The sequence below is a fragment of the Micropterus salmoides genome, unplaced genomic scaffold, assembly GCF_014851395.1.
Source record: "Micropterus salmoides isolate LMB-PRFRI ecotype aquatic unplaced genomic scaffold, ASM1485139v1 Ms_hic_scaffold_10, whole genome shotgun sequence".
NCBI lineage: Eukaryota > Metazoa > Chordata > Actinopteri > Centrarchiformes > Centrarchidae > Micropterus > Micropterus salmoides.
Window position 1 is genome coordinate 14,843,861 of NW_024040041.1, and position 69,869 is coordinate 14,913,729.

Consider the following 69,869-nt stretch of genomic DNA (forward strand, 5'->3'; position numbering starts at 1 on the left):
CAGTTTTAATCATCACAATTAAATGAAATAATGATTTGAAATATATCAGTCTGTGTGTAATGAATGAATATAATATCCAAGTTTCACTTTTTGAACGGAATTACTGAAATAAATCAACTTTTTGATGATATTCTAATTAAATGACCAGCACCTGTACAGTGTGTAAATAACTGTAGATGTCATTTTATTTATTTACTTTTTAAAATTTTTATCCACTCTAAATCTATATATGTGTACATACTGTAGTTCTATGTGATTGTAGCATGAAGGAGCTGCAACTTACAATAATCCTCTATCCCAAGAACTGGAAATGCAATGTCTGTAAATATAGTAGCACCCCATTGTGTTAATTTATTAGAGGCCTGATTTATTATTCAGCTATTTCATATTTTGCTATTGATACCATCCATAAAAGCTGCTAAACTGTGTGTCATTGTTTTTTAAAACAATGATAATAAAGATCAGTTCAGTTTTATTTCAATTTGTAATCCTGAGTTGGAAAATGAAAAATTAATTGATTGATTTTGTCAGAGAAATTTACAAAATATTACAATTGAGTGTGTAATGAAATTAAAACATCATAAAGCAGAGGTGATTTCCAGGCATGGTTTCACTCTGCAGATATAATAACAGTCAACAGACTCTTCTATTGGCTCCATTTAGACCAACATTGATGCTTCATATGTTTGATTCTATGCAAACTCAGTTACCTTCCTTGTTACTCAGCTATAAAAACTTCCCATCAGGCTGTCAGTGGAGTTCGCAGCACGTCACTTTCAACATAAACCATGTTTTCTGTAGCTCTACTGCTGCTGTTGGCAGCTGGATGTGAGTCTCTCTTCTATTGCAGTATAACTTGATAATTTCTTACAAAACATTTTCTTTATTTAACAGTGTTAACAGTTGACACAGCCAGCCTCTGTGACTGTGCAGCCAGGTCAACGTCTGACCATCACCTGTCAGGTCTCTTATTCTATTAGCAGCTGCTGGACAGCTTGGATCAGACAGCCTGCAGGGAAAGGACTGGAGTGGATTAGTACTGACGCCTAAGCCCCATCCACCCTACTCCGTTTTAGTTTACAAACGGAGAATTAAAACGAATACAATCTCCGTCCACACCAGTGTTTCTGCTGCGTTTTGGAGTTGATCTCCATCTACATTAAATCGACACAGCTAGGACCCATTCAGGTACACTGGGCAAGACAGTGTAAACACGAAGCAGATGATCTGTTCCGTAGTTACAAAAGATTTGGCGAAAGAATAAATAAATACAGACTAAGCATCAGACCATTTTTTTTCTTGTTGCGTGGATCAATAATGAGCTGGGACTGTTACTGAATGTAACACGGGATTGTGGCATCAGAAAACAGACTGGGAGTTTTTGCAAAGTAAACAGCGACATGCACAGTACAAGTGTAGGCAGATGAGTGTTATCTGCATGGTACAGAATATTTTAATAAAAATATGATGTCAAAAACCCGGTCAGCAGCATTGTGTTTCTGCTTTGCAAGACCCAATCAGAGAGCGTAGCGTGAGCGGCTACGTCATCGTTTCTAAAGTCCTCCGTTTTGGTCCGTCTTCACTAAAACACCCTCCGGAGTTTGGAAACGCAAAACGGGGTCGGCAGCGTTTCCAAACTTATCGGTTTTAGGTCTTTGTTTTCATCATTGTAGTCTGGACAGAATGTTCAAACGTAGCAAAAGGTCTCTGTTTTAATTCGAAAACACAGTAGTGTGGATTAGGCCTTATTCTCTTGGCTACTAGACAGCTTGGATCAGACAGCCTGCAGGGAAAGGATTGGAGAGGATTGGAAGTGGAGCTGTTGGATACACCACATTCTACAAAGATTCGCTAAAGAACAAGTTCAGTATCGACTTAGACTCTTAGTGACTCTAAACAGACAGAATATCAGAATGTGCAGCCTGAGGACACTGCTGTATATTACTGTGCCAGAGATCCACATTAATAATAATAATAACACTTGTAACATGAAGCCACCAGAGGAGGAGCGCTCAGACCACTAACGACTTCAACACCAGTTAAAGACCAGTTTAAATGGTTCTTAATTTAAATTAACAGGATCTATTCTCATTCATTTAAATGCATATAATGCATGCATATAAATTATAATCACTGATACATCATTGTTGCTGCGGACCCAGGGGAGTGCAGTGTCACACGTTCAGAATGAGCCTTTAAATAAACTAAAGTACAGCACAAGCCGCTCTGCTCTGCAACAGTGAGGGCAGGGTACGTTTGCGGGGACAGGGATTAAGTGGTAGTGATATAGTTGAGTGGTCATCATGCAGTTTGAAATGAATGTGCTATAACAGAGCTGTTTTATGATGTTCTAAGGAAGCACTGGATATCTCACTGCAGTATCTCCCCAATTGTTTTGTTGATTCACTGTTCCTAATGCTGCAGGTGAAACCATTGGCACATTTTCAGAATCAGAATCAGAAGGAGCTTTATTGCCAAGTAATGTTTTACACATATAAGAAATTTGCTTAAATCAAGGTGCTGCACGCAGACAGACATACAGATGACATAAATAGATGTAGAAATATATAAATATGTAATAAACAAATGCAAGTTATATAAGAATAATAGAAGAATAGAGAAAAATAACAATATAAAAAAAAATTATAATAAAAATAAAAATAACAATGGAATGACAACGATTTACAATTAACAATAAATTAACAACAAATGTGCAATGTGCCAGGTTCGTGCATGATATGACATGAAGTGATATTTACATGTGCAGAGACGATTGTATTATTTGAAAGGGGGGAATATCAGTGGGGGGGGCCGGGCCTTGTTAATGAGGCTAGCTGCAGACGGGTAGAAGCTGTTTTTGTGGAGAGAGGTTTTGGTCCTGATGGACCGCAGCCTCCTGCCAGAGGGGAGAGGATGAAACAGTTTGTGGCCGGGATGGGAGGTGTCAGTTGCAATCTTTACTCCTCGCCTCAGAGTCCTGGAGGCATACAGGTCCTGGTCTGATACGCTGCACCCTGCCCTTGTCCCTGGCAGTGGCAGCAGCGTACCAGATGGTGATGGAGGAGGTGAGGATGGAATCGATGATGGCGGTGTAGAAGTGCACCATCATTGTCTTTGGCAGGCTGAACCTCTTTAGCTGCCGCAGGAAGTACATCCTCTGCTGGGCCTTCTCGTTGAGGGAGGTGATGTTCAGCTCCCACTTGAGGTCCTGTGAGATGATGGTGCCCAGGAAAAGGAAGGAGTCCATAGTGGTGACGGGGGAGTCACTCAGGATTATGGGGGAGGGTGGGGCTGGGCTCTTCCTGAAGTCCACAACCATCTCCACTGTCTTCAGAGCGTTGAGCTCCAGACTGTTCTGGCTGCACCAGGTCACCAGGTCGATCTCCCACCTGTAGGCGGACTCATCCCCACCAGAGATGAATGATGTGTAGCCTCTGCGTATCCCCGCAGCCTACGCCGTCACCTGCATCGGTTTGACTCAGAAGCATAAATTGCACTTTACAGTTTATGATTAAAAATTCCAGATTAGGAAAACAGTGCTGTTCAATCACTGTTACGTCGGTACACCAACCATTGTTAATATAAAAACAGATACCTCTACCTTTTGTTTTGCCGGAGAGTTCTGTGTCACGATCCGCTCTGTAGAGTTGGAAGCGAGCCAGCTGCAGCGCGGAGTCTAGTATTGATCCACACAGCCACGTCTCCATGAAACACAGAACAGAAGATGAATAAAAGACTGTTTTTCCCCACCTGTAGCTGAAGTTCGTCCAGTTTGTTGCACAGTGAGCGCACGTTGGACAGAAATATTGCCGGCAGCGGTGTGCTCTCACTGCCGGCAGAGGCGCACGAGCGACCCGGCTGTTTCCCTCTCTTATGGCGTAGTGATGGCAAGCTTGACTCTTTTGACAGACTCGAATTTTCAAATCTCGCTCATTAAAATGAACTAATCTTTTTTTGTGTCATTTTGTTCATTTGAACTAGGCTGGTTATTGTGGCGCTGAAGCCCTCTAGTGGGCGAATAAAAAACAGCGCCAAGGCTGCCTGTCTTGCTTGAATAAGTATAACGCACAAATTAACCTCTTGATCACTCTCTATTGTAGCATGACTACATTGACGTAATAAATTTATGAGAATTAATACAAAATTATGAATTTTAATATTCAGAAAATATTAATTCATAAATCTCTCGAGGGGCACCACCCGATATTCCGTTCGCCCAGGGTCTCGGGACTCCCTGAGCATGGCTAATAATTAGACAGTTATTTACTAGTGATCAGTTAGTTAACAATCGCTCAGTTATCTTAAATCAGTCAGTCAATCTCATATCGAAGTGGTCAATTCTCTTGGCAGGGACTTGGAGACAGGCAATACACACAATTCCTTGATTACAGTGAATTTATTAACTAACTAGAGACCACGTGGATTGGTCTGACCTCGGTGAAGTTGGCTCAATGAAAAACTTAAAAAGGGAACTTGGTCGTTCCTGAATTAGATCAGTGTAACTTAACGGACTGATAACTCTAACAAAACAAAAGAAAGAAAAAAATAAACAGTACAGTTGCTGGAACTGAGGGGCAAATCAATGTCGCGGCACTTCACGTGTGTAGCTTCAAGCGAACAAAGGCTTCGTTGCGCTGGTCGAACTCTTAGGGCGTTGCCTGGAAGCGTCCAGAGAGCAGAGCGGAAGACCAGGGCACGAGGAGAGGAGTAGAGCCGAGAAGAGAGAGAACGACGTCGTGTGTCGCTCTTTTGTTGTCTGGGGCGTGGTTCCCCAGAGGGCAGTCCTTTGTTCCCGAGGGAGCGTTTCCGGTTTCCCGAGGGACTGCCTTTCTAAACTTTAATGTCTAAAAAGAAAAGAAAATCTATTTGCGCATATTATATATATATATATATATAATAATAATCAAATATTTTCCAGAATCAAACCTCAATGGTCAAACGGTTGTACCATTCTAAGTTAGGCATTTGGTAACAGGAAAACAATTGTCACATTATTGGTCAGGAGAAGTGAGTGACATTTATACATTAATGGAATTTCCGACGATGGTATGTAATACTTATTTCGTCCACTTGGGGGAGCTCAGGTTACATGAGGAAAGCTTAGATTAACCCAAAACAATCTTTCCATAGGAACTGGGGAATTCAACCTTGAATTCAAGCTGGATAATTAATTGTATAGTATGACATTTCTTTATCATCATTTCTAAAGGAATTGTGTGAGAAAGTATTATGAAAAAGTATTGGTTACACATAAAATGAGAGTGTCCTTAATCTTGCTGAAAATAAAAACACTGCAAAAGTAACTTATTTAGATTCTTTTCAGCACTAATCAACAACAGATAGCAACAACATTGTAACATAACTACTCAAGAGGCAAACATAATCAAGTAACTAAAAGATTTAATTAAACAGTTAAGGCTTTGGGGTCTTTGGAGACTGCAGTCTTTGTTTATTTAAAGTTCGGCTGTCCTGGATTATGTCACACAGGCGTAAAAGGGGGTATCCCTTTGATGGGGTAATGAAACACAGACTCAGCAATTGACCCTATCATGACCTGGGAAAACCTGTCATAGTACTCTGTCACACTGTCAAATCCAGTTCCAGACTGTTAGGGAGGGTATAGGAACAAACATTGAGGGTAAATTGCGTCACAAATCAGTTTCCAATATAACTTAGTAACTTAGTAATTATACTGTTAAGTAAGTAGTCAGTTGAGTATTAATTTGCATATAAGTTGCTTTAGTCGTTATCCAACATAATTTGCATGTTACAATGTGTAACACAATCAGTACATTTCTCTATTAGACAACATATATTTGCATGCAGTATGTATTATTACATGACACTGGTTGAAGAATAAAGACCATTTGGGTTTGAAGTGCTGCATTAATTTCTTATTTTTCAGTCTAGCTTTACTTATTCCAGGGGAGTCAATGAAAAACTCAAATGTCTTCCACCTCTACTTATCTGACTGCAAAGAGGATGACAGAGAACAGTGGACACAGTTTAACATACACTCACCTAAAGGATTATTAGGAACACCATACTAATACTGTGTTTGACCCCTTTCGCCTTCAGAACTGCCTTAATTCTACGTGGCATTGATTCAACAAGGTGCTGAAAGCATTCTTTAGAAATGTTGGCCCATATTGATAGGATAACATCTTGCAGTTGATGGAGATTTGTGGGATGCACATCCAGGGCACGAAGCTCCCGTTCCACCACATCCCAAAGATGCTCTATTGGGTTGAGATCTGGTGACTGTGGGGGCCATTTTAGTACAGTGAACTCATTGTCATGTTCAAGAAACTAATTTGAAATGATTCGAGCTTTGTGACATGGTGCATTATCCTGCTGGAAGTATCAGAGGATGGGTACATGGTGGCCATAAAGGGATAGACATGGTCAGAAACAATGCTCAGGTAGGCTGTGGCATTTAAACGATGCCCAATTGGCACTAAGGGGCCTAAAGTGTGCCAAGAAAACATCCCCCACACCATTACACCACCACCACCAGCCTGCACAGTGGTAACAAGGCATGATGGATCCATGTTCTCATTCTGTTTACGCCAAATTCTGACTCTACCATCTGAATGTCTCAACAGAAATCGAGACTCATCAGACCACGCAACATTTTTCCAGTCTTCAACTGTCCAATTTTGGTGAGCTCTTGCAAATTGTGGCCTCTTTTTCCTATTTGTAGTGGAGATGAGTGGTACCCGGTGGGGTCTTCTGCTGTTGTAGCCCATCCGCCTCAAGGTTGTGCGTGTTGTGGCTTCACAAATGCTTTGCTGCATACCTCGGTTGTAACGAGTGGTTATTTCAGTCAAAGTTGCTCTTCTATCAGCTTGAATCAGTCGGCCCATTCTCCTCTGACCTCTAGCATCAACAAGGCATTTTTGCCCACAGGACTGCCGCATACTGGATGTTTTTCCCTTTTCACACCATTCTTTGTAAACCCTAGAAATGGTTGTGCGTGAAAATCCCAGTAACTGAGCAGATTGTGAAATACTCAGACCGGGCCGTCTGGCACCAACAACCATGCCACGCTCAGAATTGCTTAAATCACCTTTCTTTCCCATTCTGACATTCAGTTTGGAGTTCAGGAGATTGTCTTGACCAGGACCACACCCCTAAATGCACTGAAGCAACTGCCATGTTGATTAGATAATTGCAATAATGAGAAATTGAACAGGTGTTCCTAATAATCCTTTAAGTGAGTGTAATGGACTATAGGACAGGACTGCTGCTTTTAATTGTCTACTGGGCAGACGAAAATCTTGTGGTGAATATATAAAGGTATAGATATCTTAAATGTCTTATAACAGCAGAGCCAGTGGATACACATCCCTTGTTTTCCACTCACGTAATTTTCTTTTTACCAAAATGAAACCAGATATTTCTTTATATAGATTTCAGTATCTGAGCAGCTCACTAGAGGCTTTAAGTTTCTCTTTAAGTTCTGTGGTTTCAAATATCTGCAAATACTGAAACCACTGAATGTCTCTAATGTACAACTTCAAACCTCCAACCAGCCGCAGACAACTAATATAACTCTTGTACTTGCACTTTCACTTGCATATCACCTGTTTTTGTGTGCATTGCCCAGAGTATTGTGTGTGTTGCCTATATGGGGAAACATTTTCCTGTTTGGAAAATAATGCGTGACAAAGCTGACTTAAACACTAGCTCTGTCTCTTCACACATACACAAATAGGATGCCCATTTGTAATTTGGCCAAGATGAAGAAAATCTCTAAACATATACACATCGAGTTAAAGATTGTCATTGTACAGTTTTATTTTCTTAGTCTTTCCTTCCAGAAATTAGTTGTCAGTACTCTGTTGTTGTACAGATACTCTATGTATGGAAATGTATCTGTGTCACATGTTCCCTTTTCAAACCTGTAGAGGGAGGTCTATGCAAACATATCCTCTCTTATAAACACACCATCAGCAACTTGTGACAGAACACTGGGACAGTTTTATATATTTCACTCAGATCAGAGAGCTGAACTACAGTGTTTATCACAGAATGGACAATACAATTATCTGGAGTTTTTTATTTGTAGTTACTATTCATGGTGAGAAATCATTTCTGCTTTACTTCTTTTGTAAATGTCCAAACTGTGATTTACAAGTTTGTTGGATAATGATCAGAATTTTTTGCTTACAGGGGTTTGGAGTGAGATCAAACTGGACCAGTCTCCCTCTGAGGTGAAAAGACCTGGAGAGACAGTGAAGATGTCATGTGTCATATCTGGTTATAGCATGACAAGCAACGATATTCACTGGGTACGACAGAGGCCAGGGAAAGCTCTGGAGTGGATTGGGTGGATGAGCACAGGTTCAAACTCTGCTAGCTATGCCAGCTCCTTTCAAAGCTGTTTCATCATGACTGAAAATGTGCCCAGCAGCACTCAGTACCTCGAGGTCAAGAGCCTGACAGCAGAAGATTCTGCTGTTTACTTCTGTGCTCGATAAAGCACAGTGACTGAAGACAGTGGAGCAGCTGCACAAAAACCTCCACAGACAACAAACAGCAATGTGATCTTAATGAATTCTGGGTTTTCTCAGCACCTTACAGAGGTACCCTGAACATATTCCCATTAGATTTCTAAATATTTTAACCTCGTCAGTCCATTTTGATTGTCTTTATGATGTCACTCAAAGTAAATAGATCTGTCAGATGTCAAAGCATCATTTAATACTAAATTATCCATGTCACAAATGGCAAGCACAAATCATAAATTATATATTAAAAACATTGCTGGATGGTGGAATATGATGACATGACAATAAAGCAGTTTTCAAAAATGCTACTGGATATTGCTTATCAGAAATACTGTAGTTCATTAAGCTCATCGGCAGCCCAATATGTTTACAGGGAGTTATGAGGCAAAAATAATAATAATTATCATTATTATTATACACATAATTTGAACTAATTTAAATAATAAAATGTGTCAGATTTCTGAACTGAGATTAATATTTTAATGTTTTTATTAAAATTAATTTGGGGACTCACTTTTTGAAGTTAATAATCATAGACATTTTATGCAAATGAAATTAAAGCACATCAAACTAAGTTTGAGAAATGACTCCTGAACATTAATTCATCAAATTATAAACTGAAAGCCAAGTCCAAGTTCTCTCCTCCCTGTGAGGAGGAGTCAATGCAAAACTCAGATGTCTTCCACCTCTACTTATCTGACTGCAGAGAGGATGACAGAGAACAGTGGACACACAGTTTAACATGATGGACTATAGGACAGGACTGCTGCTTTTAACTGTCTGCTGGGCAGGTGAAGATCTTCACAGGTCTTAATGCAATACATCGTTTATTTGTATCACCAGCTTATTATACTTGATATTTTTCATCCTCTTAACAGGTGTTGATGGCCAGACCCTGACAGAATCTGAACCAGTGGTTAAAAAGCCTGGAGAATCTCACAGATTGACCTGTACAGCCTCTGGATTCACATTTAGCGACCATGCTATGAGCTGGATCAGACAGGCTTCTGGAAAAGGTCTGGAGTGGATTGCATTGGTCAGCCAACCTAGTGGTAGTAAACAATACTACTCTCAATCAGTTCAAGGCCGGTTTACCATCTCCAGAGACAACAGCAGACAGCAGGTGTATCTGCAGATGAACAGCCTGAAGACTGAAGATTCTGCTGTTTATTATTGTGCTCGAGACTCACAGTGACTGGAGTTGGTTGAGCAGCTGTGCAAAAACCTACAGATCTCATCAGAGCCCCTCACATGTTTAGTGTCCTCTATGGAGATCATTTTGTTTCAGTATTATTTGTGTGAACAGATGAGTGATCCGTGTGTAAATGTGTAATCTGAAAATATAAAACACTTCCCACAAACACAAAATGAAGATTTGTAAACTCACAAAAATATTTTGCAAATATAAAACCAATGATCAATGAGGGCCCCACGACCCTGAACCCCGGATAAGTGGTTGACGATGGATGGATGGATGATCAATGAGGGGTACCAATGATCTTCTGAGCAGTTTTAATCACCCGCTGCAGAGCCCTCCGGTCCTGGGCCGTGCACATTCACATGTTAGCGATGCTTTCTATTGCTCCTCTGTAGGAGTAGGTAGGTTGGCCGACTCTCAGTGGCTGGACAGGACTAATGCCTACTGATCATAGGCCCATATATTATATAATAACTATAATGGTAAGTAAGACAAATAATACTTAGATGTAAACATTTGAAAAATCAGGCAAAGTCAATTTATAGTTTGATTGCTCTAATAATGTAACTGCACAATATGCCACTGGTGGCCATGTTGCAAAGCAGTATTACCCTTTTTGTTTTAAAAGCAGCCAGAAATACATTTCATTAACCTTACACTACTTCTTTCACAACAGGCTCCTCCCTTGGTTTATTGCCACAGTACTTCTTGTATTATTGTTATTATCGTAACTGTGTTTAAAGATGCTTTAGGATTACAGTTTTTTCTGATTGCTTAAGCACATTTTTTGTAACTATTGCCTATTTTTGCAAAACTCTACACACAAATAAGAAAACCTTTCACCCAATTATCAAAACATTGTAGTTCTCTTGCAAAAGCGAACACAGCTAGATTAACTCTTCACACCTTCGTAAAAATGGTGTTTTCGTATCAAACAGTAAACACAAGCCATCATCTACTGAGCACACAATGTGCCAACTACACACTGATGGTATGAATACAAAACACATCTGGCTTTTGCTTTCTCTGTGTACAGATGTCAATTTGAGGTCATACTTTTGTCATAGTGGAGGATCCAAACTTCAAGTATTGGTGTTTATTCACACTCATCAAAACCAAGACAAAGTCAGAACACAAAATAGTAATTTCACAAAAAAACAAACAAAAAAAACCCAATCAGCCTACATCATGTCGTCTTTCTGGGTCCGGCCACAAAATTTCGTCCACATCGCGTGCGATATCCTCCAGTCCAAGACACCGGGGGAAAATATCTCCTTGAATGCCATATCCAGGCCTGACATGATGCCTGGTCAATATCTCCACATGCCTCCTCCATTGCCTGTAAAAGGGCTACCTGTTGATGAGGATGACGGTCGTACACTTTCCAACGCCAGGCAGAGAAGAACTCCTCGATGGGATTTAAGAATGGAGAGTATGGAGGGAGGTTGAGTGCCATGAAGAATGGGTGGTCTGTAAACCAGTTGCGGACCAAAGCAGCCCTATGGAAACTAACATTGTCCCATATGATGACATATCGGGTCTGCTCTGGTCTCTGAACAGTGAGCATGTCATGTAAGGTGTCCAGGAATGCAATAATGTGTGCAGTGTTGTATGGGCCTATGGTTGCATGATGGTGAACAACACCATTTTGGCTTATAGCTGCACACATGGTTATGTTACCACCACGTTGTCCTGGGACATTGATGATGGCACGGTGTCCAATAATGTTCCTGCCACATCTCCTGGTTTTACTGAGGTTAAAACCGGCCTCATCTACAAAAAGTAGCTCATGTCCCATGGCATCTGCTTCTAGCTCCATCACTCTCTGGACAAGACAAAACAAATGCAACACATCAGGCCCATGCACAGCACTACAGTATGCACTTCCAAATTCAGAACCAATGACACTATAGCTTACCTGCACATAGTCATATCGCAGTTGCTTTACACGTTCTGTGTTTCTCTCGAAAGGAACTCTGTAAATTTGCTTCATTCTTATTCTGTGGCGCGCAAGTACACAACTTAGTGCAGAAATGCTTACACTGTGTATATTTTGAAAGATGGTGTCATTATCAATTATGCGCTGCTGTATTTCGCGCAGTCTTTTTGCATTATTGACAATCACCATGTTCACTATATGGGTCTCTTGCTCTGGAGTGAACATTCTTCCTCTGCCCCCAACATGTGGACGTCTAGCAATTCTGTAAAGTAACAATTTCAGTATTTTTGCATGTATGGTACTGTTGTGTTTCTCATTAGAGTTTGGCAGTGCTACAAAGTACTTACCGATTCTCATTTCGAAATGTCCTAATGATGCTTGCCACAGTGTAGCGGCTCAAATTGGGCTGAACCCGTTGGCCAGCTTCCCTCAGGGTCATCCCATGGTTGATGACATGGTCCACTATTGTAGCTCTGATGTCATCAGTTATTCTATTTCTTACTCTTCTTACCCTTCCTCTTTCCCCTCCTCGTCCTCTTCTTGCTCCTCCTTGTCCTCTTCCTCTAACTTCCTCTAACCCTCTCGCTTCTTCAACTCCACGTCCTCTTCCTCCAACTTCTTCACCTCCACGTCCTCTCCCTCGGCCTCCTCGGCCTCCTCTGATTCTCAATCTTCTCACACTTACTGCTCCTTCCATTGTACTCCACACAGACAGATTACTTGTGGCTTATTTATAGTGCTTAGGCTGATTGCAAAGTGAACTAATTATCTAAAACAGTTTTCACATGTGAAAGTGTGCCAGACAGTTGGCAAAATAGTGTTAATGATAGCCATACATGTGTATAATTTTGCTAGGAGTGTGTTGGAAATTTGGTAATTGAGTGTAAGCAGTGAGTTGTGTTTAAAGTTCTGCAAAAAGAGTGTTGTGCAGTGAATTGTGCCTACAGTTTTGCAAAGTGTGTGTTACAAAATTGCAAACTGAGTGCAAAGCAGTGTTTGTGCTTTTAGTTTTGCAAACTCAGTGAGTGGTTTTGCTCTACGTATTAATAGTTTTAGAAATTGTGCAACAAGAATCACGATTAGCGCTTAAGCATTCAGAAAAAACTGTAAACAAGTGTGCCTGTCAGCTGTAGTAGTGCCTTTCCACTCTTCACAACCACTCAAGGTTTTTTTACACTACATCACATTCACTAATTTGCACACATTGGTGGAGCAGCCACCAGAGGCAATTGGGCCGAAGGACCCTTCGACATGAAGCCTGGAGGAGCTGGAGATTGTTGCCCACCCACTCTATCTACTGAGCCACAGCTGCCTGTGTGTCACATTAGAGTAACATGGAGGAGCAAGAGCTATACGTTCCTCCAAATTCCTCCAAATTACATATTTGGAGACACAAACTCACCTGAAGCGGTGACATGGTGTGAGCTTAGTGACGTCTGCACCCCGTCGGATTTCGTTCTAGCTAGCCTGACTGGTGAGCAAATTATTGCAGCTTCCTAAAACTGTTAATGGCGAAATATGTGAGGTGGAAGTGTAACTGGAGACAGAAAAAAGGAAAGAGGGACTTGATTAAGGCAAGGTGCAGGCCCGGTTTTATTTTGCCTTTTGTCAGATACATTTTCCTAGGTTTTTAAGTTAAAAAGATACTGCAATATGAGATGCTTACATAGTTGCAGTAGGCTACTAGTATTAAACAAATATGTAAAGTTATTTATGATTTAGTTAATTTATGATTAATAAAATCAAACTCCCTGTACAATATTAAATATTCTTTTGCATCTTGTTACATAAAATCGTGCCATATCGCAAAATTGTATTGGCTCATTGGTGATGCATTGACATGCATATTGCATCGGCCTCAGTGATAGAGATGCACGTCCCTTATTTGTACACATAGTTGACCAATGAAGCTGATTCTGATGCTAAACAAGATTCCTCTTTTCAAACTCAGAAGAAAAACTGAATTCAAATCACATTTCATAATTCAAAAATATTTGGCTGGAATCCAAATGTGTGATAATTGTAATTGTCCATGTTCAATGTATAGAAATGATGACCACGTTCAAATCAGCTCTCTCCTCCCTGTGAGGAGGAGTCAATGCAAAACTCAGATGTCTTCCACCTCTACTTATCTGACTGCAGAGAGGATGACAGAGAACAGTGGACACACAGTTTAACATGATGGACTATAGGACAGGACTGCTGCTTTTAACTGTCTGCTGGGCAGGTGAAGATTTTCACTGATCTTGAGTAAAATCTGTCTTCATAAATGTGCCAGTTTACAGCAAGTGACTATGTTCTTGTTTGTCTTGACAGGTGTTGATGGTCAGACTCTGACAGAATCTGAACCAGTGGTTAAAAGGCCTGGAGAATCCCACAGATTGACCTGTACAGCCTCTGGATTCACATTCAGTAGCTATGGGATGAGCTGGGTCAGACAGGCACCTGGAAAAGGACTGGAGTGGATTGCTTATATCTATCATGATGGTAGCAGCAAATACTATTCTCAGTCAGTTCAAGGCCGATTTACCATCTCCAGAGACAACAGCAGACAGCAGCTGTATCTGCAGATGAACAGTCTGAAGACTGAAGATTCTGCTGTTTATTATTGTGCTCGAGACTCACAATGACTGGAGTTGATTGAGCAGCTGTACAAAAACCTACAGGACTCATCTTTACCACAAATTGAGCATAGCATCACCATCTCAGTACATCATAGCAGCACATTTCGAAGCCATACTGCTAAAAACTTACTGCAGAGCAAATATCAGTTTCTTTGTCGAAACGTGTTCTTGAATTATGTCATATGATTACAGTTTTACACACGTTTTCAAAACTGTCTCCTTTTTTCAAAACTCCACACACAATTCCCAAAACTGCTCACACAAAATGCAAAATGCCTTATATGTTCTTCAAAATGAAACACTGCATTCAAAATGCCATAAACACATCCCAAAATTAAGCATTTGCATCAGATGACAAACACTTTTTTCATAATAGTAAGTTTTTTCATATACCACTTACACTTTCTTTCACTAAATCTAAATCTCTTTTGTCTTTCATAGGCAAAAGAAATTTGCTGAGAGGTGCTGAAAAGTACTGTAAACACCAATACAATGTTGAAACATCAAATATTTATTTGGCAAAACATTTCTGTTGTAACAGTAGCACAGTGCAATATGGACACATTCAGAATTATTAAATTTTGAATAAACTACAGTACGGTGCGAGCCACATTCTCCAATTAGCTTACTTCTCATCCTTTTCTCGATTTCCAGAAGGAAAGTTCCGAAGTAAGTTCCGAAGGAAGGAATGTGTTTAAACAGAGTTGAACTGGAACTGCATACTAAATAGGCATACTTTGCTCATTTCATAACAGAGCTTTATTAAAACGGTTCCTCGGAGAAGACCTTACCTGAACGACAAAAAGCATGTGTGTAGTTCAATGGTTTTGCTAATTGTCTAACTTTAGATTTGGAAGTCTACAAGTCTTTTTACATTTATTTATTTATTTGCAAGAGTTTATAGAGGAGTCAAAATTACAATAGGCTATGCAAAGAGTCCTGCAAAGACTGTGGACTGAGATACGTGGCGGTTCAAACAGTTTACTTAACTGTTTAAGTCGTCTACTGTTTTGTTTACTCGTCTTAATTGTGATATAAAAGAACACTTTCATGTACATTATTCGATCAATAAACCAGCAGACCTTTCCATGTGCAGGACACCTGTTAGTTTAGTTAGTTCTAAAGAAATTCATCCAGCGCAGCAAACTTATGTATTCATTTAGATGATTTTGCTTTCATTTCATCATGTGCATCATGCAATATACATTTTAAGAACGTTTATATCAATAATCCTCCACTAGCACTCATCAAATTAAATAAAAAAATGCATTTAGGTTTAAATAAATCAATGTACAGCAGAAAAGATTGAAAAGCATTGTTTGAAGTGGTTGACACATTTTTAATTGCAGGACTTTGAGTGAGTTATGAAATTACTGTCATTAATAAACTATTCTAATATCCATTTCTGATTTAAGGAGGTTCACACTGTGGAGAAGGCACAGGCGAATCAATAAATGTAGTTAAGTCTCGTTTCAGTGTGCAGTAGCTTGTTTTTGAAATTTCATTGTAAAATCCTGGGACCTACCAGCACCTTACTGTTGTTGATGTTCACGGGGAATTTGTTGTTATATGCATTTCTGGTATGTTTTGTTTTGGTAATGCATATTTAATATGGAATCAGTGCAATGCCACAATGATTAAAAAGGACACTGAAAAATGCGCCTGTTGTTAATTACACAAGAGTAAGAAGATAAAGTTGAAACACAGCAGCTCGTCTTAAGACACAGAGGTGTTTTTATACTGTAAGTAATGAAATAGTAAGTTTCAACATGTTCTCTGTAGTTTTGATACTGCTGCTGGCAGCTGGATCCTGTGAGGAGCTTTCAGGTGATTCACACCAATAAACAAATTAGAAACACTGAATAGTCAGATGAATGATGGTGATCATTTTCAGTAGATCAGTTTCCTTAGGTGTAAACAGTATTAATCTCATCCAGCCAGATGTAAAATGTGCAGCCAGGACAGGCCTTGACCATCACCTGTCAGGTCTCTGGTTATTTTTTGACTGATCGCAGCTATGCAACAGGTTGGATCAGACAGTGTGAAGGAAAACCAATGAACTGGATTTTACATCAACAAGGTGTAGGCGGCTTTTTTCAAAATAATGTTTTGAAGAACAAGTTCTTTTACCACACACACACTCCAACCAGATGTGTGACATTACAATTTTTCTCCATTGCTTACAGTAAACACCATAAGCAGGCTTTTGGCCAAAACTTTCAAAACCATAACTCCATTTTTCAAAAAGCACACTAAACTCTACACACAAATTCCTTCAATTCTCATTGCCTACCCCGTGTGGTCATTGAGAAAGCACTGACATTCAATATTGTTCACTCAATCAGCATAGGTTGAGCTCAATTAGCACACAACTACCCATGTGGAAACACAAACAGTCAAAATTGATAACACACCAATCAGAAGCTTCAATAGATAGATGAAAGGACCAGAGTCAGTTCATTCAGTTTTTGAGCAATGGATCCAGAGAGATGTGAAGGAAGAGATGTAGGACACCAGAGAGGAGGAGGAGGACGAGGAAGAGGAGGACGAGCAGTATGGAGAGTTGGTGAAGAAGGAGGTGGAGGAGGTAAAGGGGGGAGGAGTAGGTGGAGAAGAAGGTGGAGAACAAGAATCTCTGGCCTGTCCCAGACCAAAATCAGGACTCTGGGGAAGAATAATTTGTTGTTTAGTGTGTTGTGTTGTACTGTACAGCACACAAAGGAATGAAAAATGTGTGCAAATGTTTACATTTGTTATTTCTTTTGTTGTGTTTATCATGTTAAAAGGTTTTTGAGGGGGAGAACCACAAGCATCATTACTTAGAACCAGATGTTGTACTATTGTTTTGAATTTATCTCACCAGTGTGAATGTATCCATGTGCATCCTCCACTACAGGCATTATAAGAAGGATATGAGACATTTTTATTTCTTGTGGATGCCTAGAGGAGACGGGGAAAGCATATTTCCAGTTTCAATGCAATAGTAGAAAATAACATCGGACATAACAATAGCTCTGTCTCTCAAAAGGTATGAATAAATTAACAAATAAGGTAAATGTCCCTTTTGTAAATTTGCCAAGATGAAAAAGCTCTAAACTACACGAGTAATTGATTGTCATTATGGAATAAGGACGTTTTGTTTCCTATTTGGTTAGTCCAGAGATGAATTGTCAGGACTTTGATATTTACATACTGGTATACAGTTTCCTCAGCTGTTAGAGATTCTCTACTTATGGAAATGTGTCTGTGTCACATGTTCCCTTTTTAAGCCTGTAGAGGGAGGTCTATGCAAACTCTTCCTCTCTTATAAACACACCATCAGCAACTTGTGGCAGAACACTGGGACAGTTTTATATATTTCTGAAACACTCAGATCAGAGAGCTGAACTACAGTGTTTATCACAGAATGGACAATACAATTATCTGGAGTTTATTATTTGTAGTTACTATTCATGGTGAGAAATCATTTCTGCTTTACTTCTTTTGTAAAAGTCCAACCTGTGATTTACAAGTTTGTTGGATAATGATCAGAATTTTTTGCTTACAGGGGTTTGGAGTGAGATCAAACTGGACCAGTCTCCCTCTGAGGTGAAAAGACCTGGAGAGACAGTGAAGATGTCATGTGTCATATCTGGTTATAGCATGACAAGCTACAATATTCACTGGGTACGACAGAAGTCAGGGAAAGCTCTGGAGTGGATTGGGAGGATGAACACAGGTTCAAACTCTGCTATCTATGCCAGCTCCTTTCAAAGCCGTTTCATCATGACTGAAAATGTGCCCAGCAGCACTCAGTACCTCGAGGTCAAGAGCCTGACAGCAGAAGATTCTGCTGTTTACTTCTGTGCTCGATAAAGCACAGTGACTGAAGACAGTGGAGCAGCTGCACAAAAACCTCCACAGTCAACAAACAGCAATGTGATCTTCATTTTCTCACCAGATGCAAAAACACTTTAATGTATCCATGTTAAGTTCTAAATGTTTTAAACTCATGAGTAAATATTTATTAGCTTAATGATGTTACATTCCCCTGTCACATTCACAAGTACAAATCATAAATTGTATGAAATCAGTTTGATCACAGAGCGAACTTGGCAGGATCAGAAGATAATTAGATAAATGAAATGTCTACAAAAAAATATATATTAAAAACATGGTGGGTGATGTAACGTGAGTAGAGGACAATGTAGCAGTTCAAAAATGCTAGTGGACATTTGTGATCAGAGGAATACTGTAGATCATTTAGCTCATCTGCTCCAATATTCTCACAGGGAGTAATGAGGTCTAAACTAAGAGCATTTTGAAGTTTTATTAAAAGCAATGTGTTTGTGGTGGTAATACTCAGACATTTACACCCTAAATTTACAACCCAAACAATTTATTACACAACCTCGACTGACTTGAAGGAATGACTCTGGAACGTTGATTCTTCATCAAACAATAAACTGAAAGCATAGTCAAATCCACTTTTCTCCTCCCTGTGAGGAGGAGTCAATGCAAAACTCAGATGTCTTCCACCTCTACTTATCTGACTGCAGAGAGGATGACAGAGAACAGTGGACACACAGTTTAACATGATGGACTATAGGACAGGACTGCTGCTTTTAACTGTCTGCTGGGCAGGTGAAGGTCTTCACAGGTCTCAATCTTACATAGCTTTCATTTATACCACCAATTTAACACATTACATGCATATTGTTTTTCCCGTGACAGGTGTTGATGGTCAGACTCTTTCAGAATCTGAATCAGTCATTAAGAGGCCTGGAGAATCCCACAGATTGACCTGTACAGCCTCTGGATTCACATTCAGCAGCTACCATATGAACTGGGTCAGACAGGCTCCTGGAAAAGGACTGGAGTGGGTTGCCTGGGTTGAAAATGATAATGACAGGAAATACTACTCTCAGTCAGTCCAAGGCCGGTTTACCATCTCCAGAGACAACAGCAAACAGCAGGTGTATCTGCAGATGAACAGTCTGAAGACTGAAGATTCTGCTGTTTATTATTGTGCTCGACAGCCTCACAGTGACTGGAGTTGTTTGAGCAGCTGTACAAAAACCTACAGTACTCATCTTTGTGCTGGTCGAGCAAAAGCATGACATATTTTTTAAAAGATTTTTTAAAAATTAGTTTGTATTTCCTATTTTACATTACATATATTGTTTAAAATAATCCAAGGTGGGTTAAATCAAGGGCAACTTGGGTGAAGGCACTCAAATACATTAGCCTCTCATCCAAGAGGCCTCTTCGAATCCCAGCTATTTAACCTCTGTTGGATCGAGTGTTGGGCAAGTTTCTCAGAATTGTATTAAGTTACTTATTACTTATTACGTCTGTTTTCAAAAGGTTAAAAAATGTATTACTTCAGTAATTACTGGGAATTAAAATATACTAGTTACGTTAATCGTTACTTTATTCTTTTCACAACTGCACATGCATTTATAATAGCAGTATTCAGTGTTCACACAAAACATAAAACATAGCTTTGTGCCACTCTTTCCCGATGAGTGCATGCATCACTGGCAGTAGCAGCTTGAGTTTCTTTCAATAAGTTTCAAATTGCTGTGCTGCTATAGCGGATGCTTCAATACATTACTTGTAGAATTGTTATTGTGACACAATAATGGCAGCTCTTAGAGCTGTCTAAAGAACGCCTGTCTCCCTCGTTCTCCATTCTTCATTTAGCTTTTTGGCTAACAGCTGACTAGAACAACATAAGGTGCATTCTAGTAACGCAGTAAGGCGGCGTTATATATAGTAATGGAAACAGTAATCCCTTACACTCCCATACGAGTTACTGAGAAATGCGTTACTGACTAACACTGGTGGGGTCGTTATCAAGGTGAAGGATAGCTAGTCCACCCGAAAGACCACACAAACATACACAAGAAAAGCTATCTAGTATATGCTGTCCAAAACAGTGAGGAATACACAGACCTGTATATTGGGGAAACTAAACAACCACAAATGCAAGGTTCAAAACAGAAGGGCCAACGCCTCAGATCAAGTTTGCTCAACTCAGCAGATTACTTAGACTTGAAGTATAAGGGACACTCTTTTAAGTACAGAAATGTTCATATTTTGGATAGGGAGGATAGATGGTTCGAATGAGAAGTCAAAAGCCACTTTCCCACAGAGATCCTGCAAAAATTGCAGAGAGAATGTCCTCCAATATGCCGCATTCACTCATTCATCCTGAACAATATACTGTGGCATAATCCTGCAACCGTGCGTGCTTTAACATAGCGATCGGCCTTTCTCGGTTAGACTGTGAAAAAAAAACCTGACTTGTAACACAACAGCATTGAAATGCATCACCTGTTCCGGCATGGGGCTTTTCGCACAGACATCTTTCTGGCTCTGATACTACCAACATTCCCGGCTCGAAGGCAAATCAAATATGACCCCTTTTCAGTACATTTCATACAGTGCTGCAAGCGAGGAGTGTGAAAGCGCCTAAAGAAGCCATTTACTCCAGAGAAGAGAAACTATCTCTCAACAGGGGAGGAGGTCTAAGACACAGTCATCTGGGTAAATCCCTAAAATACATAACTTAGGGGATAAAGGTAAAGGGAAAATTGTGATCTGAGAGATATACTTTAACACTGCGCTCCAAAATTTTTGATTCTCTTCATAAACAATGATATAATGTACCTTGGTGAATTTTACACTTATAACATAGACCAAGTATATTAGGATCAAATTTATTTAATTGTACAGGGGCGATGTATGTTCGCATTACTCGCAAAACTAGGAGACCAGTCTTTTACTAAGACAGTTTTTTGTAACATGTGTTTCTAAAATGGAGAATGGAGGTTGTTGCACTGAATTGTTTAAATTGTGTCAGAATAAAACTTGTAAGTTGTACTTAAAAAAGTGTTTCTACGGTATTTTAAACTTTGCCTTTTAGCTCATTGAAAGACATTAGAGTATTGTCTTCAAATGCATCCTGTAGTTTTACTATACCCTTGTTTAACCATACTTTAAAACCCATGTCGTTTGTTGTGTAAGAATGTATCATTTATTCAACTTAATACATTCCATATCATCCATTTATCCAGAATATATCATTTATTCAACGTATCATCATGTAATATCCCTAGTTAGATCTGAAGTTAAATTGAAGTCTGAGGTTTGACTCTACCCTCTGTGTGAGACCAAAGTTGAAAGGCCAATGACAGGCCTGATGACCCTCAGGAGTGTTCCGTGGAATGTGTTCAGTAGGGGTGAAGAACGGTAAAAAACATGCACCTTAAAAAACATGCAATTGAGGTATATTGTATTATAGACTCAGATACTATTCTGTGGGAAAGGAGAGAAGACCATGTACCCTGATTGTATATCTTTCCTGGACCCCCATGACCATGACAGAAGGTATGGTCATAGGGACATATCTTTATTTTTAAAAACAGGACCTATAAATTTGGGAGCGAATGGTATATGACCAGAGACACTCCTAAGGGGGCCCAATTGGGTCCAAGGGGGTCTGTACCCTGGGAAGTGCCAGACCCGAGAGTTCTACTGGTGTATCAAAACACATAAATGTCTTAAAAATATATGACCACGGCATAGTTCCCATCAAATGATGTGATTGATAAAGTTAACTGACAATAAAGATTAATCAATGTTTTTAAGAAAAACATGAGAACTAGGATTTAAGGGTGTAAAATATTTATGGAACGGGAAGACGGTCCTGAAGGAGATCACCAAGAAGAAATTTACACCCATAAAACTAACAAAATGCTACAGGAAATAAAAAAAATAGGCGGGTATCTCACAGAGACCCCACCTCTCTATGGAGAGCCAAGGGCCATAATGAGAAGCTCCACACCATGTTTTCAGTGTGCCTTAACGGTCTGCTAAGGCTTGCGCGGGTTTTGTCTTGCTTTGACAATAAACTCTATTACAGCGATCTCTGACTGACTCCAGTAACTTCTTTCGAGCTCCAAGTGCTATCTACCATCGATACTTGTTAAGTACTGAGGACAGATCTGGGCTTCCAGCGGGCCTGAGTCTAGCGTTTTGTCCGTCTAAGCGTTCCTCGCCGGGGCGAAGTGATCATTACCCCAGATTGGGGGGAGACAGGACAACCCTGGGGAGTCATCCCATCTTTTGTACTATATGCCAAACCACAATAGTGTTCTTTAAAAAAGGATAATATAATATTCAATGACAAACCTTTTCAGGACAGTTTTTCAATTTCTAACCAGGGCATGAAAACATCTTTTATGAAAACCAAAACATTGTGTTCCTCAACTGAGCAGCCCAAATAATACCTTTCTAGATTTGGCAACTGTAGCCCTCCTCTGTCATAAGGTAAATATAAGAGGGAGAGTCTAAGTCTTGGCTTCCTATTGTTCCAGATTAAATTACAAAGAAGCTTTCTGGTCTTAGGTAAAAAAGGAGGAGGAAGGGCTAGTAGAATTGACTGAAAAATATATAAAAATTTAGGTAGTATAATCATCTTTGCTATGTTTATTCTTCCCAGTATAGAGAGAGGCAGTGTTGTCCATCTTGTGAACTCTTTCGACACCTCTACTAACCTGGGCTCATAATTGGCTGCACTAAGTTTACTCATCTTTGGGGTTATTCTGATGCCCAGATATATAAATAACGTTCACAAATGTGTGGGATACTACTGGTTTCTCTCTCTCAATTACATTTAAAAACAATAGATGACTTTTCTTTGTTCACTTTGAACCCAGAGATATTACCAAATTGATTGAACAACTCTAGGAGAGATGGTATCGATTCTACAAGATGTGACAAAAACACAATAGTATCATCAGCATACATTGCTGTATTGTGTACCATGTCCCCGGTCTTAATACCATGTATCGAGGGGTCTATTGCTAGTGGTTCCATGGCTATTACAAAAAGTAGACAGGTGTACAGTAGTCTTGTGCCTCGAAATAACTTAAAAGGCTGAGAGATGATGTCATTAGTAGTTAACATTGCAGAAGACAAGTAAAATCAATAAGTAAAATTTCAACCCAAACCCCCATACAAAAGTAATCACCAAATCCAAAATGCTTAAGCACCTCGTGCAGGGGCTCTTCACACTCGTGGATTACATTAAAAACTCTCCTCACTTCACATTGCAGAACCCCTGACAATTTGCACAAAACCATTCTGGTCTCCATGTATAATGGCTGGTAGAACCCTCTCTAGTCTCATAGCTAGAACCTCGGCTATAATCTTTGCATCAGAATTTAAAAGTGAAATGGGTCTCTAAGAACCGTGTTCAGTTGACGGCTTGCCTGGTTTTAGAAAAAGAGTGATTAGAGCACTAAGTAATGAAGTGGGGAGGCAACCTGTTTTAAAGGATTCACAATAAACATCTAATAATAATAATTAGACCATCTTCAGCCTTAAGCAAGGAAAGCTCCTTGTATTTTGCTTTAAGGGTCAGTAATTCCTGTTTTTTTTGTGTTGAATCATCTATGAAAACCTCTCGCTCTAATTCTGTAATTTTAGAGTCTAATTCATTCATTGTCTGTTTGAATTTGTTAAATTTAGAGCTGGTGATGCTTGTCATTTGATCTTCTTTGATCATCTTCTTGAACATAACAACAGGGGGCCTGGTCTTTAAGGGTTTTGTGAGTGAAGAGAATGAATTTGAATTGCAGTTTGTGAATGTATGGTGTGGGGAAAAGAATAGAGCAGCTGGAGAAAGTTGAATTGCATCCATGGTTTAATTTTGGTGAAGTAGTTGGTCAGGGTGGAGAGACTTGCAGCGATGATGGATTTACTTGGGGAACATCAGTGAAGCAGCAGTGGAAGGGGAGACTATAATGAAGGATGATATTACAGAGGAGGAGCACTTAGAGGATGAACAGGAGAGCACAGCTGTGGAGGAGATACAGTCTTTAAAGATGATGAAATGATGTTTGAATATGACTTAAGCCAGGAGAGGGCAGCACTGGTGATGTTGTTTGAGGATTCAAGACATGAGAGAAGAATTGGGTGGTTGAAGATCATCAAAGGCAGCAATGAGGTCAAGAATGATACAGTATGATGAGGAGATGGTCAGAGGAGAGAAGTTGCTGAAGAAAGACTGTATCTAATTTAAAATACAATGTTCATGAGTAATGTTTTAAAAAAAAGAAAAACTATTGCCTGTGTGCCTAATGTAAATATTTTTACATTTTGAAAATATGTTATGGTTTTACAGGCATCCATTACCTTGTTTCCATTTATTACATTTTTCTTTACAACATTTGGTCCTGTAAATACTCCACATACTCACAACACAGGCAGTCATAGTACAGCTATCTTCCCTTTATAAACCTGCAGAGGGAGGTCTATGCAAACTCTTCCTTCTTTATAAACACACCAACAGCAACTGTCAAAGCATTTGAGGCAGTCACTGATTTGCAGTGAGTTTACTGCAGAATGAAAAATATGATTACCTGGAGTTTATTGTTTGTAGTTGCAATTCATGGTAAGAAAATCAATTCTGTGATTACAAAGTAAAATACGTTCTTAAGTTTGATGGATAATGATCAGAATTTCTCTGCTTGCAGGAGTTTGGAGTGAGATCAAGCTGGACCAGTCTCCCTCTGAGGTGAAAAGACCTGGAGAGACAATGAAGATGTCATGTATCACATCTGGTTATACTATGACAAGCAACAGTATTAACTGGATACGATAGAGTCCAGGGAAAGCTTTGGAGTGGATTGGGTGGATAAACACAGCTACAGGCTCTCCAAGTTATGCCAGCGCCTTTCAAAGCCGTTTCAGTTTTACTCAAGATGTGCCCAGCAGCACTCAGTACCTCGAGGTCAAGAGCCTGACAGCAGAAGATTCTGCTGTTTACTTCTGTGCTCGATAAAACACAGTGACTGAAGACAGTGGAGCAGCTGCACAAAAACCTCCACACAGCAAGTCTGTGAAGTGATCACACTTTTCTAATCAGCTGCATTTAAATGTCGTAAATGTAAAATTTTTGACAAATGTTACTTTTATATTTACATCTTTTAAATATAAAAGTAACACTTGTAACTCTTCACTGTGTCTATATAGCAACATGTTTAAAAGAAAGATTCAACAGTCAAAGAGCATCCATGTCTGTCTGCCATTTAATATTCACCATAAAATGTGATATTTAAAAGTAAAAATAATGTTCACTATTTAATAAGTCTAGTACAAAATCCTACAGTTGTTAGAGTGGTTCAGGTTGAACTGAAACTCTTCTTTACTGGGAAGACATCCTTTTTAAAATGTCATAGTTTGTTGTTGTTGTGAATAAAATGATGACATCTGGCCCTGAGAAAGATCATCATTAAGCAACAATTAAATCAACAAAACACTTAAATCGCTATGTTACTGTACCAACCACTTCTCCACAGACAGACAATGACAACAAAACAATTTGCTGAAATCAGTGCCCAGGTGTGAATTAAAGAAATACTGCATGTACACATTTCAGCCACATTATCTTGCAGAATCACAAACTCATACACACAAGCGCACACACACACACACACACACATATGGTATATAGATAAAAAAATAAAAAGGTAATTTTGTACACTGCATATCCCAATCTCACAGTCAAATCTTCGTTATGAAATGAGGATCATCCCATTTTGGCTATATGGGGTGCTCAGTGTCTGATTCTACATAGAACTACCGGTTTTCTCACAATAGGTTTATATACACCTGTGAAAAGAAAGAAGCTTTTAATAAATCTTTTTTTAAAGTGCATGAATAATAAAAAAACTTGTAACCCTAACCCTTACACAAGTGTGGTGTAACTTTAGTTTGTGTGGTAGAAGAGGGAGAGAGACAGAGTGCCAGGTGCAAACCTCTGAACAAGAACAGCTCACTGTTAAAGAGAGGAAAAGACATATTTCATAATAAAAGGAATATTAAATAATATTAAATACACTGGAGGTGTTTTCCAATTAGTGTCTTCTCTGTTTGACTAGCGACAGCATTATTTCTATTCCCAACTGCATTTTAAAAAGCTTTTCAGCAAATAAGAAATTAAACATACCGGTATATAATTCCTTCTTTATGTCATGAGTGTTTTCCAACAAATAAAAGGCCAAACTCTGTCCTTCCTGTGAAGATCAGTCAATGCAAGTTGTCTTCCATCTTTACTAATTTGACTGCAGAGATGATGACAAACATTTTTGGTTTTCACTGCACATTTTGTTTTACACAACATAATAGTTTATATGTCTGACTGAAAAATTTCTTTGTATTTACTCAATCACATGACATTGATTGTACTTAATAAACAACTTAAATATTGTGTTTACCAAGTTATTGCACAAATTATTCTGAAACATGAAAGAGGGACTCATGTACAGTAAACATTCTCCAGTTTCCCACAGTAATTGAGATCCAAGTCAAATCCTGTCACGAGGCCCCGGCTGTGAGCTTGTTCTGGGAGCTGGGGGCGTGTCTGCTGCGGGCTCTGCACTCACCTGAGAACCATCTGCAATCAGCACACCGGCTCTGTGTCCCACAATCAGCCACTGCCTAAATAGGAGGCTCAGACATCCAGTCCTTGCCGGATTGTTGAATCTCCATGCGTATGTTGTGTCAGCCCCAGCCAATCTTAGAATCAGTTTTGCTTCGTGGTTATTGTCTGTTCCAGTCTAACTGTTGCAGACATCAGCAGACAACCAGCCAGTAAACTCTCAGTGTTGCCCTCAGCTTGGACACTCCCCGCTCCCGGATTTCCCTCCTACCCTGAACCTGGGAGAGAGCCTCTGTCCTGAACCTCCGTCTTCCCCGCTTACTCTCCTCTGAATAAACTGTCTAAACTCGGTTCTGCGTTTGGGTCCTCTCAGCCTGAAAACCTGTCAAATCCCTGTGAGGAGGAGTCAATTCAGACAGAGAAGAGTAAACCCACAGTTTAACATTTCTAATTAGTTTAATGTTCCTTTAATAAAAAAACTCTAGATAGCAGTCAGGGTCAAGTCTATCTCGTCTGTCACTATGAGGAGACTCATATATGTTTGTCTCAATATCTTAACTGACTGTCACTGTGAGCTCACTTCACCACAAAACTAACCCATTTAATCCTGAATTTTCTGAGAGTTCTGCATGTACTGGAGTCTATAAAGGAATTTGGTGGGTGCACCATAAATTATACTATTGCAGGAGTTGAGTCTGGAAGTGATAATGCATGGATAAGGGTTTCAGCAGCAGAGAAGGAGAGAGCTGAATGGAGATATGTTGTTTTACAATTGGACAATAGTGATGAGATTTGGATGAGAAGTCTAAGCCTGCGGAAGTATGGTGTGGGAGAGAGAATGGAGCAGACAGAGAAAGTTGGCTTGCATTGATTATTTAATTTTAATGAGGTAGTTGGTCAGGTTGGGAGACCTGCAGTGACGATGGATTTACTTGATATGTAGAGGTGAACATCAATGATGTGGCAGTGGAAGTGGAGACCATGATGAAGGATGATATTACAGAGGAGGAGAGTATAGAGGATGAACAGGAAAGGAAAAAGGAACTGTGGAGGAGATGCAGTTGTTAAAGCTGATAAACTGTTGTTTGAGCTATGATTTACACCAGGAGAGGGCAGTACAGGCATGTTGATGGAGGATTATGAATCAGAATCAGAAATACTTTATTGATCCCCGAGGGCAATTTTATTTGTCACAATTGCACACTTGTCATGGTAGATAGATAAAGAGTATATAAATATAAGAGTATACATATAAAATATAAAGACAAATATAAAGGATTGTGGGTATGTACAATATTTACATTATTAAGAATTATTAGGGTGAACCAAAAAGTACTAATAAATAGTAGCAGAGAATATTGCACATTAATTATTAAACAGGTAATATTGCACAGAAAGTAGATAATACGGTCTAGTTTAATAACTGACTAAGTATCAGACACTTAAAGGGAGGAGTTATAAAGTTTGATGGCTACAGGCAGGAATGACTTCCTGTGGCGCTCTGTGGTGCATTTTGGGGGAATGAGTCACGTCATGGAGTAGGTGGTAGACATGTAGTTTGGACAGCATCCTCCTCTCTGACACCACCGACAGAGAGTCTCCAATGATGAGATGATCAGAGTCTGAGGAGAAAAGCTAATGAAGAAAAATTGTGTTAAACTTAAAATACAATGTTCTTGAGAAGTAATGTTTTGAAAAGAACAGGCAGTATGAGTACATCTATCTTCCCTTTATAAACCTGCAGAGGGAGGTCTATGCAAATTCTTCCTTCTTTATAAAAACACCAGCAGCAGCTGTTAAAGCATTTGAGTGAATCACTGAACTGCAGTGAGTTTACTGCAGAATGAAAAATATAATTGCCTAGAATTTATTATTCGTTGTTGCTATTAATGGTAAGAAAATCAATTCTGCGATTACAAAGAACCCAATGAAAAAGTGAAAAGGTGCAGATTACAAAGAACTTAAATTGTTTGATGGATAATGATCACAATTTCTTTGCTTACAGGAGTTTGGAGTGAGATCAAACAGGACCAGTCACCCTCTGAGGTGAAAATACCTGGAGAGAAAGTAAAGATGTCATGTATCACATCTGGTTATACCATGACAAGCTATTCACTGGATACGAAAGAGGCCAGGCTCTGGATAGGATTGGGTGGATAAATACAGCTACAACCTCTACGGGGTATGCTAGCTCCTTTCCAAGCCGCTTCAGTTTTACTCAAGATGTGACTCAAGTAGTAAAGACAAAATTAATGCTAATATAAAGAGAAATTATTGTAATGTGAACCATAATTTATTTCCTTTTTAAATGTGCATAAAATACACATATGGCAACGTCAGTCCATGCCAACAGATACAGACGTACAGCACACTGAGGATTGTTCATCTGAGATGTATTTATATTTTACATGATGTCCGCCCCTCTGTTCAGCACGCCAGGGATCTATTCTGCTCTGATGGAGAGCAGGTGAGCGTGCACCCACAGGAGCAGACGCCTGGCCAGACCCAACAGTTTATGTAGGCTGCGGCGGCCCTGTAGTCGGTGCGGACCAGCACGTGCTGGCGGGCCGAGGAGGAAATATTAACAATATTAACAACACTGTGTGCCTATCAAGTGACTAATTATGCTTGTTGTCAGAATTTGCATTAGAAACAACGTTTGTATTGCTTCTACGGTGCATAGAAAGGTTACACAAGGTTACCACAAGCTCAAATTATGGCTGTCAGTACTTATTTGTGTTATATTGTAGAGCACCATTGATCCTCACCTGACTATGGCTTTGTAAACTTACCCATGATGTGTGATGATTTATAATGGACTGTGGTACAGAAACATTGACAATGTTACTCTTGGCTTACGTTTTCCATGTTGTCTGTCAGTGATCATACTTGCACTAGATGTGATTTTTTTGTTTTTGGGATGTTCAATTTATTAGGCCAGATGAGACCCTACCAAGATGTAACACATTGTGTATTACAGTACAGTAATATATTACATTCATGTAGCACTTCATTTATTGAGGCTGCTGCTGTTCCCCCAGCTATGAGACAGGTCCTGCAACATCGACTCCCTTGAAGAGAAAACCTTTGCAAGTCCCAGCTCCAGCATTGTCTAGCATTGGTGCTTCTAATGCGGGGTTCGGCAACCTTTAACACCAAAAGAGCCATTTGAACTTGGTTTCCACGGAAAAGAAAACACCAGGAGCCGCAAATACTTTTTGACATCTAAAATGAAAAAAAACCGCATTTATTTAAAAAAACAACAACAACAACAACAACTTCCCTTTCATGCTACTGGGTTCACCCCAGCCATACACTTATTAGTGCTTTGAACATTTTGAATTCTTGAAAAAATAATAACAATTTCTGAATGTCTCTTTCAAATAAATTAAAAAGCTGAACTTAAAATATCCATGTAGCAAACAAAAGCAAAAAATGCCGTGAGCTGTCATCCTTATAGTATCGCCTTTGGGCTTTCAGAGCATGTAGCAGAGCCTTGACCTGAATTTAAAAAATAAATTGAGAAATAAAGCACTGTGTCACTAAACAATTAAAAAATAAATGTTTGCAAAATATCTGCATAAATATTTATTTTACCTGGTTAATGGGACTTCTGCTCCTGAACCTCTGCGCACAGCGTCTGCAAATCGAGGCTGTACGAAGTCACTTTCATCTTTACGCAGGACTGTAAGCTGTCATCTGTGAGGCGTGAGTGGTGTTTGTTTTTAATGTAGTTCATGGTAGAGAATAGCTGCTCACATACATATGTGGATCCGAAGATGGACAGAACTCCAAAGGCGAAAAAAGAACTAACACAAATAAAATACACTTCAATTAAATACTTAGTTTTTTTTCTTTTTAGTAATTTATTTTCCCAAGCCACTCGGAGCCGCAGTATAAGGATGAAAGTGCAGCATGCGGCTCCGGAGCCGCGGGTTGCCGACCCCTGTTCTAGTGGAACAGACCGGTAAGTCATGCATAACAATATTTTAATTTAGTCCTAATAGCTTTGATTAGAAACATGAACTTCATGATTAGTTTGTAATAGTATGTTATTTTATTTTTGGTCTATATCTACTGTTGAATTAGCATATGTGTGATATACACAACTTGCTCTGGTTATTCTTTACAGAGATGAGCATCTTGATGTCATTCCAGAAGCCACAGAAATTCAGGGCCTTGAACAAAGGTGACATGTACATATCATAACTTTTAGCCCTATATGTTTTTTACAGCTTACATGACATGAGCATTGTTGAGGAGGACTTGGAGGAAAATGTTTTCAATGACCAATTACATGTATTATTTTTCAGTGATATTATTTGAGAACTTGTTTTTATCTGAAAGTTGTCATTATGTATTTAATTATATATATATAATTCATTGGGCAGATAAAGCTTCATCTTACTCCCTTGAAAGAGATGATGGACAGAATGGTTTCAGCTCTGATGAAGAGGATCTTCCATCGATTTCTATATGGTGTGTTATTTGTCAGTCTCAATTTGCTATTGTTTTGTGGTGTCTGTTTACTACAGATTTTTGTGCCTCAATAGAACGGGTGGAGCAGTGAAGAAAACAAACTCTATCGATGGACTTCCTTGCCTGCACATGAAGACCCCCCTGATGAGCCTTCTCCCTGTGATCATGACCCTGTTTTCCCAGAATCACAGAATGTCCTTTGTGAAAAGGACATCATAGGTGTCAGAGCCTCCATAGTGTACGAGAACTGCTTAAGACAACTGGCTACATTTCTGATCCTGCCTGTGGATAAATGCATGAACATTTACACTTTACACACAGACTATAGTTGAATGCCTGTATTTTACAGTAAAGGAGAGTCCATCCTCTTCAACTGGCTTAAGGACATTTTCGGTGGTGTTGCAAGACTGCCGACACACGGGCAGTTTCTTGTAAGCAAACAATTTTATTATATCTTTGAGTAATTTCATTAATTGCTATATTAAGGACATATTTATAGTGCATTTTTATGTTTTTCAGGCATTATGGGTTGGCATCCTTCACTATGTCTGCAACATTCACACCTGGACTATGGGTTGTTGTAAACACGGGCACCTTGAATCGGATCAAATGCAGGGACAGATGTGGATCCAGAGAGACTCCCAGTGCCACAAAGCTTTAGTGGATATAGTTCTCAATAAGAGGTGGCAGAAAGATGTTCACAACTATCTGCGATTCAGGTAGTATGGCTATACTTTTTCACACTGATGTATATTAGTAATATTTATGCTTATGCTATGTTTGTTCTATCAGATCGACTGCAGACCTAGAGTCATTCCAGAATGGAGTCCTCTGGAGTGGGGATGCCTAGAAGCAGGAGCCTTCTCCCAGATGACCCCAGACAGCTTGGTTTGGTGCCCCCTGTACCTGCACCAGCCACATTAGACTTGTTGAAGAGACAAGTCAGAAGAGGTCTAGGTATGTTACACAAATTTGCCTATGTTGTACTATATTACATGTCCCTGAATGATATTTACATTACAATATAGTCTGTAACTATGTTTGATGGCACTGTCTTCAACAGGACCGTTCTTCCAACCAGCATCTGATGTGGAAGGATCCCCACAGGAGATCACCCTGCATGTGTCCTGGTACTTGTCAGGCAGCATCACAAGGGAAAGAACTTCAATTCACTGACAAAGTCATAGCTTTTACTCTTGAAAAACAAAAATTTATTAACATTAAATTTTGTTCCTACCCTCCTCCAGTGGTTATTTCATGTTTTTCCATTTTGTACACGTTTCATCTTATTGTGCTAAGTACACTGTGAGCAGAGGATATTATTTTCAGTAGGTAGCCTAAATTACAGTTTACAATTTGAACAGTAATGATAAGTAAGGCTACAGCTGTCCCCTGTTATGTAAATATAAATAACTAAAATTGGTATTGGAAATGGTATGGCAAAGTTTGAAATTCTAAACACATGTACAAATGTATATAATGAAAATAAAAACACCATGTGCTTCTATTTCTTACCTTTTATTTTTTCGATACCATAGAACTGCAGTTGAACAACTATAACACTATATAACTATACAATATACATCAAATTTAAATAAAGAGGGGAAAAATATGAATAAATATATATAGAAATGTAATCCTGAGGCAAGTTTGTGAGTATTTGTGTGAAACTGTGTGACCATGCCAGAGGGACTGGAAGCTCCATGTTGCCAACAGATGAAGTGTCTATAGGCACCATATGGGTACTCCCTGTTGTCATCCTCAGGCCCCCAGATGTTGCCTAATGCCGTAATGTCCTCCCGGTATTGACTGTGAATGCGAATAAAGCCTTCTTCAAGGCAGTACTGGGAGAAGTGTGGCAGTAGGCTCACACAGTTCACTTGCTCCTGGCCACAGCATTTCCCTACAGTTACCACAAGTACACCAAGGTACTCCTGGCACTCCAACAGAAGGTGGGGCACCATGTCTGCGCTGATGCATCATCAAGGCATCAAAGACCAGGCCTGGCTGCCTCTCTAGCAGAAGGGTGGAGAGCTCTGTGTTCTTCAAGGGTCATCTCTTGAAGAAGTCTGAAGAAAGAGGACACAGGGAAAAATACTCAATATGCAATATTCTCTGCTTCAATACTCTGGTTACTCTGTCTCAATGTTGTTTTTAAGATTGTATCCATTCCAAATGAAACATACCAGTACTCATTATTACTATTAGTATTTAATGCACTACTACTATTTATCATTACACTTCAGTTGATGCTGTAAATTACTTGTCCACATTACCTTGATTTAGATTTTATAATTTGTATATTTAATTATATTTCCTACTTACCTACTTTATATATTTATTTCTTTTCCTTAGTATCTTGACATGCAAGCTTAGCAATTGTGACCAAGAATTTCCCCTCGGGTATCAATAAAGAATTTGTGATTCTGATAAAATAAGGCTTTATAAGTTGCATGACATTATGTTGGCAACATGGTACTGCATATTAGGGTTTGCAGGCTGTCCAGTGCTTGCTCAACTTCATATAATCATTTTTGCCCAGTAAATGACGTTACACTATGAAAACATTCAACTACTATCTAACGTTACAGTACCAGGGGTACATGTGCACAAAGCTGCTATGTAAATAACGTTATCACTGCGTGCTGGGGTTTGTCATAAAGTGCAAACAGGTCAGAATATAATAACGTTACAACAACCTTATAAATACAAACCTCGGTAACAGCTCTCTGGTTCCTTTGGAGGGCTTCCACTCTTTCTTCGTCCTCTGTTGAGCCATCACTCCAGGTATGTCCTCTGCCTCTCCTATCCCTGACTGCACCTCCAACACCACTGCCTCTCCACCCTCTTCCTCTGCCTCTCTCTTCCAGTTACCTCCGGTAAATAGACTTGTGCATTTAGATCACATCGACACGTGCTGGTTCTGTCTAAGGTTCTTCTTCTTCTTCTTCTTCTTCTTCTTCTTCTTCTTCTTCTTCCTCTTCTTCCTTGTGCTTTTATTGTTGGCAAACAACAAATTGGTGCATTACCGCCACCAACTGGTGGATCAGACCTTTATACAACTCTGATCATGGAGAGAAATACTTCTGTGAGTAATTAGTTGGACTTAGTGGGCGGGCCACAACACGTTGATTGACAGTTAAGGAAGAGGAAGGAAAAAGCAATATACATAGGTCTCTAAGGGAAAAGCAATGACAATAGGTCTCCTTTGGGAAAGGCAAAAGCAAACGTATGTATTTATTCTTTTATTCATTCTTTCTTTCTTTGATATATTTCCGCATTTATTTATTTATTCTTTATTCATTCATTCTTTCTTGTATATATTTCCCCATTTATTTATTTACTTATTCTTTCATTCACTTCTGACACTTTCATTTTCAGCTGGTTATCTATGGAACATAAATAACCAGCTGATGTTATGGACAAAGTTTTACGCGGAGCGTTAAATCTCACTGGCCGTTCACAGAGAAGTCAGCGCCAGACAGTGAACTGCCGACAAGTGTTTCAGGTTTGTGAGTCCACAGTTGTAACAGTTGAGTTAAGTGACTGTATTGCTGGCTAGTTCGTGAAGGCCAATCGCGTGTAGGTGTAGAGAACAATCTCCCAAGCAGAACCCCTTTTGAACAAGAAGTGGTTCGAATCCATCTGTGGCTCTAAATATTTTGATGCAGAGTGTTTGCATAACTCAAAACAACAACACCGATCATGGAAATAATCAATATTTTAGGATGATAAGATGTATCAATCATGAGGTTTTGTCCCTTATGATTAAAAGGTTAGACATTAATGCTACTTTTACCTGCTGCTATTGCTAAAAATTGCATTGAACTTACTAATAATCAACTTGATTTCTATACCATAACTGCTTCATAAAATAATTAAAAAACAGGCTTGTACTGTAATATGCAATTAAGATGTTGATTTCCACATATAATGCACAGTTTGACTTATGAAAGGTCTATGTTAAGACACACCAATGTCTATTGTACAGATGTGAAAGTGCACAGCTCAGCATATCAATATATAGATGTTTGATTACTCAATTTTCTATACAAATTTTCTATATATTTTACTACCCAAGTAAAGACAATTACATATTGCTTTCAAGATATTTTATTGAAACACAGCTGAAACCTGAATAATTAAACACACAAAATCCAAACTTACTTTCTTGAGAGAACCAAATCAACAGGTAGTGAAATGTACAGTACAGTATGTGGTGTATCCATAAACATATATACAATATTAGTGATGAAACAATTAGCAACCGATTAGTTAGTTAGTAATAATCAATTACGTAATTTTCAAGCAAAATGCCCCAAACATTTTGGTTTCAGCTTCTCAACTGAGTTTTTTTGAGTTTTCTGTCTTCTGTTAATGTAAACTTAGTTTCTTTTGGTTTCAGACCTGAAGACTATATTGACAAATAAATGAAAAGAACTGATTTTCTACCCAATTAAATGAAAGTTCAAGTAAGGATGTCCCGAGCTGATCTACAGGCTCCAGATCAGGGCCAGTTCAGGTGTTTTGATCAATATAGGTATAAGCTGTACAAACAGATCTAAACAAAAGTTCAGACAGTGGATTGAGAGTGAGTGACCTGCTGAACCACGAGATAAGTTAAACAACAGAATCATATGAGAACGATCATATCCTGAATGTGATTATACCCAGGACAAGACTCAAGCCCCTTTTCCACTTTCCATAAGGGAAAAGTTGTACCTGTACCCACTACTTTTTTCGTATCACCTCCATCGAGGTTCCAAGCGAGCTGAGTTGAGCTGAGACGATACTAAATGGTGACGTGAAAAGACTGCAGAGCGAATCATCACTATTCACTGCATCATCATTGCACCGGAGAGAGGCCAGCAACAGAAAGCTTTATATTTAACAATTTGCAAACGTTAATTCATCACTAAATCCAGCTCACAGACCGCTGCAGCAACAACGGCAGAGGAAAACACAGCTGGAAGGTTTTCATAGCACAGGTCTGGAAACAGTAGCAGTAGGTTTAGTCCAGCGTGCTGGACACAGGACTGTTGATGGTGACACAGCCATGGCCCTGAGAATGCTGCTGGTGGCCCTGAAAGCACAAGGGTCAATAGACTGTTATCATGTACAGTTTAATGAAAACTTTTTATTCAGGTTTCTGTTTATTAAATCAGATCCACCTACTTAGTTCAGAGTCAAATTTAGATGGAGACAGATTTAACATCTCTCTGTCCAGCTCCTCATCCTCCTCCATCACTAGGAGATGAAACAAAACAATGTTAATTTGTGTATGAGGTGCATTAAAATGTTTACATAGTTAGTTTTTGCATATTTTTGTGAACTGACCTAGAGTGCCGTGTTGTCACCGAGGCAGCCGATGTAGCGGTGACTGCAGCTGGTGTGGAGCGGACTCAGCCGTCTGCTGCCTGAGGATGTAGCTACTGCTGCAGGTTGTACATCTTGCTGTTTTTGATGCACTTCACTCCTTGATAAAGGCAGCATACCCATCAGCCCTGCTCTCCCAGATCTGCCTCCAGGTGTCCTTGGCCCTGGCTCCAAAGCCAACAATATTGTCACCCTCTGAGGCTACTGGTGGTGCAGGCTCCCTGGAGAAGAGGTACTCCCGCAGGTCCTCAATGTCCTTAAAGCTCCTGGCGTAGTCCAGAAATGACAGCAGGCTGTCCTTACTGTGTCCCTGGGGGTTGAAGATCCCATCTCTCTCCCCCTCTTCTACCTTTTTCATCAGGTAGAGGGTGTAGCCGACATCATTTTCTAGGAGCCACCTGAACGACTTCCCTTTGTACCTCCCGAACTGCAGAACATACTCCCCCATCACCTCCAGTCGGTCCGACACATCCCCTCCCCGCTGAAAGACCACAGTGAGAGCATCAGTCCTCAAAAGGTCATGTCTCTGAGTCACCCCCAGGACTTGTCCTGAAGCAAAGGATTTCTTTTAATCTTCATGGCCTCATCAGAGGGGTCCTGCCGCAGATGGCCTGATGGACCCTTCCTGAACGACACCGTCATGCTTCCTGGGAAGAAGATGCTGGTCTTCTTCATTATCTCCTGTGCACAGCAATGTATATTATTTATTATATAATAAATAACACTGAAATTAATCAGCATTTGTAATAGCTAGGTAAGAGTATTTGATATTACACAGACAGACAGAGTAGATAGATTTCTTAGTGTAACACCTATTGACAAAAATTACATTTCTTTTTTCATGGCAATCAAACAACTATCTTACATGTAGGCTATAAAATAGACATATGTTGTGGTATTCACAAATTCTAAATATTCAGAATGAGAATTGATAAACTTACATAATGATGGTACAAAAGGCCTGAGTCTTAATCATAGTTAAAGAAGGTCTTTAATTATGTATCTATAATGTCTATAAAAACACAATGAAGGAGTCAAAGAAAGCAGAAGATTGGATCAGTGTCAGCAAGAGAGATATTGAAAGATGGAAAAATAACTAATGTTAATGCTGACATACAGTTTATATAACTAACATTAATGTAAGTTCCTATCAAACTTAGCTGACAAAAAACCGAGTTAGAGCAATGACAACATTATTTAACATAAGCACACTAAAGTTAACTATTAATGTAATTGTTTGATCACAAACATCTTAGAAGCCTTAATGTATCTTACTTCATGAATAAAAACAGCTCAACTTACGTTTGATGACTTTAACTTTGTTTGCCGACAGAGCTCTAACTTAAGATGGAAAAGTACAGTAACTCTGTTTACCGCGGCTGCAGATGTCCGTCTGTCACTCAAACGTAAACACGGGGTCTCCTTACCTTTACACAATTGGGGAAACAGCGCCCCCACAGTCCCGCTTGTGGTCAAAAATATATTACATCCGTAGTGATAAGAACTACCATAGAGAATGAAGGGTAAAAGTTAAGAGAGTTAAGCTCTACCATTCCCGGTGAATGCAGATGTAGTGTAAAAGCGCTTTGAGTGGTCGAAAAGACTAGAAAGGCGCTATACAAGTACGGAGCATTTACATTCTTGAGAACAACAGGAAGATAAATGTACAGAATATATACAGTATGTAGTGTATCCATAACCATATATACAATTTTAGTGCTAAAACAATTAACTATCAATAGGATAGTATTAGTTATAATTATTTAAGTAATTTTCAAGCAAAATACCAAACAATCTCTGGCTTCAGCTTCTCAAATGTACAGACCGCTGATTTTCTGTGCTCTATCTCTTTTATTATAAACTGAAAATCTTTTGGTAACAGTATAGTAACAAATAAATGAAACAAATTGATCATCTATACAAATGAAATGAAAATTCAAGTAAGGATGTCCCGAGTTGATGTATAGGCTCCAGATCAGGGCCAGTGCATGTGCAGTGCAGGTATAGGCTATTCAGACTGATGTAAACAAAAGTTCAAACACTGACTGCACAGTTAAGAGAGAGTGACCCACTGAGCCACTTCCATAATTTCTTCCATAATTTAATTCAATAATATAATCTAATAAATATTTCAAGCAGTTTTTTCGTTTTAATCTTTATTTTTAGGGCTTACAGCTCATAGAATCAAAACTAGTATCCCAAATTTTTTTAGAATTTCAGAATAAATTTTTTGTTATACAGAAATGTCGACCTGGGAAGAGCTCTTATCAGCTAATTAATTAGCTCAAAACACCTGCAAAAGTTTCCTAAGAGTCTTAATCTCTCAGTCTGGTTCTGGTGCTCACAATTAACTTTTCCACCATATTGAAATTTGTTTTCAAATTTTTATTATACTAATGTAACAAAAGCAATAATAGGCTAATTTAATGACTATCACTGTCCAATCACATCACATGTCTGAATCTCATAAATACTTTTTTACTTTTATTGCACACATGAGACTAAAATTATTAGTGTCAACGAGTTGGCGTTTCAGTCGCAGTTTAAAAGTGCTGCTATAAGTTTTACAGGGCACCAGATGCAACTGTGTTTTCTCAGCTTAAAGCCCCAAAGCTTCATCACTACTACTCGCTAGCTAATGTTAGCTGATTTGACTGTGTTTGAGGGACTATTTTGTCCCACAGATGAGTCAGCTAGGGAAGGACTGACAGGCATCACAGCAAGGGACAACAGGTGGATTTACTTCAAACTTCTGAATAGAAGATGAGTAAAGGGAGCACAGATGCCAGAAGTAAATGTAAGAGAATAAGATATGCATTTAAAATGTTTGCATCTTTATGATGATATGATAGGTTTATGATCAGTAGGGTGAGTGAACAACAGTGGTGACCACAGAGGAAATGAAATTCGTAAAGTAAATTAGGGATGCAAACTAGTCCTTTTAATCTAATGGAGAGATGTTTTGTTTTTGATTTTAATGTGGAAATGAAATGCTTAATTATCCATAAATCACATAGAAAAAAGAGATTATTTCATTCAATAATTGTTTTATAATCGCACCACAGCCCTCTAAATCGTAATCAAATTGAATCGTAAGGTGTTCAGAGATTCCCACCTCCAATGATGATCAGAAACTGTTACAACATTTTTCTACCGTACCTTGGTTATACAGTAACATCAGATAAGTTACAGTTTGTCTCTTTTTAGTTGCCAAAAAACAGATTGTAGTTCTACAAGCCAATTATTTTCCAAAGCAAGATTCATCTTTTTCCCAGATAGTGTTTAGATTTGTAGGCATTCTATCGTCTCAAACAGCATGAAAAATAGTGCATTTTGCCGGCTTAATGGGAAAAAAATATCTCCGGGGGTGAGATCCCTCTAGGTTTGGGCTAAGGCCCGAATGTTTACAACGTCTGGCTCCGCCTCTGCAGCAGAGGTAGGGATATAGAAACCAGAAGGGGGGAAATCCCACGCATCCCCCCCTGCAAATCGCACCCTGGATACACACATAATTAAAACAACATAACTCGTTAAGAAGATTTGGTTGTTTAGTGTATGGTGAACTTATTAGCTGGTTTGATTGCTGAACTCATAATTCTTTTGAGTAAGCAGTGTGTTCGGGTTTACAGTGTAGGGGCAGCACAAATCAGACTGCGGCTGGCTTGACCATGGTTTCGCTCACGTTACCGCAGTCGTTTAGTTGGGAAACATTATGTTACTGTCAGTATTAGGCTGTTTTGTTACAGCATTTTATCACAGTGCAGAGCTTCAAACACAGCCACCTTTGTATATTTCAAAGAATAACAATTGAGTTACATTATATTTAAATAGATTGTAGTAAGTCTTTTGAAACTCTAGAGGGCAGGCAACAACTGACTACATTTTTAATACTGATTTACTGAAGTAATGGCAGTGAGGAAACCACTAACACACTTACAAATAATGTGTTCATCCGTCCTGGCTATTCTAACGTTTGCAAGTATATAGGGTTAGGGTCTGCTGTTTATTATTGTGTTCAAAAGCTCAGTTATACAAGAAGCCACAGAGCTGCACACAACCACTGTAGATGTCACTGTGAGAGAAATGGCTGTAAAAGCACTTGCCCCACTCTGTGGTTCTGTCACAACTTGCCTTAAACTGAAACAAAGAGTGAGGTTCACACACCATTAGGTGGATCATCTCTTGTTATGAGACTGAGTAGAACTTTCTCTGTAAGAAGTGTTAAAAAATGAGCTTAGTCTTTCTTGACCCCTCATATTTACTGATGGCTGCCAAAAAGACCAAATTAAACAAAGTGTGTATCAAATTTAAACATTCATCGTTGTTTTGATATTAACATATTTGTCATTCAATATATTAGTGTTGTATATAAAATCATACATTAAAAACAATGATAAAGTGATTACAAAATATAAAATATAAATACAAAATATAATACAAAACAAAATTAGCTTACATTAACCCTAAATATATTTTTGTTGTTTAGAATTACAAGTTAGGTTTTATTTTAGCCACTGCTGACGACATAGGTCCCCTGACTTTTCAGTGCAGGAAACAGTATTTGGTTTTTGTATTAGGGTTTGTCACTGTGATGGCTGGGTGGCACTGTGATATAGATCCATACAAAAACCTAAGAGTAATAATCTGACCCTCTGCCTTTCTTGTGATGGAAAAAAGGACAGGACAAAGTATTTTGCATTGGAATATGAGGTAACTACTTTATAATTTTTAAGAAGTAGATTTGTACTTAAATGTCAGTTAGTTAGTTGTACAAAGTCCCAGTTAATGTGCAGATGAAAATGTTATCTTCCGGTAAATCTTAACTTAAAGAACTGATTAAGAATCAACACAAAACACATAGATGACACCAGGATACAATGCTGACCAGGAATTCTGTGTATTTTATCAACTTAATGAGCTTTTAACACATTTTACTGGTACGTGAGGTTTTTGTACAAGCAGTGAGTGGAGATGCAGCACTGTGATTACTTCGACTACTGGGGTCGTGGGACTGAAGTCACAGTATCTACAGGTAAGACACATTTAAATTATATATTTACTGACTAGTTTCTTTTTCTTTTATTAATATAAATATTGCTGGTGAAGAGGTTTACATTATGGTCTTATTTCAGTTCATGCTCATGTTGGACAAACTAGAAAACAGAGCAGCCAGATGTTTTTAACGCAGCTGTTTCTTAGAAAGTGTTTGAAAAAGTTCTTGTTTGGCGTTATTGCTTAATGCAGGAGGTGGTTTGACTTGATCTTAAAATGGATTCAGCTGGATTGGAATTGCTGCTGATGAATGTCTGTATCTTTTTATTCACATTATTATTCAACACATTTTATTACTGTGAACAGTAATTATATACTGTACAGCACCATACCTGCATTTTGTTTTGTGAAAAGTTTCCCTTCATGTGAACACAGTAATACTGTGTTTAAATAGAGGGTCAGTATGTGTTTAAACTAAACACTTGAACACTTAACAAACACATAATGACGTAAATACTTTTATATAGTACACACACACACACACTGACCTTTAAAGCAATGTATGCATTTGTACTGCATATTGTATCGTTTCACATCAACTGATCTAACTCGTCCCCCCCAAAAAATGTATATATATATGTATATATCTGCTGATTTTGTAGTTACAGTCTTTATATGGTTGTAAAAATAACAAAGTATTAATATTATACCAAAATGTTTTGTATTAATTAAATGAATAAGACGTTATTAAAATCTGATTACAATATACAACAGTATATTATAATAATGAGCCGGTTTTTAAATATTTATTGAATAAATTCACCATTTCGTGTATGTATGTCACGCATATTGTTAGGAAAATTAAACATAGAATACTTTTGGTCTCCACATTTTAATTTTGAGGTAAAAACATTCAACCAATAATTACTATTTAGATGAGCAATTAATTATCTGTTATAACTGATGTGCTTTTGTATTTATATGATTTTGAACTTTAAAAAACTCCTATTTGAAAGGAAGTGCATGCAACTCTGTTCCTTTTAGTTCAGTGCAACTCTGGGACTGGAGAAAAAATAACAGACTTTCCAGTGGACTGATGCCACACAGCAAACATTAAATTAACAAGTGATTAATTATGTTTTACAAAAGAGTATTATATCTGCAGTACTACATATTAGTGCACTCAGAACTCAGATTCAGCCTGAATGAAAAAATACAACAATTTTTTATTAGGCAAATGTCTGTCTCATCAATCAAACTGGCAAAAGCAGATGATTTTCTTTTGCCATAATATAATTATATATTTACTATAATTATATATTTATTATTATAGAGGTATGATTGAGAAAAACATGCCATCACTGCTGGGAAAGGGTAAAGCCATATTTATGCAGCAACTTTTCAATATTAATGATACTGGTAGTGTTTATATTATTGTTATGGTTATAACATGGTTATAAAGAATTTAAAAAAAAACTATTTATTCTCTGTTTTAATATTTGCAGTTAGATTTTAGACAAGCTCTGTCTTCTTTAATTTACCTATAATGTTTTGACACTTTCTCAGGAACACCAACACCACCCACTCTGTTCCCTTTGGTTCAGTGCCAACCTGGGTCTGGAGATAAAATCACTGTTGGTTGTTTTGCACGCGACTTCTACCCAAAGAGTCTTACATTCCAGTGGACCGATGCCAGTGGGACCACCCTGACTTCTGAAAATTATCCTCTAGCTGAGAAAAACAACAAATATACAGGAATCAGTTTGGTCAAAGTATCAAAATCTGACTGGGATTCAAGGAAGTCTTTTAATTGTTCTGTAAATCACAACGGATCTCCCAAAAATCTGCAAGTGCAAAGTATGTGATTTTTCAATTCACTAATGTCTATGATTTCTTATCAATATGTCCTCCTCATTGATCCTGCTTTTATCAATGAATGTAGAACAATATTTATTCCCACACATTTTCATTTGTCTGCCTGAAACACACAGCACAATCATCTTATCAATTTGCAGGTGAATGATACCGAATCCTATTGCAATAAATGACTATAACTGCTTTTTCCTTCACCTGTTCAGAGCCTCCTCCAAAAGTGACTTTGCTATCAGTGCCAAGTGAAGACACCCAGACCCTGGTGTGCACGATTGAATGTGGTGATGGAAAACTTGACTCATTCAAGTGGAAAAAGAATGACGCAGAGTTGAACGACTACATTCAAAGTCCCATCCAAAAAACTGGAGGCTTATATTCAGCTGTCAGTGTCCTGAAGGTCAACAACGCAGACTGGGACAGTAACGCTGTGTATACCTGTGAGGTGACTTACAGAGAAACACAATATAAAAAGAAGGCCTCAAAAGGTGCAGTGCTTTCACAGTTATCACTAAATAGTGAGATAAAGTAGTTTATGCTGGATCTTGACATAAATAGCAAAGTTTCCAGTTTTTCTAATAGTACAAATGTTGTTCTCTTTTATGCAGCTCCTGTCACAGTGACACTGAAGCAACCCAGTGTAAAAACATTTATCAGCAACAACCGGGCAGAGTTGGAGTGTGTCATTACTGGACAGGACGAGACCACTGTAAATGAAATTCAAATCACTTGGCAAATTAATGAACAAGCTGTGACCAACAACATTGCTGAACCAACATTGTCCAGCGGCGTTCAGCACAGCAAAACCAGCACGATGACTCTTAGTCTGACTGAGTGGCAGAGAGTCAACAAAGTGCGCTGTTCTGCCATTAAAGACGATATGACTCCAGTTATTCAGGATCTGACTGTCCACAAAGGAGGTATGTTACTGAGTGATGGAGACTGATTGGTAGAACAGTAATCTGTAAGTCTGGGGAGGCAGCAACACATGTCATAATAGCAAACATAAAGCATATATATGAACCTTGTTGGCGTCTCTTTCAGATGGGAGTGAGCCAAAAGTGACAGTCTATGCCCTCCCAGAGGAGGACATCAGCAAAGGAGCTGTGGTCTCTCTGGTGTGTCTGGTCTCTGGTCCTGTGCTGCAGGATTACTACATCGCCTGGTCAGAAGGTTCTGGAAATAAGGCCGGCATCTATATGGATGGCATTAACTTCCCCCCACAGAAGACCCAGCAAGGCTACTTGGTTACAAGTATTTACACCACCACCAAGGAAAAGTGGGACAACCACAACATGTTCTACTGCAACGTCTGGCCTGCTGGTAGAAATGAGTCCATGAAACCCAAAGGAGTGTCTAAGGCCCATGGTGAATCACTTGAATGTAGAAAATAGTAGATCCAGATTTAAATGTGGTATTTTGTGCTAACATGTTGCTCTGTCTCTGTGAACCTGTACACTCAGTCTTTGTGATTGTAAAAATAGTTGTCAACATGTTAATTTAGTTTTGTTTGTCGTCATTTTGTGTTTCTGTCTTTGTCACATTGTCTAACAGCTTGAGAAGTGTGCTGACTGTTTCAAATAAATGTTGCATGGAGACACTTTTGTTACATGTTCATGAATTTTTTTTTTTAAACACACTGAAAAGAAAGCATAAAGTCACAGTAGCATACTGAACTGTTCTGGAGAAACATTCACACATGACGTGAATAGTGTTTGATTCCAGTTTCTGACAACTATTCAAAAGAGAAAAGGGTAGATGTCTTTTTTTTCTTTCTAATAGTGCCCATAAATGTGCTATCTTAACAAAAATGCTTTTCTTGACAACCCCCCCCCCCCCCCCCCACACACACACACACACACACACACACACACACACACACCTCATCTAACCACCTATACCTTCCTCTTCTTAGATTTTCCAGATTTAAAACAGAGTTGGGCTCTGAGCTGCATAGAGGATGCCAGTGAAGAGGATGAGTTCAGCAGTCTGTGGTCCACAACCTCCTCCTTCATATTCCTCTTCATATCCTCTCTCTTCTATAGCATGATATTCAGCCTGGTCAAGGTAAACATGTTGGCCTTTCCTACATTTCACTTATACTAACGACTAAAGAATACGTAAGATATAATACAGGATTTATATATTCACTAAAAAGAATTACACACTTTGACCAAGTACGGTACAAGTTATGTCATGTCAACCATAAAAATGCCACAAAAAGGAGACAATTTTGACATGACTTTGCCTAGTTTTTCTGTAGGTGTGACAGTTTCTTCCCATCTTCACAGACAAGAATGTGTAGGAGAAGAAAAGACCAAAAATATTAACGTGAAAGTTACAGTTACATTAATTTTCTGTCTGTTAGTGACAGACTGCCAACTTTTACAAGTTTGTCTACTTTGTGCAGTGCACATGATCCTGAAAAGGGAGACTCTGGTAATGCTTATCAATGAATCAATTCAGATGTATGCAATTGGTTGTCAGCAATACCTTAAATGTTAACTGCCTCCAAATATTTTTTTCCGACTAGTGAATTGCTCTATCTGGCCGTAACAAACCTCATGTTAAATGGGGAAAAAAATTACAGGTTTATTGTGTTGATTTTGATGTGGTGTGAAATGCATCCTTTTCAGTTTACAAGCTCTCTTTTGAAGAACTTATATATACATTTTTATCTTCAGACACCAGGACACTGAACTACATGTGATTTGTTACTTAAAAAGTAATTTGCAATGTTTAATTTAATAAACTGTTAATATATTACTTTGTGCAGTGTAGCATTTTAAACACGTGCTGGATGGCTGTGCCAAGGACCAATCATCCAACCAGAAATATAATTGTTGTAAAACAAAATTGATAAATCAAACCATATCACTGTTCAACAATTAGCATTTAACAAGTGTTTTAATTATTCTGATTTTTTTTTCAGGTGAAGAGAAGATGAACAATGATATGGATGCACAGCACAGACGACTACAGTTTTTCATTCAACAAATTTAGAAGAGTAACATTTTTGGTGTTAGTGAAATTTGATTAACAGCAGAGTTAATGATACCCTGGATAGAGTCAAATACATTATATTTGACATTCAGTTGAGAAGAAGTTGGTGTAAAAACATAGTGTAAAAAAACAAGTATCACTACATCAAACCTGTAAGTGTAATTGTGTAAATATTAACTCTGAAATTCTTACTCTTAACTCTGATCCTGGCTTTTACACTTTAAGTGTTCATGTCACACTTTGATATATACTATTGATATATTTCTACTGGCAGCTGGTTGTTTTGCAATGGTGGGCCATCACCACCATGGCTTATGTGGCCATACTAGTCACCCCAACACCAATTTAATGAGTTTGCAGTTAGCATGCATGCACCTGTTCATTCTGTTGCATGTTTTATTGTAATGTAATCAAATTCTTTGCAGTGCAAGTGTTAAAATAAATGTTTTAAAACACCAAACATGGCCATGTTTATTTTGCAAACTTTACTCTCCAAGTATTTTTTATAAAGAGCTATATTTACACCTTTAAAATGTTACGGGGCTAACACTTGTGTCATTAATAAATGATCCTCTGAGAGAGTTGATGTCTAACAGTACATACAAGTGTTAAGAAAAACTGTAACTGGTTGGTTTTAGGAAGTGTTAAATTTTAACTCCATAAAAGAGTAAAGAAATACACTAAATTAGTTTTAAAGTACCAACACTCCAATAAAAAGTTAAGTTAAATTAACACTATTTCATATGGACCCATAGACACTTTAAAAGTGTTATTTGAGTATGCTGATTTTACTGTACACATCTTTGCTTTTCATGTTGATTATTTTTGCGTTAAGTCAATAGATATATTTCCAAATACAATAGATTTACAATTACAATACAATTTGGATAGACACAAAAATATTAAAGGGAGTATGAATATGACTGATGGTGTGCTTGTGATAAACAAAGCTTTTGAGGATTTTATTTCAAACATCCAAAAAAACACCACGTCAAGTCAACATACTGTAAACATCTGTTATCAGTTAGAGTCTGATGGTTTTTCAATTTCCTGGAGTTTCTAAACATATCATCTTTAGAGAGTCACTTCCCCCTCTGTCTGCACCTCTGGGACTGCACCTGTAGCAGTGAAACTTTGTAGAAACTGTCAGAGCTACAAATAAACTTCTTCGAATCATCTTCAAGAGACTGTTTATTTGCATATCATCAGGCGTAAAGTGGCTCACAAAATCATCTGAAAAGTGTTATGGTTAGCATTTTTCACAAATGTGACATACAGTGATAAAGCAGGATAAATTATAAACAGAACTGTATAAGCTCATCAAACAATATAACAGTAAAAGCAGGACAAGCAGGGTACAGACTAAACAAAGCAAAAATCCCAGATTTTACTTTACTTTAAATTATTAAAAGTAAAAAATTCCCCTGTCACTGTTACTATTATATATTAAATAATTAGATAGTTTTTATTGATTATTATTCCTCCATCAATGTGAAAGCAGGATTTTACTGTTGTAGTGGTTTGAGGTTGAACTATTTTGTATCAGACTGCAATTAAAGATTATTTTTATTATGGATTAATCCGCTCATTATTTTACTACATTAATTGATTGTAAAAATTCTAAAAATAGTAAGAAACAACGTCATAATTGCCCAAAGCCCAAAGTGATGGCTTCACAATACTTGATTTATCAGTCTAAACCTCAAAGTGATTTAAAATACGTTAAAATAATCAAAAGAAAGAATAAAAGTAGAATGTAGCAGGAAAGAAAATACCGTCCACCACTGGTATAGATTAAACAAGGCAAAAATACCAAATATAGTACAATTATATTTGTGCTTACTGTACGTTGTTTGATTAGTGTTTCCCCTAGGAAGGAGTTGTAGCAGCGGAGGTGAAGTAAAATGCTCTTTAAAGTAGCCATTTTAACAAATGCAATTTTGAAAGGTCCACCTGTCCATCTGATTATTATATGGGTTACTTTGAATACATGTGAAATGAGCTTTCCACAGGGCTGATATATGACCTACTTCTTCTAAACTATCCAATACATGTACAGTATTTATTTATTTCATTCTTTATGGTTATTTGTTTGTTATAATTAAACTATTAGGTATTGCATTATTCAATGTTATATGCAGCCATTGTACAGTTATCGTGCTGCAATTGATTTATTCATCACTATAATTCACTCTGTGTATGTGTGTGTCTTTCTTGAGAATAATATCAAGCTACAGATGAACAAATACACATTGTGTCAGGTTGGTGTTGCGCCAAAGGGGGATTTTGGTTTTCATGCTTGCTGGTTACCAGAAGTCAGAAACGTGAGTGTAGACCACCATCTAGAGGCAAAAGGCTTAAGAAGGATTAAGAGCTCTGCCACTTGGTCTTGATGCAGTAAATTGAAAGGACATGTGACTGGAAATACAAAACACTCGTACGTGCGAAGATAAAGATATTGATTGACACTTGCTAGTAAAATCAGTAGTAAAACGCTACAACAAACAATAACCGTTATCTCATTTATTTCTTTATCCATCTCATCCAAGTCAAGCATAAAAGCTGTCCCAACATTCTTTGGAAAACACCAAAGTCCATCACAGACTGATACACACAATTAACTATCACAATCACTTTCTCTGTGGTGGAGTGTAATGTTTTGTCAGTTGATATCTATGTGCTGAATATAAATAAAAGTACTGTAGACGGTGTATTTCAGATATCCAATGAAACAGAGAGTCGGACACTACAGTGGGGGAAAAAAGTATTTGACCCCTTGCTGATTTTGCAGGTTTGCCCACTTACAAAGAATGCAACAATCTACAATTTTAATCATATGTACATTCTAACAGTGAAAGACAGAATCCCAAAGAAAATTCCAGAAAATCACATCATATAAATTTATAAAAATTGATAACCATCTGATGAGGACAAACAAGTATATGACCCCCTACCAAACAGCAAGTATTCTGGCTCCTACAAGCCAGTTAGTCTTTCTTTAAGACACAGCCCCAATCCCAACCAATTATCTACATCAAATACACCTGCCTCACCTCGTTACCTGTATAAAAGACACCTGTCAACACCCAACAACCAGCATCCAACATCACCACCATGGGCAAGACCAAAGAGCTTTCTACGGACATCAGGGACAAGATTGTTGATCTGCACAAGGCTGGGATGGGCTACAAGAGAATCGGAAAGCAACTTGGAGAGAAAAGATCAACTGTCGGTGCAGTTATCAGGAAATGGAAGAAGCACCACACCACCGCCAACCTCCCTCGGTCTGGGCCTCCACACAAGATCTCGCCTCGTGGGGTGTCCCTGATCATGCGAACGGTGAGGAATCATCCCAAAACCACAAGGGGGGAACTGATGAATCAACTGAAGGCAGCTGGGACCACAGTTACAAAAGAAGCGGTTGGTAACACACTACGCCGTCATGGATTGAAATCCTGCAGCGCACGCAAGGTCCCCCTGCTCAAGAAGAAACATGTACAGGCCCGCATGAAGTTCGCCATTCACCACCTGGACGACTCAGAAGAGGCCTGGAAGAAGGTGATGTGGTCAGATGAGACCAAAATAGAACTTTTTGGCCTCAACTCAACTCGTCGTGTTTGGAGGGCAAAGAACACCGAGTACAACCCAAAGAACACCATCCCCACCGTCAAGCATGGTGGTGGCAACATCATGCTTTGGGGTGCTTTTCAGCCAAGGGGACGGGACAACTCCATCGTATTGAGGGGAGGATGGACGGGGCCATGTATCGTGGAATTCTGGACCAACATCTCCTTCCCTCAGTGAGAGAGCTGAAGATGGGTCGAGGATGGGTGTCTCAGCACGACAACGACCCTAAGCACACCGCCAAAGCAACAAAAGAGTGGCTGAAGAAGAAGCACATCAAGGTTCTGGAGTGGCCTAGCCAGTCTCCAGACCTGAATCCAATTGAAAATCTTTGGAGGGAGCTTAAAATTCGAGTTGCCAGGCGACAACCTCGGAACCTGAATGATTTGGAGGCTGTCTGCAGGGAGGAGTGGGCCAACATCCCTGCCGAAATGTGCACAAACCTTGTCACCAACTATAAAAACCGTTTGACATCTGTGCTGGCCAATAATGGCTTTTCTACAAAATATTAACATGCTGTTTGTCCAGGGGGTCAAATACTTGTTTTTCCTCATCAGATGGTTATCAATTTTTATAAATTCATATGATGTGATTTTCTGGAATTTTCTTTGGGATTCTGTCTTTCACTGTTAGAATGTACATATGATTAAAATTATAGATCGTTGCATTCTTTGTAAGTGGGCAAACCTGCAAAATCAGCAAGGGGTCAAATACTTATTTCCCCCACTGTATATGTGTGGACACACATGACAACAAGGCCTTTTGAACCATAGTTCTGTATTCAGATGTGACCATGAGTAGTGGCATTTTCAGCTCGCATTGATGTGCCATCCTGAATGAAATAATCTCATTAAATACTCCTTTCTTTACATAGTTGAATGTGCTGACAACAAAATCACACAAAAATTATCAATGGAAATCAAATTTATCAACCCATGGAGGTCTGGATTTGGAGTCACACTCAAAATCAAAGTGGAAAACCACACTACAGGCCAATCCAATTTTGATGTAATGTCCTTAAAACAAGTCAAAATGAGGCTCAGTAATGTGTGTGGCCTCCACGTGCCTGTATGACCTCCCTACAACGCCTGGGCATGCTCCTGATGAGGTGGCGGATGGTCCCCTGAGGGATCTCCTCCCAGACCTGGAGTAAAGCATCCGCCAACTCCTGGACAATCTGTGGTGCAACGTGGCGTTGGTGGATGGAGCGAGACATGATGTCCCAGATGTGCTCAATTGGATTCAGGTCTGGGTCTGTCTCCTGGTAGCGCCTCCATGCTCTGGACACTACGCTGACAGACACAGCAAACCTTCTTGCCACAGCTCGCATTGATGTGCCATCCTGGATGAGCTGCACTACCTGAGCCACTTGTGTGGGTTGCAGACTTTGTCTCATGCTACCACTAGAGTGAAAGCACCACCAGCATTCAAAAGTGACCAAAACATCAGCCAGGAAGCATAGGAACTGAGAAGTGGTCTGTGGTCACCACCTGCAGAACCACTCCTTTATTGGGGGTGTCTTACTAATTTCCTATAATTTCCACCTGTTGTCTATTCCATTTGAACAACAGCATGTGAAACTGATTGTCAATCAGTGTTGCTTCCTATGTGGACAGTTTGATTTCACAGGAATGTGATTGACTTGGAGTTACATTGTGTTGTTTAAGTGTTCCCTTTATTTTTTTGAGCAGTGTACATTAGGGAAGCAGCTGGTAACAAGAAACCAAAGCACTGCCTTCTAGGTGCATTTTGCAAGTGAAGGCGAGCTTAAAGATAAAGTATACAAATTGAAAATTTTGCCTGTGCTGCTATCTACAGGCTTCAACATGCACTGCCCCCACACTGTAAAAAGTAGAGTACTTTACAACACATTACTGTCTGACGCTACATCACAGCTAAGTTGATTTCAGTGGTGGGACTTGAATGAAGTCAGATGTCTTAGAAGAAGTATCTAAATGAGGCTGAAAAATAAACACGCTAATAAACTCCAAAATATTAAAGGGTGTGATTCATCTACCACCAAGAAGAAGATGGCTTTGATTCAGCCCATGTCCCTTTTCAAGGTCAGCTGCAGCCAAATGTATCCTTGTGGATTATGTCAAGTGAACTCTTCCTTGTGGAAGAGTTTTGATTTATTGATTGATATATTTATTTTGAACATGTAAATAAAATAAAAAATAAAAAAAAACAATGAAAGACAAAATAGTGGTAAAAAACAAGTGAACAACAAAGTAAAACTCCATACTTTCCAGTACTTAAAAACCTCTATTTACATGTGCAAAAAGGAGGTAGGAAGAAGTAAAACTTATGTACTTCTACCCCTTTATACCCTTACTACCATATTTAAGGAAATAACTACAAAGTAATAAGTCTACAGAGATAATAAATCTGTAATCAATGAAAATATATATTCAAAAGTTCTATTCTCATACAGATATTACCCATACACAACAATATTTATAAATACTGCAAATTATTCAATATAAGCCCAGGTTATTATTAGCACTGTGTTTCTCCGTACCTCTGGAATATAATTTCTTTGAACATCTTTTCAAAATGGAATATGTTTGGATATTGCTTTAATTCATTATTTAGTTTATTCCACAATTTAACACCACTGACAGATAAACAGAAACGTTTTCTAGATGTTCGAAAAGTGGGCGTTTTAAAATTTGATTTTCCCCTTAAGTTGTAGCCCCCCTCTCTTTCAGAAAACCTTTATCTGTATATTGTCAGGCAATAAATTGTTTCTAGCCTTGAACATAATTACTGCTGTTTGAAATTCAACTAGATCAAATATTTTTAATGCTTTAGACTGTGAAAATAATGAGTTGGTGTGTTCCAAACATCCAGTGTTATGAATTATTCTCATTGCTATTTTTTGAAGTATAAATAACGATTGCAATGAATTTTGATATGTGTTAGCCCACACCTCTACACAGTAATTTAAATATGGTAACACCAATGAACAATACAAAATGTGGAGTGATCTGTAATCTAGAATGTGCTTAGCTTTAGCCAGGACTGAAATACTTCTAGACAGCTTTGTTTGGATATGTTTTATGTGAGATTTCCAGCAAATCTTGTCGTCTATAATCACTCCAAGGAATTTAATTTCATATACTCTTTCTATATTAACACCCTCGATCTGTAACTGAACTTGATTGATTGATTTACAATTGCCAAATATCATGAATTTAGTTTTGCTCAACTTTAATGATAACTTATTTGTGTCAAACCACTGTTTTATTTTTCTGAATTCTGAAGTGATTAAGTCCAGGAGTTGCTGTAAATTCTGACCAGAACTAAAGATGTTTGTGTCGTCTGCAAATAATACAAATTTGAGTAGATCAGATACTTTACATATGTTGTTTCTTGAGAGGATAAATAATTTTGGTCCCAACACTGACCCCTGGGGGACACCACACACATTGTCCAAACATTCAGATATTCACAAATTGTTTCCTGTCTTATAAATAACTGCTTAACCAATTCAGCACCATCCCCCTGATCCCGAGCCTTTCCATTTTATTGATTAGTATTTCATGATTAATTGTATGAAATGATTTTTTCAAGTCAATGAATACTCCAACTCCATATTTTTTTTGGTCAGTGCAATTTGTAATTTCTTCAATGAGTTCAATTAAAGCTAGTGATGTTGACCTATTTTTTCTGAATCCATACTGGCTGTCAGTAAGCAGTTTGTGTTTATCTATGAATTTGTCCAATCTGTCATTGAAGGTGACAGGCCTGTAATTTGTGAAGTGGTGTTTATCTCCAGTTTAATACAGAGGTATGACTTGCTGTTTTCATTTTTGTTGGAAATTGACCAGTTTGTAATAACAAATAAAAAATGTGAGTTAATGGTTTTGAGATCCCCTCACTTACATTTTTTACTATCTTCATATCTATTTCGCTACAATCAGTGGATGCTTTAGTTTTGCATTTTTTAACAATGTCTGTTATTTCTTTTTCTTCCACTGCTTTAAGAAACATTGAACATTTTTTTTTCTTTCAATAAGATCATTATATCTGTTATCGATTATCGATCGAATCTGTGGCTTGGGAGTTCACTTGACATGATGCAATACTGGTTCAGTGAACATCAAGTCCAATATTAAGACCACACCGCCGCCCTCCCTGTTTGCTCTTTGATGTAGAATGCACTTAATTCAAAGCTTTAATAAGATGGAATCATATCATGCTGAAAAAACATGCAGAGAAAGAATTGCTCCGTTTTTAAAAATAGTCTCACACTCCTCTCTCTGAACCTATTCAATGGAAAATTCCAATGTTTTAAACCATGTCAGAAAACTTTGTGGTCTCTTGCAGATGTGGAAAGGAATTACGGCACAGTGTTACACTACAAAATCCATGGTGTGAGACTCATCTGTGTCGTTCCTGTTAATCGTAAGGTAAGCAAAGCTCCAGATGAATGACCAAATGAGAATATCGGATTTCTGTCAAATTATATAGTGGAATTGTTAAATTAAATTAATAATTTCTTACAATTATGGAACTAGCACAGTGATGAATGTGTTATAAGACAAGTCACTGACTGGGTTTATATGCAGAGAATTCTCTTCTTAACACGACTCTCCATTAACCAAACTGGTCAAGGTAAACAATGTCACAGTTATTAACATTCAGTTTAACACAATTGCCCTCTAATACAATGGTAAGTGTTTGTCAAACCTGTTTGAATGACCACCCCTGTTGCTTTAATGTATGAACATTAGCAACAGGGGTGGTATTTTATTATACTAAGAAGAGTTTTCAATATTCTGTACCCCACATGTATGTATGTATGCATGTATAAGGAGTGACATATTTTCCATCTCTCCAAACTGTTCATGTGAGTTTTTGTATTGTGGTGTATCACTGTGTACCCTGGTGGCCACAGTGATTCACACTGTTACAAAAACCTCTGAAGAGAGTCAAATGTCTACATACTGTAAATGAAACGTGTATGTAAACAACTCATGCTGTGGCTTTATTAATATACAGTCACCTCAAATAAACTAAAGTGCTGGATATGTAGTATTTTAAAGATTTCTATTACTGTTGTTATCCAACCTCTGGATGTTATACCTGAAAAAAATGTTTTTTTATAAAATATGTATCCTCATGTCAGAGATCATGACCATGTTTTCTGCTACTGTAGTTTTGCACAATGTATATAAATAACTGTATTTCTATGTATTTGTTTCATTCCGTTAATGGTGAAGCCCTTTTTAGGAACTCCTGAATAAATACATAATAAAAAACATTTGCACTGCTGATTCCTTTCACATAATTTGATCTAAAATTCAAAATTCTCTAACTTCAGGTAAAAGCATTTGTGTGTGGTGTGCCATTGTGCACGGTAAAGTTTTTGTATGCCATTCTATCACAGTGCAGTATAACGGCCACAGTGATACATCCTGTGACAAAAACCTCTTTCCACTGAGAAGGAAATGTGGTGAGGATAGAGAAAACAAGTAGTTGAAATCTGTTTAACTACATGTTCACAATCTTAGTTTGGCATGTTATCATGCAAATATTTGCTAATTAACACTAAAAACAAAGTGCAGCTACAGCTGATGGGAAAGTCATTAGTTTTATAGGAGTGTAATCATAAACCAAAGCAGTGGGCAAATGAAAACATCAACCTGCAGCTCAGGAAAAGTTGGGGATCGCCAAAGTCATTTGGATTTATCCTCTGTGCACAATGATTATCTGTACCAAATTTAATGGCAATCCAACCAATAGTCAAGGAATTTCATTAAAAGCCAAAAATTAGAACCTCCAGAGGAATATCAGGGACTAAACAAAGTTATTGGGATTGATCATCTTTTTTTTTTATCCTAATCCATCAAATAGTTGTTGAGATACTTCAGCCTGACCGACAGAACTTTGCCATAGAGCCACTTAAAAATCTCTGAAGTGTGAGAAATGTAATTTTCAAAAACAGAATAATTTCGGTTCAAAGGGCAAAATTCTATGAAAAACTGGACTGCCACTGTTGATTATCAGCAATACAAAAAATAAATGCACCATATCAGGAAAAGGTTTTTGTATGAGTAGATGATACTGTGTATGGAGTAGCAACCACAGTGATATATGGTAATACAAAAAATGGTGCTGAACAGAACTGAAGCACAAAGTCACTGTGCCTCAAGAAGAAGAGATTGTCCAGTGAATTTTTCGTTTTAAATGTGAGCTAATGGCCATAAATTAGGATCCAATGTAATTATCAAAAAAACTACTACTGCTACTCACTACCTATATTTTTAGCCCATAATTATATATTTACACTTAGAGAGTTAAGATGACAACCCGTTTGGGGTCATCCAACTTTTGGAGAGAAAAAAAATACATTGCATATGAAATATGTATCCTCCTGTCAGAGCCTGTTGATCTTGTTTTACGCTGCAGTAGTTTGGTTTCTCAATCAAATTAGGTGGATGCCATTTATCCATGGTTTTACTGCACATTGTATCAATAACAATATTTGTGTTTGTTTGTTCTATTGTACAATTAAAAGAGGTGGTATTATGCTTTTGCAAAGTAAAAAAGCCCAAAGTCCAGCCCAAAGGGAGTTCCCATCTCACACAGAAAGCACTGCTCTGAACAACTTGAAAACAGCTCGTTTGTAGTCCAGCCCTTCACTTCCTTTACTTGTGACATCACAATAAAATGTGTCATAAAGCTTGCCAAGCGGCTAGCGGGGTCAGGCACGCCCTCAAACCAAGCTAGTCTGAGTGGACGCCCTTTTGCTCGACTCGCCTTTGTTTGGTTTTCCATTGTAGAAAAGTTGTACCTGTACCTGCTTCCAGGTAATTTTTTTTGTATCACCTCACCTCCGTCGAGGTTCCAAGTGAGCTGAGGGATTCTAAAATGTTTCAAATTTACTGCATCATCATTGCGCGCGCCAGACATTTTTTGTATGGAATTTCATCACTAAATCCACTTCTGAGAAGTTTTGAGGTGAGAAATCAGCTGTGTAGATTTTACGAGAAGTGATGGTGGAACAAAAATGTGCTTGAATATTTTCGGAGTCGAGGAGCTCCGCAAGTGGCTGCGGGGGAAGCCTGTACCAACCCGCGGGAGGAGCGTGTGAGGCCGGCCAGCCGCCCGCTCACAGAGCCCTCTGCTCCCGCCGTCACACAGACCGCTGCAGCAACAACGGCAGAGGAAAACACAGCTGGAAGGTTTTCATACCGCTTATCTGTCTTTACATTCTGAGGAATGTTGAAACGTCGTTGAAACGTTTTAACTTAAAAAAGAGAAAGCTGTGTGGATCGCTGGTGTGTGTGTCGCATTGAACATTACGTTGTGGCAGTTGTGTGTGGCGTCGCTATGATGACAAGCTACGTACTATCTCTGGGTACTATCTGCAATGAAAAACGGTGCAGGGCCGAGTAGAGTCGAGTCTATCGATTTGCGCTATGGTAGCATTTTTCGGCAAGGCAGCATAGATCGTCAGAACACCGGAAACAGTTCAACGTTTAGTCCTAAAAGACTCCGACTCTGTTTGGGTCTGGAAATTGACAATCACAATCTGTAAGTATACTTTATTGGTTGTGAATTATATTTAAAATGAACACGGCAATGTAACTTCACACTGTTCAAGTGCGGAGTTGTTGTAAACGTTGGCTAACACAGCTAAAGTTATAACTATAATGCTAATGTTACACCCGATGTAAAGGCTACTGAGCAAACATTCAAATTGTATGGCCACTTTTTAAAAAATTTAGTTGAAATATGGTGATTTTTGTAGTGGTTTATGGTAAGATGTGGAACAATGATGATGTGTGGTTGTGGACTTGTGAGTAACTTATACCATCTGCTAGGTTACTGTGGTGTCCGAACAATAATGCTGCGATGATGTGTTGAGAAGAAATCCGCTTGACACTGTTCTTGGTTATAAAAGTTTATTACATCAAAGAATTCAGCATCAATTACAAGCTCTGCAGCAGCTTGGAGAGTGACCCAGCCAGATGGCCACTCTGTCTCTCTGTACATCAAACACAGCTTATATAGGACATGTTTAGGTATCTGCTAAATACCATATAAGGGTCCAGTCCCTTCATAAACACTAATCACTACTCCTCCTAACACTGGGTCAGAGGTCAAATTCCATAGGAGGGTTCACTCTTTACACACCCATCAATCATTACTTCCCCTTAAGAGTTCACTGAGCCTCTCTCCAGCTGCTAGAGTGTTATTTTAAACTGTAATGGTCAAATGCACATATGTTATACACCACATTACCTACCTTTGCTACCTTGTTTCTTACGACCCGCCCTTCTCTGCTTCTGATTGGCTAGTAGTCCTTACCTGGGAACTGCGCATGTGCAACTCCTAACAAAGATTTTGTACAAGTAAGATGTATCACTTTGTAGCTCAAGAGCGGAGCATACAACACACAGGGTGAAAAGAGGAGCAGCAGCTATGTGCAGTATGAGAAAAATATGGTGTTTTTTGAAAATTAAACCATGTAAACCTGTTCTGGTACAACCCCTAATTAAGATTTTGAGCATAATACCACCTCTTTAAGGAAATTATGTATTTAGTGTCTGTGTGAGTGGCGTGTATAGGTGAAAAACTCAAAGAAACAACAGAACAGAATCCGTCAGCAGTCCAGTAGAAGAGACAATCAAATCATCAAGCAGGTCTCCAATATAGCCACCTAAGCCCTGCCTGCCAGGGCTGGACCTGACAGTGTTTGAGCCCTAGGCCACAGAAAATTTTAAGCAGTAAAGACTTCATTCCCTGCATTCTAGTGTAAATCTTTGCGCCAATTTATGGTGAAATGTCTATATCTAATCTATATAAAGGGAAATACAATATTTAGGCTGCAGGTGACAATTAAAAATATAAAAAAATATATAAAATATACTGCAAAAGGCTAAGGCTTTCAGGTATTCTGTAGCTATTGCTTTTTAAGTGTTTTCTTCTGTAAACAAAACTTTCTCTTACGGCACCCCCTGACATTTTCTGCTCTAGGCAACTGCCTATGTGCCCAGTGTACCGGTGTACAGTGGGTGAAGTAAATGCTGACATCAGCATGCCAACATCACAATTAAAATGCAAACATATTGATGTTAAGCATGTACAATTTTAGATTAGCATTTAAGCACCATGGATATCTGTACTAAATTCTATGGAAATCTATGAATTAGTTGTTAAGGTATTTCACTAAAAGTAAAAAATATCAACCTGCTCACGGTGCTATAAAAAGAGTCAGGGGATCAACAAAGTCATTAGGATTCATCGTCTGGGGACCATGAATGTCTGTCCAAAATTTCATCTTGATCCATTAAACAGTTGTTGCGATATTTCAGCCTGGACCAAAGTGTTGGCCAGACTGACCAACAGACCAACTTTGCCATAAAGCCATGCTGCTAGCATGACTAAAATTAGCAAACTGTGACGAATTTAATTTTCAAAAACACATAATCAGGATTTAAAAGGTAAAATAAAAAGTAAAATGGAGAATAAGTAGAAGGATGTTTCATGATTGTTGCTGTACATGCAGTACAAAAACTATCAGGCAAAGGTTTTTGTATGAGTATGTGACACTGTGCATGAGGGCAGCCACAGTGATATATGGTAATACAAAAACCTGTGCTGAAGTGAACCACAAATTCACTGTTCCCTTATGTAAAAAAGATGATCAGGTAATTTCCCCAAATCACTCTGAAGCAATGTGATATTTAATGGAATAGTGAAGAGTAAATAAATATGTCTATAAAAAATCCTTCCTAATCCTGAACCATAAATCCACTGTGTCTCACAAAAAAATATATTTAATGGAATAGTGAAGGGTTAATTTTTTTTATGTGGAATTTTTTGTTTTGGGGTTGGTAGTGTGACAGCAGTTTTGTTTCTTATTCAAATTAGATGTCATTTGAGCATGATTATACCACACAGTGTATCAATAACAACATTTATATTCAGTGAAATTGTTTTCATATATCACCAATTCAGCAGTATATACATGTACTGTGTTTGTTTTATTGTGTCGTTATCATATTATTGTGATGACCAAATTAAAAAAAAAAGAAATTAAAAAAGAAACCACCAGGTAACATTTGAGCTGCTGATTTCTTTCACATGATTAGATCTTGACATTACTTATTAAACTGATATTTCAAAATCACTTTGTAATAGCCAGTGTGCAGGGTGGAGTTATTGTTTGAAGATATATCACAGTGCAGTATAGCAGCCACAGTGATACATCCTGTGACAAAACCTCCTTCCACTGAGAAGAAGTTATAGGTGAGACTGCTTTCTGCTGCCTGTATGTGTCCAACAAAACACTTTAGGAATTTTTTTTTTTTTACTGTGCTTTTACACAAATAGATTTGTTATGACATTGAGCGAAAAACCAAAACCAAACCACAGCAATAAAAAGGAAGAATTTCTGAGAGTTTTACTGTACCAACAGCACAAAATACTGACCTTGCCATGCAAAGGTTTTTGTATGAGTCTGTGACACTGTGTACGGGGGGGTGGCCACAGTGATATATGTCAATACAAAAACCTGTCTGCACAAAGGCCCAAAGTCACTGTGCCTGAAGTAAAAAATATTTCATAACACCTAATTAATGCAGCCCCCCCCCCCCCCCCCCATGCTTTGTATCAACAACGATAATATAGATATATTTATCCACTTACAGTTAGTTTTATGTCAGGTTAATTAAAGCATGTTTTAAACATTAATGTTTTAAAAAAGTGCACTGTGATAATGAGTTAATGGTCACATATTAAGGATCCAATATGTTATATGCTGCCCATAACTGTAAGTATACTTCAACTAATATACTTAACTCAAAAACTGTTAGACTTCAATTAGAGATCCTATCAAAAGAGAAATTAAAATGTTTGTACATTTTGGACTTGTGGTTATCAACATCCTTTTTGGTTAATATTTATGTAACACAGAGGAAACAATCTTCACCACAACAACAGGTGCTTCCTCATCCAGCTAACAAACAGAAGCTTTAGACTGAAAGCCAAATGCTCAGACATAAGCACTGTAATCCATGACAGCATATTACACCAAGGCAAGCCGGAGAAATTAGACTTGTATATTTTTAATGTGAAAATAAATAACAATGAGGTAACCAGAAGAGCTTTGAGCGAAACACATTAAAAGTTAATTCAATTAACAACAAAACATTCATTAAAAATGTCATTCTACTGGAGCTGTAAACTGGAAAGTTTGGATGGCAGCATTAGTTCGGGCTCCACATCCCAGCCTTTGTAGAAATATATATATATATATATATATAAAGATTTCAATATTAAATGCTGCATTCAAAAATGTATTCAATTTATTCAAAAAATATTCAAATACTACAAAAATAAGCAGCACGTAGCAGTATTATCATATTTTAATGTTATACTATAGTCTTCCTCATCATTTGATATACCATTCCTTTTAAACAAGGAGTTATTCTTGTTATGCCTTCTTATATGACAACAGCCTTCTAATTATAGCAAGATAATGCAAGTTAGTAAGTCTTTATAACAAGAAACCTTGTTAACTTTCATAATGCTGGGATTCCCCAAGGAATGGATTAATGCCTTCCTATTCTCGCAGCAACATGATTCCTGCTGATCAACAAAAACCTGATCCAGATTCTGTTGGCTTTAAACTGGTGATAATCAACGTAATTTAATTTTGGTGTCTGACTGCAGTGCAGTGATGGAATTTCTCTCAGCTTGAAAAGTTGTCTGTGAGTGTTCAACCCCAAAGTCCAATACAGTAGATTTATGTAAACAATACAAATTGAATATAACTTATGCTGTATGATTACACAACAAGCTTTGTCATTTGGCAAAATTTCAAGGCTGTGTCGATGTTCAAATATGACCAATACCACAGAACATGAGTCTTCTGCCAAGCTGTTTTCATCTAGATGCTATTATTAGTGTGCTAACATACTCACAATGTCAATGCAAACATGTTGATGTTTAGTCAATGTTATCAATGGTCACTATCTTAGTTTAGTATGTTAGCATGTAATCATTGAGTATCTGAGGCTAATGAGAATGACATTAGTTTTCCAGGTATTGGATATTTTAAATTTTGACTTTGTGATGGAGCTAGAGGCAATTTCATGGCATTACTACAGTAATTCAGCTACATTTCATACCAAGGGGCCATGAAGGTGTCAACTTTCATGACAATAGTGTGAAATCAATTAATAAATAAAGCTCAATGTAAAAGTAAGAAATGAATGCAGCACTGAAGACCCAAAAAGACAACGGACACAAGCAGAGTCTGGTTCTTCAGATGGTCTTTATTCTTCGGTGAAAACTAGACCGCACTTGCTACAAACCAGCTTTTAACCTGATGAAAACAGACCCCTATTTCCAGAAAAAACGCCTAAAATTACATACCCAAAAATCAGGAATAACTCCTCAACCATTTGGCCTAGATGCATAATTCTGGTCTCCTTTGAAACTTTGAAAAGTCAGAAGCTAAGGAATATGAATCCATTGTGTATTAATATATTTATTTTACTTTTACAGACTACATGGAGATGCAATAAAGAAAAAATCTGAAATTTTTAGCCTCGTCTGGTAAAAAAAGCTATATTTTGATGCAATAAACCATCAAAACCATCCTGAGTTAGCTTTTAATGCAACTGAATATCTTCTAATACACCTAGAATGCAATTGTAACTGTAAATCTGATGAAAATAAACTAAAATACAACAGTTATCATACAACATTTTCAAATATACCAGGCAAAGTTCCATATTTTGGCAATATTTATTGCTAAAATGCTGACTTTTATTGATCGATATCTTTAAAACACTTTTTCAGTCCATACAACCTATTTCCAAATGACAGCACAGTGCAATTGATAAAAACAGGAGTATTCATCAACATTCCTGTCACCAAAAGCACTCGCTTTACAGGCCTGTAGATTTGCCCCTAGCATGGCTAAAAATCACAGGTCTACATCTCCTATTATAATAAAAAAAGTTTAATTTTATGACAAGAAAAGGCAAATGATTATTATGTTTTTTGATTCATATGTTAATGAACTACATCAACTGTAAACTGGGTCCTGCTCTGTTTCTCTTATGCAAGGCTATTTTTCTCTTGCACAGACCAATTAACCCAGTTGCACTTTTCTTATAGTGCACCCAGGTACGTGAAAGGAGCTGATCATATGACCATATGCTACTATATCAATTCTGGTGCACTTACTATCCAAAATATGAACAAGCATGGCTTTCTGAAACCTAAATGTGCTATACATTCATATTGTAAAATGGCAGACTGGTCACCATATTCAATATTTTTGTTGGAACAAGATGCTCTATGAAGGACAATCAGCACCCATTACTTTTTGGGGGGTTTTGAAATTCAGGTCTGAGTCCAGAACAACAGCAAGATTTCTTACATGGTTTATAGCAAGGGCAGACTTGGATAATAATTCAGGCAGGGAATCTAATGATAGTACAGGCCAATCTCTATATTCACAATGACAGACCACATTCACTGTAAGCATTTGGTTGAAATATTGTTCTGTTTGTTGTTTATGCCAGTAATATATTTTACTTTTAGGTAAAATTAAAACAAATAGATTAAAACAGCCAAGCCTCTTCCATTTCAAGAGTTAGTCAAGCGCACTTCCACTATTAAGGCAACAGGAATAAGATCAGATAAGATAAGAAAACCTTTATTTGTCCCACAGTGGGGAAATTGCGGTTTGAAACAGCAAAGACAAGAGCAGAGATAGATAAGTGTACAAGTAGCATAAACAAGTGTCAGACAAAGAAGTACCATTCTTACAATAAATAAAAACAAAGTTACTGTACATTAAATAAGACTAAACAGACTATGCCTTATACAGTACAGTCCCCTGCGGCATAAATAAATACTGGTAATATAACTGTTGTAGGGCAATGCACATAGGTCAGATATAGCAAACTGTATTATACAATAATTGCACATGAATTAGTAAAATTGCACAAATGAATATGGGATATATTGTACAGAGTTGTACAGTTCATTGCACAGGCTGACGGCCGCTGGAAGGAAAAATCTGCAGTATCTGTCCTTCACACAGTGGGGATGGAGCAGGCTGTCACTGAAACTGCTCTCCAGGGCTGAAAGGGTGTAGTGCAAGGGGTGTGACTCATGGTCCAGCATAGCTGTCAGTTCAGTCAGGACCCTTCTGTCTCCCACCTCCCTCACTGAGTCCAGAGGACTGCATTTGGGCTCAAATCTGTTGGTCACTCGCTCAATCCTGACAATTTGATTTATTTTCAAAATCGCTATTTATTATAGGAGACAGCAAGAGAAGACTGTATATTTTTAAGCAATCTTTATTTATTGGTATACTTAAGAAACTATAATATTAAGGTAGTATTTTGTGTCACAGTATCACACTTGATCGATATACACACTTGGAATATTGTCCTGGTGTGAACTGAGCCTGGCTGAATTCTGGTGAGCCATCAGTCACATGTCATTGCAAAAACAAAGGGAAAGTGGAAGTGTCAGTTTATGACTTTTAGACCTTTCTATGTCATTGTTAAATTAATGGAAAGTAATCCCAATCTCAATTTTTTTGGCAAGCTAACCTTCTATTTCTTTCAGCATAGTCTATGGAGTGTTGACTATGACCCTGTTACACTTAAGTTTTGAAAAACTAATATATGGTAGGTGTTTATTTTTTCTCTCCTCCCTCTCTCTCCTGAACCACACTTAGGTTCCAGCTGCATGCATAGATACCAGCTGCAGTGACTCCAACTTTAGGGAATGACGCCTGATAAAATGACGTCCACAACAGGCTTTGCCACCGACAGGCTCAGACTACTATACCAGGTGTCTGACAGCATTATTGAAAGGATCCCTATGAATGACTTCTGGTAACACTTTTTGTTTTTAAAGGGAAACTGAAGTCTCGACTTTTTTTTAGGGTGCTACACCTGTAAAAGCTGTTGTTCATCCAGCACCATGTATAGTACAGGTGCTAGTCATATAATTAGAATATCATCAAAAAGTTGATTTACTTCAGTAATTCCATTCAAAAAGTGAAACTTGTATAATGTATACATTCATTCCACACAGACTGATATATTTCAAGTGATCATTCCTTTTAATTTTGATGATTATAACTGACAACTAATGAAAACCCCAAAATCAGCATCTCAGAAAATTAGAATATTGTGAAAAGGTTCAATATTGAAGACACCTGGTGCCACACTCTAATCAGCTAATTAACTCAAAACACCTGCAAAGGCCTTTAAATGGTCTCTCAGTCTAGTTCTGTAGGCTACACAATCATGGGGAAGACCCATTGACACCTTGCACAAGGAGGGCAAGACACAAAAGGTCATTGCTAAATAGGCTGGCTGTTCACAGAGCTCTGTGTCCAAGAACATTAATAGAGAGGCGAAGGGAAGGAAAAGATGTGGTAGAAAAAAGTGGACAAGCAATAGAGATAACCGCATCCTGGAGAGGATTGTGAAACAAAACCCATTCAAAAATGTGGGGCAGATTCACAAAGAGTGGACTGCAGCTGGAGTCAGAGCTTCAAGAACCACCACGCACAGACGTATGCAAGACATGGGTTTCAGCTGTCGCATTCCTTGTGTCAAGCCACTCTTGAACAAGACACGGTGTCAGAAGCGTCTCGCCCGGGCTAAAGACAAAAAGGACTGGACTGCTGCTGAGTGGTCCAAAGTTATGTTCTCTGATGAAAGTAAATTTTGCATTTCCTTTGGAAATCAAGGTCCCAGAGTCTGGAGGAAGAGAGGAGAGGCACAGAATCCACGTTGCTTGAAGTCCAGTTTCCACAGTCAGTGATGGTTTGGGGTGCCATGTCATCTGCTGGTGTTGGTCCACTGTTTTCTGAGGTCCAACGCAGCCGTCTACCAGAAAGTTTTAGAGCACTTCATGCTTCTTGCTGCTGACCAACTTTATGGAGATACAGATTTCATTTTCCAACAGGACTTGGCACCTGCACACAGTGCCAAAGCTACCAGTACCCGGTTTAAGGACCATGGTATCCCTGTTCTTAATTGGCCAGCAAACTCACCTGACCTTAACCCTATAGAAAATCTATGGGGTATTGTAAAGAGGAAGATGCGATACGCCAGACCCAACAATGCAGAAGAGCTGAAGGCCACTATCAGAGCAACCTGGGCTCTCATAACACCTGAGCAGTGCCACAGACTGATTGACTCCATGCCACGCCGCATTGCTGCAGTAATTCCGGCAAAAGGAGCCCCAACTAAGTATTGAGTGCTGTACATGCTCATACTTTTCATATTCATACTTTTCAGTTGGGCGACATTTCTAAAAATCCTTTTTTTGCATTGGTCTTAAGTAATATTCTAATTTTCCGAGAATTTGGGATTTTCATTAGTTGTCAGTTTTAATCATCACAATTAAATGAAATCAACTTTTGAAATATATCAGTCTGTGTGTAGTGAATTAATATAATATCCAAGTTTCACTTTTTGAATGGAATTACTGAAATAAATCAACTTTTTGATGATATTCTAATTATATGACCAGCACCTGTAAGTACCCCAGAGACACAGAACATCAGTAACAACTGCAGGCATCTCTCACACTATATCCCTAATGCAGATAGATTGAGCTAAGGTCCCACCAGTGACATGAAGGCAGGCAACTCTACAGTGACCTATTTGATAAGATTTTGGTTAGAAGACAGATTTTTGATGTCCATGGTGGACATTGTGTAACCAGCCTTGTTATAGTCAGAAAGTAACGCACGTGCTCTTTTCCCCTTTTTGTTCTCTAGTGTAGATGAAGATAGTGGAAGTTACAGTCGTGAGCACAGGGTAGTGAAGCTGCAGGCGGCCTAGGAGAAGGAGAGATCTGACGCTTGCATTGCACAGACCGATGAGACAAGCACCTCACTGATAAAATTAATTAAATTAAATAAAGTGTATATTGCTACCAGATCCTGATGATTTACCCACTGTTACATTCCCACAGTTGTAGTGTTTTTCCCAAACGACAGACAGAAACTTCATGAACAAAAATAATTAATTGAAGCGTTTGTTTTGATTTGATTTTCACGTCTTAGGGCTTTACTGTTCTTTGACACTAAACATATTAATGTACGGGTAGCCACGCCATCATCATCTCATCTGGCTATCTGGTCACCCTAATGTGCACTAAAAAAAGAATCTTGTGTTTGTACACAGCCCTGGCTCTGTAAATGGGAAACAAATAAAGTGGCCACACAACACTATTTACTATACACTATTTACACTTACTTTCTAGTTTACCAAGACATGCTGTTGTTGTAATCTTAGCTATATACAGGACAGCTGTGAATTTTGCTGTTTGGAGCTTCAGTGCTGTCTCTGGGACCATCTCGTCCTCTCTGCATGTTAGCTTCATATTAGCTGTAACAACAGTATGCTAATCCACAACTTAGCTAACATTATGTTACTGTGTCGTTGTTCACTCTATTGCAGGGGTGTCAAATGCATTTTCACCAGGGGCCACATAAGCTTTATGGTACCCTCAAAGGGCCAGTTGCAACCTTAAGACCTTAAGTATAAACATAACTACTCCTTAACGTAAGTATATCAGCTCCTTGACTTCATGTCAGAAGAGGCAATCCAGTTTTTAAATTGCGACTTAAAACACATTTTTATTCCTTGGCTTTTAATCTGGCATGAGAACTGTATGTTGTATTTGTCTGGTGTTGTATTTTGTCTATTTATTGTTTCATGTACATGCACAGCACTTTGGTCAACCTGGTTGTTTTAAATGTGCTTTAGAAATAAAGTTTGATTGATTGATAATGAGAATTCAAAATTCTACCTGCCATTTACTCTGCTGTACATTATATTATTGCTCCACATAGTTATCCCCCTTCAGACTGGCGCACACTGGTGTCCCATCAGCTGGGTGTATGGCGTGAATGCATGTAGAAAATGTCAATTGTCACCATTTTAATCTTGCAAGATCTTGTTTCATGGAAAAAACAAGCTAGGTACAAAAAGTTCTGAGACACTTTTGTCAATATAGAATTCATGTTTATAATATCAATTTTATTAATTATAAATGAACTAATACAAACCCCAATTGTATTATGATATTGACTTAAATTGCTTAATTACTACATATATTGGCTGAGTAACTTTCTGTGAATGTGAAACACCTTTATGTTAACCTTTGTAGTTTCTATTTGCATAGCATTAGAGAAAACAACCACTGGCTGCCTGGATGGTAGGAAATCATTCCTAAAACATATGAAATGTTCAGCAATAAAATATACACAAGGCTTGTAGGCTAGTTAATCAACTACATCAAACACCAGCTATCTCTAGGATGGACAGCGTGGCTGATTTAAGTGGCTATGATAACATAAAGATAAAGAATTAATCTTATTACATTTTTTAATTTTAAATGGTCAAAATTTGGACTTGATGGAAAAAGAGCTCCATGCAGCAGGAACTGGAGTTGACAGGGGTGTCTATAAAGAGGAAGTGTTCACTAACCGTTGGCAAAAGCACTTAACATTATATAAGCCAGACCACAGGAAATGATAATCTCAAGGGAAGTGGTTCATAAATAATACAGTGAGGATTGCTTTGTCAGTGAAACATGAATGCTTCTGTTGGTTAAAACAACACTTTTAATATTTGTATTAGAAGCAGATTGTAATAAATCACTGTGATGGCTACTTTGACTACTGGGGGAAAGGGACACAAGTCACTGTAACATCTGGTGAGTATTAATGAAATATATTTTGAGTAAAGACAATTCAATAATTTATTGGTTTACTATTACATTTATGTTGGTTTATGTTGCACAGAATGTAGTCTACAGCAAACAGAGCATCAGGGTAAATGATAGGTGTACACTGTAGTTTACTGAGTAACACTTTATTAAATGATAAGTATTTTTGCACTGAAGTGCTATTGAAACCTGTCACTGTGACCACTACTTTGACTACTGGGGAAAAGGAACAATGGTGACCGTCACAACAGGTATATTATCTTCATATTGAAAATCTAGTAATTTAATTTAAATTTTAATACAGTATATTTAAACCTTAGTATCAACAGGTTTAAGGTGCTTGTTTTTGTATGTTGGATGTGTTGACATATTACACTGTGACCCTGCTTTTGATTACTGGGGAAAAGGCACAATGGTTACAGTTACATCAGGTAAGTCAATACTCTTGTTTTACTCTAATGTATACCTTAAAAACAGTTTTAGTACTTTTAAGAAATGCAGTTGTGACACCACACAGTTATTTTATTCCTGGGATTCTGTATGTTAAATTTGTTATAATTGATAGACTCACTTACTTTGGTGGTGAAAATCATTTTTGGTTCCATCTTCTAAAACCTTATTTGCAAAAGCCAAGGTAAATATGTTAGATGGCAGATTGTCATAAAATAAACTACCATGGAAAGTGTAGATATCTGGGAACAGGTTTTTGTATTTGGTGGTTAATGATTTGTTGAACTGTGACGACTACTTTGCCTACTGGGGAAAAGGAACAATGGTGACTGTCACAACAGGTAAAATAAGCTTATATTTGTCTCAATATTGAAAATATAGTAATTACACAATTTAATATAGTAAATTTAGACCTCAGTGGCATCAACAGCATCTTTAAGGTGCTTGTTTTTGTATGTTGGATGTGTTGATGTACAACACTGTGACGATGCTTTTGATTACTGGGGAATAGGCACAATGGTTACAGTTACATCAGGTAAGTCAACCTTTTTTTTTTACTGATGTATGTATTTTGATTTAAAACATGATTTTATTTTAAATCAAAATTATTAGATTTTTTATT

At 38.2% G+C, this 69,869-nt stretch overlaps 4 long non-coding RNA genes and 4 gene segments (V, D, J or C); 6 read left to right on the top strand and 2 right to left on the bottom strand.

Moving 5' to 3' along the window:
• Positions 1–7,987: 7,987 nt before the first annotated feature.
• LOC119887670 lies at positions 7,988–8,593 on the top strand. The segment is given in 2 exon segments: positions 7,988–8,083; positions 8,176–8,593. Coding segments are annotated over 2 exon segments (357 nt in total).
• An 8,980-nt stretch (positions 8,594–17,573) lies between these two features.
• On the top strand, positions 17,574–18,278 carry LOC119887654. The segment is given in 2 exon segments: positions 17,574–17,729; positions 17,822–18,278. Coding segments are annotated over 2 exon segments (357 nt in total).
• A 565-nt stretch (positions 18,279–18,843) lies between these two features.
• Positions 18,844–19,373, top strand: LOC119917704. The segment is given in 2 exon segments: positions 18,844–18,897; positions 18,988–19,373. Coding segments are annotated over 2 exon segments (435 nt in total).
• A 5,014-nt stretch (positions 19,374–24,387) lies between these two features.
• On the bottom strand, positions 24,388–27,649 carry LOC119887842. Its single transcript, XR_005441814.1, has 3 exons — positions 26,712–27,649; positions 26,276–26,390; positions 24,388–24,851 (listed from the first exon to the last, which is right to left on the bottom strand). It is a non-coding gene; the product is annotated as an uncharacterized LOC119887842 (long non-coding RNA).
• Positions 27,650–29,065: 1,416 nt separating this feature from the next.
• Positions 29,066–30,995, top strand: LOC119887816. The gene is made up of 3 exons (XR_005441810.1): positions 29,066–30,674; positions 30,840–30,896; positions 30,943–30,995. It is a non-coding gene; the product is annotated as an uncharacterized LOC119887816 (long non-coding RNA).
• Positions 30,996–31,095: 100 nt separating this feature from the next.
• Positions 31,096–32,570, top strand: LOC119887796. Its single transcript, XR_005441806.1, has 4 exons — positions 31,096–31,617; positions 31,706–31,905; positions 31,979–32,143; positions 32,250–32,570. It is a non-coding gene; the product is annotated as an uncharacterized LOC119887796 (long non-coding RNA).
• A 115-nt stretch (positions 32,571–32,685) lies between these two features.
• On the bottom strand, positions 32,686–34,151 carry LOC119887807. The gene is made up of 2 exons (XR_005441809.1): positions 33,901–34,151; positions 32,686–33,255 (listed from the first exon to the last, which is right to left on the bottom strand). It is a non-coding gene; the product is annotated as an uncharacterized LOC119887807 (long non-coding RNA).
• Positions 34,152–36,656: 2,505 nt separating this feature from the next.
• LOC119887321 lies at positions 36,657–46,886 on the top strand. The segment is given in 9 exon segments: positions 36,657–36,794; positions 36,924–41,272; positions 41,509–41,594; positions 43,121–43,411; positions 43,633–43,911; positions 44,032–44,343; positions 44,468–44,791; positions 45,339–45,490; positions 46,356–46,886. Coding segments are annotated over 7 exon segments (1,434 nt in total).
• The last annotated feature ends 22,983 nt before the right edge of the window (positions 46,887–69,869 follow it).